Consider the following 72,089-nt stretch of genomic DNA (forward strand, 5'->3'; position numbering starts at 1 on the left):
TGTATTATTGACTGTATGTTTGTTTTACTCCATGTGTAACTATGTGTTGTTGTATGTGTCGAACTGCTTTGCTTTATCTTGGCCAGGTCGCAATTGTAAATGAGAACGTGTTCTCAATTTGCCTACCTGGTTAAATAAAGGTGAAATAAAAAATAAAACAAATGCTGCCCAAACATACCCTCGTAAAACTGACTATCCTACCGATCCTTGACTTCGGCGATGTCATTTACAAAATAGCCTCCAACACTCTACTCAGCAAATTTGATGTAGTCACAGTGCCATACGTTTTGTCACCAAAGCCCCATATACTACCCACCACTGTGACCTGTATGCTCTCGTTGGCTGGCCCTCGCTTCATATTCGTCACCAAACCCACTGGCTCCAGGTCATCTATAAGTCTTTGCCCCAAAGCCAACACTTACTTTGGCCGCATTTCCTTCCAGTTCTCTGCTGCCAATGACTGGAACGAATTGCAAAAATCACTGAAACTGGAGTCTTATATATCTCCCTCACTAACTTTAAGCATCAGCTGTCAGAGCAGCTTACCAATCATTGCATCTGTAAATAGCCCACCCAACTACCTCATCCCCATATTGTTATTTATTTTTTGCTCCTTTGCACCCAGGTATCTCTACTTGCACATTCATCTACTGCACTATCTATTACTCTAGTGTTAAATTGCTAAATTGTCATTATTTCGCCACTATGGCCTATTTATTCCCTTACCTCCCTAATCTTACTACATTTTCACACACTGTATATAGAAATTTATATTGTGTTATTGACTGTACATTTGTTTGTCCCATGTGTAACTCTGTGTTGTTTGTGTCGCACTGCTTTGCTTTATCTTGGCCAGGTCGCAGTTGTAAATGAGAACTTGTTCTCAACTGGCCTACCAGGTTAAATAAAGGTGAAATTAAAAAATCAATTACAAAAGTGTAATGGGATCTTTAGTGACCACAGAGAGTCAGACACTCGTTTAACGTCCCCCTACCCAGGGCAATSATTGCCCTGGAGGCATTGGGATATTTTTTTAGACCAGAGGAAAAGGTGCCTCCTACTGGCCATCCAACACCACTTCCAGCAACATCTGGTCTCCCATCTAGGTACTGACCAGGACCAACCCTGCTTAGCTTCAAAAGCAAGCCAGTAGTGGGATACAGGGTGGTATGCTGCTGTCCAAACCTTTAATCCCACCAACCAATGAAAGCAGAGAGGGTACTGTACATACAATGTCAAGTCAGTTGATCCCCTCCAAACTGGCATACTTCAGACTTGCAAGCAGGTGAATGGTGGCTTGGTCTCAGATCTGTTGGTGCTGTCTTGCCAACTCATTAAAATCAAGATTAAGATCACTTTATTGGTCAATTGCACACAAGGTCCAACCGAAATTTGACTTCTGCTTTTAACCCAACCACTCCAATAGGCATATATATAGATTTTGGGGGGCTGCCACTCTGGGAGCCATAAGGCTTACCAAAACAGTACAAAGATATCTGGGACCTGGCTAGGTGAAAACACAGAGAAGACTTTCATCCTTGTCCTGGTTCTTCCCTGGGGAAATGCTTTACATCTACAATAGACCTGTGTGACGTTAAGGAAGGGATCCCCACCTAATTAGCCCCAATGTTAATGTGATCAATTCTAATGAAGCTGAATGTAGATGGAGAAGTCCAGCCAGGAGAGGCCTGAGGAGAGCAGCTGGCTGCTACATAGTGAGACAGCCTTGCTGCACCTTAGACTGACTCTACACAGCCTAATTAATATAGACAGGACATTAGGCCTTTACCACTCTGCTGGCCTGCCTTCCATGACTTTTAATGATTCTATTGGCTTGTTTTCACCACTTTCCTTTCTATTGCCTCTGGGTCCTCTGTTGTGGGCTATCGGCTTTGAGGTCCTGGCCATGGACATCGACGGGCTTACCACGTGTCCACGTGACAATTTATCACAGTGTTGGGACAGAAACTGCCAGTGGTGGAAAAAGTACCCAATTGTCATACTTGAGTAAAAGTAAAGATACCTTAATAGAAAATGACTCAAGTAAAAGTGAAAGTCACCCAGTAAAATATGAGTAAAAGTCTAAAAGTATTTGGTTTAAAATATACTTAACACTTCTTCAGGCTGCAAGCCCGACGCCGGTACACTTATGACAACAGCCAGCTCAAGTGCAGGGCGCGAAATTCAAAATATATTTTTTAGAAATATTTCACTTTCACACATTAACAAGTCCAATACAGCATTTGAAAGATAAACATCTTGTGAATCCAGCCAACATGTCCGATTTTTAAAATGTTTTACAGCGAAACCACCACGTATATTTATGTTAGCTCACCACCAAATACAAAAAAGGACAGACATTTTTCACAGCACAGGTAGCATGCACAAAACCAACATAACTAACCAAGATCCAACCAAACTAACCAAGAAACAACTTCATCAGATGACAGTCCTATAACATGTTACACAATAAATCTATGTTTTGTTCGAAAAATGTGCATATTTGAGGTATAAATCAGTTTTACATTGCTGCTACCATCACGATACCGTCAGAAATAGCACCGAAGCAGCCAGAGTAATTACAGACACCAAGTCAAATACATAAATACTCATCATAAAACATTTTGAAAAATACATGGTGTACAGCAAATGAAAGACAGCATCTTGTGATTCCAGCCAATATTTCCGATTTTTTAAGTGTTTTATAGCGAAAACACAATATAGCATTATATTAGCTTACCACAATAGCCGAAACACAAGCCATTTCCCAGCAGCAAAACTAATAGTACACAGTTCGACAGATATATGAAATAGCATCATAAAATGGGTCCTACTTTTGATGAGCTTCCATCAGAATGTTGTACAAGGGGTCCTTTGTCCAGAACAATCGTTGTTTGGTTTTAGAACGTCCTTTGTCCCTCTTGAATTAGCACACAACTAGCCAAGTGGCGCGAAGCTCTCCTTCCTGAACAAACGCAGACAAGCAACACACCTAACGTCCCGAAAAAAATTCAATAATCTAATAAAACTATATTGAAAAAACATACTTTACGATGATATTGTGACATGTTCAAATAAAATCAAAGCCGGAGATAGTAGTCGCCTATAACGACAGCTTTCCAGAAGGCAATTCCAGGTCCATCCTCGCGCTTTCCAGAAACAGGAAATGGGTGACACGTCATTCCAAGAGGATTTGTTTCACTCAGACACGATAATCACCCATTTCTTCTCTCACTGCCTCTTGACATCTAGTGGAAGGTGTATGACGTGCATGTATACTAATACGTATCATGCCCATTTATAGGCAGGCCCTAGAACAGAGCATCGTTTTCAGACTTTCCACTTCCTGGTCAGGAAGTCTGCTGCCAAATGAGTTCTGTTTTACTCACAGATATAATTCAAACGGTTTTAGAAACTAGAGAGTGTTTTCTATCCAATAGTAATAATAATATGCATATTGTACGAGCAAGAATTGAGTACGAGGCCGTTTGAAATGGGCACCTTTTATCAGAGCTACTCAATACTGCCCCTGCAGCCCAAACAGGTTTTAAGTATCAAAAGTAAATTCAATTGCTAAAATATACTTAAGTATCAAAATTATAAATTAAATTAAATGTACGGTCAGCCAGGGGCACAATCCAACACTCAGACATCATTTACAAACTAAGCATGTGTGTTTAGTGAGTCTGCCACATCAGAGGCAGTAGGGATGACCAGAGATGTTCTCTTGATAAGTGTGTGAATTGGACCATTTTCCTGTCATTTTAAGCATTCTAAATGTAACGAGTACTTTTGGGTGTCAGGGAAAATGTACGGAGTAAAAAGTACATTATTTTCTTTAAGAATGTAGTGAAGTAAAGGTTGTCAAAAATATAAATAGTAAGGTACATATACCCCAAAAAACTTCTTAAGTAGTACTATAAAGAATTTTTACTTAAGTAATTTACACCACTGGAAACTGCATGATCAATAGAAATGTTGGAATCAATTGGAGATCAATAAAATGTAGGATGTCTCTAGAATCTAGTTTCTCTCTTTTTCCTTGTGTCACTATTTCCATATTTCATCTTAAACTCTGTATTGTTGGAAAATAACCCGTAAGTAAGCATTTCACTGTTAGTCTACACCTGTTGTCTATGAAGCATGTGATAAAATGTGATTTGAATTGCTTAGTTGGAGAGAAATGACCATGGTGTTAATGCAAAAGGATTTAAAATGCATACCAGCAAAAGAGCTTCATGTGTCTGCACTTTCTTACAATAGCCTTGTGGGTAAAAATTAGAGGTCGACCGATTAATCGGCATGGCCGATGAATTAGGGCCGATTTCAAGTTTTCATAACAATCGGTAATCAGCCTTTTTGGACGCTGATTATGGCCGATTACATTGAATCCATGAGGAAACAGGCTGACCACCTGTTATGGGAGTGCAGCGTCAGAAGGACCTTGTGGCTGCAATGAGCCAAGTAAGTTGCTAAACTTATCTTATACTTATCTTATAAAAAACAATCAATCTTCACATAATCACTAGTTAACTACACATGGTTGATGATATTACTAGGTTAACTAGCTTGTCCTGCATTGCATATAATCAATGCGGTGCCTGTTAATTTATCATCCAATCACAGCCTACTTCAACTTTGCCAAACGGGTGATGATTTAACAGAAGCGCATTCGCAAAAAAAGCACATTCGATGCACAAATGTACCTAACCATAAACATCAATGCCTTTCTTAAAATCAATACACAGAAGTATATATATATATTTTAAAACCTGCCTATTTAGTTAAAATAAATGCATGTTAGCAGGCAATATTAACTAGGGAAATTGTGTCACTTCTCTTGCGTTCAGTGCACGCAGAGTCAGGGTATATGCAACAGTTTGGGCTGCCTGGCTCGTTGCGAACTGTGTTTCTTCCTAACAAAGACCATAATTAATTTGCCAGAATTTTACATAATTATGACATAACATTGAATGTTGTGCAATGTAACAGCAATTATTAGACTTGGGGTTGCAACTCGTTCTACAAAATACGGAATGGTTCCATATTTCACTGAAAGAATAAACGTTTTGTTTTTGAAATTATAGTTTCCGGATTTCACCATATTAATGACCAAAGGCTTGTAGTTCTGTGTGTTTATTATAATTAAGTCTATGATTTGATATTTGATAGAGCAGTCTGACAGAGGTGGTAGGCAACAGCAGGCTCGTAAACATTCATTCAAACAGCACTTTACTGCGTTTGCGAGCAGCTCTTAGCAATGCTTTAAGCACAGCACTGTTTATGACTTCAAGCCTATCAACTCCCGAGATTAGGCTGGCAATACTAAAGTGTTTATAAGAACATCCAATAGTCAAAGGTATACGAAATACAAATGGTATAGAGAGAAATAGTCGACGCAATAACTACAACCTAAAACTTCTTAACTGGGAATATTGAAAAACATGGGAATATTAAACCACCAGCTTTCAAATGTTCTCATGTTCTGAGCAAGGAACTTAAATGTTAGCTTTTTTTACATGGCACATATTGCACTTTTACTTTCTTCTCCAACACTGTGTTTTTGCATTATTTAAACCAAATTGAACATGTTTCATTACTTATTTGAGACTAAATAGATTTTATTTATGTATTATATTAAGTTAAAATAAAAGGGTTCATTGTTCATTCAGTATTGTTGTAATTGTCATTATTACAAATATATATTAAAAAATCAGGCGATTAATCGGTATTGGCTTTTTTTGGTCCACTGATAATTGGTATCGGTATCTTAATTAACTGATAATGCCAGAGAAGCCGGTGTTTGGAGGATATATTGGCAAACCGTGCCAATATTGGCAAACCGTGCCAATATATCCTCCAAACATCAGTTTCGAGGGCATTATCCCCTTTATACAATGGCTTACCAACATATTCAAATAATTATTGACATATTTTCATTAAAAACCTTATTTTGATGAATTTATTCATACCATTTCATCCTTCCGCAAGATATAGTCCTGACACAAATCTAGGGTTGCTACCCAAGCCGGCTGGTTGTTCATTCTATCGGTTTGGTTGCTATTGATAGAGATGCAACCCAGTCGTTCAGTCTTTTTGCTCTGTATCTATAGATGCGACCAGTCGTTCAGTCTTTTTGCTCTGTATCTATAGATGCGACCCAGTCGTTCAGTCTTTTTGCTCTGTATCTATAGATGCGACCCAGTCGTTCAGTCTTTTTGCTCTGTATCTAWAGATGCGACCCAGTCGTTCAGTCTTTTTGCTCTGTATCATAGATGCGACCCAGTCGTTCAGTCTTTTTGCTCTGTATCATAGATGCGACCCAGTCGTTCAGTCTTTTTGCTCTGTATCTATAGATGCGACCCAGTCGTTCAGTCTTTTTGCTCTGTATCTATAGATGCGACCCAGTCGTTCAGTCTTTTTGCTCTGTATCTAGAGATGCGACCCAGTCGTTCAGTCTTTTTGCTCTGTATCTATAGATGCGACCCAGTCGTTCATTTTAAATGTTCATTACCATGCTGCCTGGCAACTTTCTTATCCCTTGCTTGCTAGCTAGCTAGCCAACTACAGCTAATTTACAGTCACGTCAAAAAGTGCATCCAGAATAACAGCAAAGTAGCTGCATTTGTTTAAGCTGTTTTCTAGAGACATTTATTTGGATACATCCATAACAATGAGCTAATGAGGCGCGATTTCGCCTGGCATAGAAAATGTGCTCACTAATCGGGACACTGTTGTTAAGAGCTGCTAGCCAACAACACAGGTAAGACAATCACTTCAAACTGAAGATGGAAAGACTGCAAACTAGCTGCACTTCATTTCGTTTGACCTTTTTTCAATTGACATTTCTTTGAAAATATCCATAAAAATTATGCTTGCTGATTCATGATTTCGACTGGTTGAGAAAAGCTGCCTGCCTGCCTCTCGTCCCGACTCCCGACACGTTCGTTACTGTAGGACAGCTGGAGTTTCAATTTGAATATTGAAACAATGTTGCAAATGTCAGAGACAAACAGTAAGATTTATACAAATCTCTGCTGTTGAAAACAAAACGTTAGTCTAAAAGAAATGTGAGATCATGTCTAGATACTTTTTATAGTGGAGATAAAGTTTATAAACTCCTTTTTGGGAGTAATGTGTCACAATCAGCATTCTTCTTAGTTAATGTAGTTACTCTATTTATTTATTTTGGCCCACCAGTCCTAATGTACAACAAACAACACCTCCCTCTTCACTACAGGACTCATTCTACGCTCTGCCAATGCAATATTGTAATAGTTTTAACAGTTGTCAGCCCTGCATGATAATTTACAGTCTCGGGCCTCTGTCTTTGTTACAAAAGATGGATATCCCTGCAGTAAGTGCCCCCAGCTATATGGGATGCATCTTGGAAGTACATTAGAAAACAAAAATCCCTGAGTGAGATCTGGGTTTAATTCAGGCATTGTTTCCTGGAGCTGTATATTTACATGCTTCAGTGTTTATAAAGCATCCGGGTGTGAGTTGGGACACAGAGAGGTAACACATAATGAGGATTTAACTAGGAGCCTCAGAGAAATTGATTTCATAGAATGCAGGGGATATTTGATTGGATGTCTTCTACAATTTATGAACCTGCCCACTGGGCACAGACGTCAATTCAACATCTATTCAATGTTGGTTCAATGCAATTTCATTTAAATTAGTAGGAAACTAGGTTGATTCAACCAGTGTGTGCTGTGCTACTTTCACTAGACCCAACAGACTATAGCCTCAGAAGCACTCAGATCCCACTGCAAGCTATACTGTGTGCTCTCTAGAGAGCTTTTGTGTATACTGTACCAGTCAAAAGTTTGGATACACCTACTCATTCAAGGGTTTTTCTTTATTTTTACTATTTTCTACATTGTAGAATAATAGTGAAGACATCAAAACTATGACATAGCACATATGGAATCATGTAGTAACCAAAAAAGTGTTAAACCAATCACAATATATTATATATTTGAAGTAGCCACCCTTTGACTTGTTTGAACACTCCTGGCATTCTCTCAACCAGCTTCATGAGGTAGTCAACTGGAATGCATTTCAATTAACAGGTGTGCCTTGTGGAATTTCTTTCCTTCTTAATGCATTTGGGACAATCAGTTATGTTGTGACAAGGTAGGGTAGGGGTGGTATAAAGAAGATAGCCCTATTTGGTAAAAGCCCAAGTCCATATTATGGCAAGAACAGCTCAAATAAGCAAAGAGAAATGACAGTCCATCATTACTTTAAGACATGAAGGTCAGTCAATCAGGATAATTTCAATAACTTTGAAAGTTTCTTCAAGTGCAGTCGCAAAAACCATCAAGCACTATGATGAAACTGGCTCTCATGAGGACTGCCACAGGAAAGGAAGACCCAGAGTTATCTCTGCTGCAGAGGATAAGTTCATTAGAGTTACCAGCCTCAGAAATCGGCAATTAACTGCACCTCAGATTGTAGCCCAAATAAATGCTTCACAGAGTTCAAGTAACAGACACATCTCAACATCAACTGTTCAGACCTTCATGGTCGAATTGCTTCAAAGAAACCACTACTAAAGCACACCTGGGGTGCCAGGTAGCCTAGTGGTTAGAGCATTAGACTAGTAACCAGAAGGTTGCAAGATCAAATCCCCAAGCTGACAAGGTAAAAATCTGTCATTCTGCCCCTGAACAAGGCAGTCAACCCACTGTTCCTAGGCCATCATTTAAAATAAGAATGTGTTCTTAACTGACTTGCTTGGGCCAAGAAATGAGCAATGGACATTAGAAATGTGTCCTTTGGCCAGATGAGTCCAAATTGGGTCCCAACCGCCGTATCTTTGTGAGACAGAGAGTAGGTGAACAGATGATCTCCGCATGTGTGGTTCCCACCGTGAAGTATGGAGGAGGAGGTGTGATGGTGTGGGGGTGCTTTTCTGGTGATACTGTCGGTGATTTATTTAGAATTCAAGGCACACAACCAGCATGGCTACCACAGCATTCTGCAGCGCAACGCCATCCCATCTGGTTTGCGCTTAGTGGGACTATCATTTGTTTTTCAACAGGACAATCACCCAACACACCTTCAGGCTATGTAAGGGCTATTTGACTAAGAAGGAGAGTGAAGGAATGCTGCATCAGATGACCTGGCCTCCACAGTCACCAGACCTCAACCCAATTTAGATGGTTTGCGATGAGTTGGACTGCAGAGTGAAGGAAAAGCAGCCAACAAGTGCTCAGCATATGTGGGAACTCCTTCAAGACTGTTGGAAAAGCATTCCAGGTGACTACCTCATGAAGCTGGTTGAGAGAATGCCAAGAGTGTACAAAGCTGTCATCAAGGCAAAGGGTGGCTACTTTGAAAAATCTAAAACCTAAAATATATATATTTTTTCACACTTTTTGGCTTACTACATGATTCCATATGTGTTATTTAATAGTTTGATGTCTTCACTATTATTCTACAATGTAGAAAATAGTTTWAAAAAAAATAAAGGTTTGAATCGTGTCAGTGGATAGCTGAATGCCCTTCCATTAGTTCATGCGCGCGAAAGTTGTAGCTCGACATTTTCTTTATCTCTGTTATTGAATAGTTTACCGTCCGGTTGAAATATTATCGATTATTTATGTTAAAAACAACCAATTTAACAATTGATTATTAAAAACGTTTGACGTGTTTCTACGAACTTTACGGATACTATTTGTAATTTTCGTCAACCCTTGATGACCTGCCTAAGGTTGTGGAATACTGAACATAACGCGCCAAACAAACGGAGGTTTTTTGATATAAAAATAATTTTTATCGAACAAAAGGAACATTTATTGTGTAACTGGGAGTCCGAAGATCATCAAAGGTAAGCAATTAATTTTATTGCTTTTCTGACTTTCGTGACCAATCTACATTGCTGCTAGGTGTTTGTAATGTTTTGTCTAGTGATCGATAAACTCACACAAACACTTGGATTGCTTTCGCTGTAAAGCATATTTTCAAAATCTGACACGACAGGTGGATTAACAACAAGCTAAGCTGTGTTTTGCTATATTGCACTTGTGATTTCATGAATATAAATATTTTTAGCAATTTCTTTTTAATTTGCCGCTCTGCAATTCAGCGGTTGTTGATGAAAATGATCCCGCTAAAGGGATCCTTCTACCTAATCTGACAGCCATATACATCACAAAGACAAATCATTACCAAATCTCTCATGACAGACCTTTGTCTCCTTTCCTTCCATGGGTAAATTGAGACCATGCGTAGCCCTTCTAACCTTCTACCTTTGATAAACATCCCCTGACAACACTAATGGTAAATGGAAGGAGAAATCATTGAACCAGGATTGAGAGAGACATGGGGCAAATGAAGACAGGCGTTGGACGTTGAGTCCTACATGACATCTTCACGAAGATATATTACCTGGCCTCCTTTTATTTTCACAGAGATATATTACCTGGCCTCCTTTAACCTTCACGAAGATATATTACCTGGCCTCCTTTTAATTTTCAACATAAGACAGGAGATTATTTACCTGGCCTCTTTAATCTTCACAGAGATATATTACCTGGTCTCTTTAATCTTCACAGAGATATATTACCTGGCCTCCTTTAATCTTCACAGAAGATATATTACCTGGCCTCCTTTTTTTTCACAGAGATATATTACCTGGCCTCCTTTTATCTTCACAGATATATATTACCTGGACTACTTTAATCTTCACAGAGATATATTACCTGGCCTCCTTTTATTTTCACAGAGATATATTACAAGGCCTCCTTTTATTTTCACAGAGATATATTACCTGGCCTCCTTTTATCTTCACATGAATATATTACTCGGCCTCCTTACAACACACAACTGCTGCCATTTCACCACTGCAATATACCATTTATTTATTACTCAGTATGTTTACATAACAGGTTAACACTTTCCACAACTACTCTGTACTTTATTCTTCAATTGGATCCCAATTAGGAAAAAATACACCATTTTATGATATCTTTGTAAGTTGTTTGATGATATCTTCACAGAGATATATTACCTGGCCTCCTTTTATTTTCACAGAGATATATTACCAGGCTCCTTTTATCTTCACAGAGATATATTACCTGGCCTCCTTTTATTTTCACAGAAATATATTACCTGGCCTCCTTTTATTTTCACAGAGATATATTACCTGACCTCCTTACCTGGCCTCCGGATACAGATAGCTCAAGAGGTATGCTTAGATACGCATTAAAAAAATGTTTTACCTTTAATTAAGCATAATGAGTATGTCTCTAGATTGCAGGAAAAAGCTGTTTCAGGTGTTTGAAAAATTCTTCAACTTTGCGATGGGGGGGGGGGCATAGACCCCCTACAGACCACCCCCCAGCAATCCTAATGTACTTTGTGACCCCTCCGATTTTTGGGGTTCATGACGTCCCTGTTCGTAACAATTACTACTAGTACAAACATGCAACAATTGTGAGAGTCCCTAGCAAGAGTACATGTGTAGCATTGCAGTGAAAAGTAATAGGACAAGGAATACTGTTTTATGGACCATGATTTGGTGTGGGGAATGTGTCAGCCTCCCTTGATGTCTATTTTGAATCAAAAGCCCTATTTACTCAGACTGGATAGAAACAAAGCTGACATGGGAAACAAGGCTGGTGCCCCCTTAGAAAAGCTGACATGGGAAACAAGGCTGGCACCCCCTTAGAAAGGCTATGTCTTTGAACAAATATAAAATGACAGTGTGCCACAGGGTGATTACTAATTCCACCTGCGCTAAATTGGTAACAGCATATATAATGTATATACTGTTTATATTGGTGAGGTTCCTTGATCAGGTAAGAAAATATATAGTCTAGGTTTGAAATGACAAACTCTGCTCAGGCAAAGTCTATAGAGACAAGTAACATTGGACTCAATTGTTTAATTTGGTGTCTTGTCTTGACTTTTCAAAACAATGCAATTTTTCAAAGTGATGCTAGCTAGTCTTTTCCTGCATCCTGCTCTGAAGGTGGGGCTGTACAGTATATGATGCCACTGTATTGGACTGTCCTCTTTAATTATTGAACAAGTCAAAATTGACAAAAAAGAATTCTACTTAGGAGTCAAAAGGTGATGGTGAGGTCACAAAGGCCAAGGAAAAAGCACTGCTGCCTCACTCCTAAGATGTGATATCATTCCCAAAGTAGAAGTAATTGCCGCAAAGAAACAAACTAGAATGTCTGACCATTTGTCAATAGTAAACCAATATCCATAGGCTGTTTTTAGCAAAGAAACCAGAGTACATATACTGCCATCTATTTGAACATTGGGATTTTCACAACTGAGGTGGGGTAGACAATGGAGGAGAGCATATGGGGCTGGCAGAGAAATTGGTTGGTGTGTGCTTGTGTGTGTGGGGAGATATTTGTATCTCCTTCCACTGATTACCTCAGTTGCTGAATCAGTCAATATGGCTCCAGAGGGTGGGCTCAACCCAAGCTGCTGCATTCACTGGGATCCGCCAGGGCTTTCCTTAACCCATAGACCACTGCTGCTTGAAAGAGCCACACTGCATTGTGTGAGCAGCAAGCCTATTGATTTCTCTACCTAGCATTATGGATAAGTTCACTTAATTATTATTTTTGAGGTCAACTGAGGGTCATCTATTCCCATACAGGAGACTGTACTGTCACTGATGTAGATAGCTTTGAAGAAATATAACGTGGTGTAGCATGGTTTCAAGGCTAAGATTGGCTTTTCTGCTAAGCTGTTTTATCGCAGGTTTTGTTCCTTATGTTCTAGATTTATTTTATCTTTATTGAACTAGGCAAGTCAGTTTAGAACAAATTCTTATTTTCAATGACGGCCTAGGAACAGTGGGTTAACTGCCTCGTTCAGGGGCAGAACGACAGATTTGTACCTTGTCAGCTCGGGGATTTGATCTTGCAACCTTTCGGTTACTAGTCCAACGCTCTAACCACTAGGCTACCTGCCGCCCCAATTACTGTACTGTCCATTTTCAGGAGCATTTTCTGCCATCAACAGATTCAACTGAACCATGCAACCCCTCGGCGAAACCACAAATTACTCAAAAGAGCATTGACGGTGGCATACCATCACTTGACATGGACAGACGGCATGAAATACTCACCAGTCTGGTTGCCATAGAACTGATTCCCTCCAGCCTATCCTCACACACTAAGACAACAGTTAAAGAGGGAGAAAAGGAGGAGAGGATATGAAGGCTTAGAGAAATACCCATCCTTGTGCACACTGCATGACTCACACAAACACACACTGTCACACACAATCTGTCACATACACACTTACACACACCTTTTTTTTWWWTTTTTTTATTTAACCTTTATTTAACCAGGTAGGCAAATTGAGAACACGTTCTCATTTACAATTGCGACCTGGCCAAGATAAAGCAAAGCAGTTCGACACATACAACAACACATAGTTACACATGGAGTAAAACAAACATACAGTCAATAATACAGTGAAAAATAAGTCTATATACAATGTGAGCAAGTGAGGTGAGATAAGGGAGGTGAAGGCAAACAAAATATATATATAAATAAATAAAAATATAAAAGGCCATGGAGGCGAAGTGAGTACAACACAGCAAGTAAAATAAAAACTAAAAAACACTGGAATGGTTGGTTTGCAGTGGAAGAAAGTGTAAAGTAGAGACAGAAATAATGGGGTGCAAAGGAGCAAAATAAATTAATAAATAAATACAGTAGGTAAAGAGGTAGTTGTTTGGGCTAAATTGTAGATGGGTTATGTACAGGTGCAGTAATCTATGAGCTGCTCTGACAGCTGGTGCTTAAAGCTAGTGAGGGAGATAGGTGTTTCCAGTTTCAGAGATTTTTGTAGTTCGTTCCAGTCATTGGCAGCAGAGAACTGGAAGGAGAGGCGTCCAAAGGAAGAATTGGTTTTGGGGGTGACTAGAGAGATATACCTGCTGGAGCGCGTGCTACAGGTAGGTGCTGCTATGGTGACCAGCGAGCTGAGATAAGGGGGGACTTTGCCTAGCAGGGTCTTGTAGATGACCTGGAACCAGTGGGTTTGGCGACGAGTATGAAGCGAGGGCCAGCCAACGAGAGTGTACAGGTCGCAGTGGTGGGTAGTATATGGGGCTTTGGTGACAAAACGGATGGCACTGTGATAGACTGCATCCAATTTATTGAGTAGGGTTTTGGAGGCTATTTTGTAAATGACATCACCGAAGTCGAGGATTGGTAGGATGGTCAGTTTTACAAGGGTATGTTTGGCAGCATGAGTAAAGGATGCTTTGTTGCGGAATAGGAAGCCAATTCTGATTTTGACTTTGGATTGGAGATGTTTGATGTGAGTCTGGAAGGAGAGTTTACAGTCTAACCAGACACCTAGGTATTTGTAGTTGTCCACATATTCTAAGTCAGAGCCGTCCAAAAGTAGTGATGTTGACAGGCGGGCAGGAGCAGGCAGCGATCGGTTGAAGAGCATGCAATTTGGTTTTACTTGTATTTAAGAGCAGTTGGAGGCCACGGAAGGAGAGTTGTATGGCATTGAAGCTCGCCTGGAGGGTTGTTAACACAGTGTCAAAAGAAGGGCCAGAAGTATACAGAATAGTGTCGTCTGCGTAGAGGTGGATCAGAGAATCACCAGCAGCAAGAGCGACATCATTGATGTAAACAGAGAAGAGAGTCGGTCCAAGAATTGAACCCTGTGGCACCCCATAGAGACTGCCAGAGGCCCGGACAACAGACCCTCCGATTTGACACACTGAACTCGATCAGAGAAGTAGTTGGTGAACCAGGCGAGGCAATCATTGAGAAACCAAGGCTGTCGAGTCTGCCAATGAGGATGTGGTGATTGACAGAGTCAAAGGCCTTGGCCAGGTCAATGAATACGGCTGCACAGTATTGGTTTCCTATCGATGGCGGTTACGATATCGTTTATGACCTTGAGCGTGGCTGAGGTGCACCATGACCAGCTCTGAAAACCAGATTGCATAGCGGAGAAGGTGTGGTGGGATTCGAAATGGTCGGTAATCTTGGTTTGTTGACTTGGCTTTCGAAGACCTTAGAAAGGCAGGGTAGGATAGATATAGGTCTGTAGCAGTTAGGGTCAAGGGTGTCCCCCCCTTTGAAGAGGGGGATAACCGCAGCTGCTTTCCAATCTTTGGGGATCTCAGACGACACGAAAGAGAGGTTGAAGAGGCTAGTAATAGGGGTGGCAACAATTTCAGCAGATAGTTTTAGAAAGAAAGGGTCCAGATTATCTAGCCCGGCTGATTTGTAAGGGTCCAGATTTTGCAGCTCATTTAGAACATCAGCTGACTGTATTTGGGAGAAAGAGAAATGGGGAAGGCTACATCGAAAAGCACCAGATATTGTTATCTAGGAAGTGCTAAAGTGTGAATCAACACTAAGGTAAAACTGAAATACATTTAAAAACTTGTAAGAACAAGGAAAGGTCATTTTTTCATCTACAGTACGTTACAACCAAATGAAAATATATAAGTATGAGGTAATTGCATGGAGTCAGGTCATGCACCCGTGTGTCAGTAGAAAAGCAGAATAATGCATCTTTTGTTTGCTGAAGGGGCCTTACATTAAGGAACAGGGCCACATAACAGCACTTAGACCTAATCACTTCCTCTGGGAGATTAGACCACCTCAACTGTTACTGCATAGGATCGCAAGACTCTGCATACAGCACACCAACATACTGTACGTTATGCACTGTTGTTCATGTATACATATAGACTAGTTGAAGAATAGTGTTACTTTTTATTTTCTCCTTTGCTGCTATTGAGATTGAGGACACTACATGCATTAAGAAAGCAACATGCAGTACAACAGGTCATAACAGTTGATTCACAAATGTATAGCCTGTTTTCTTATCATTTCCAAGTGCACATTATTGTTTTAATTTACACTGATATGTAGGACCTTACATTTAACAGTTCAAATGTGTATTTTATTCTGTATAATGTTAATTATTGTCGTATTTTGTATTATACGTTTTAACAATTAAAATATAGTGCAATACAACACCGACTATTTTTAAAACAGACGTGCAAGAATACCCTCAAACTTCTTAGGCAACAAAGGTAGTCTATGGCTATGTGAGCCCATTTGTAGGCTATCCAAAAATATAAATGGTTCAAAAATAGCTTGCTTTTAATCCTATTTACAATTCTACTAACAGTTGTCCCAGTGCAGTCCCCTCCTTGGCTCTGAGCTTCTGTAGCCTACTGTGTGCTCTCTGACCCCGGTGGCAGTCCTCTCGCAGACTCGCGCTGCACTGCTCGGCTCTCTCGGGCTCCCCCCCTTCTCTTCTCACATCGAGGCTCCTATCTCGCTCGTTGCCTTTCTGTCGCATTTCCTCAAGAGCCAGCCGAGGGTCTCCCAGGGTCGAAGGTTCTGCCCTGCTAGCCACGACCTCCACCTCTCAAGACCTCCAAGTTGTCTGCGTTATCTATGGGACCGCGTTTTTGACAACATAGACAGAGAGCTAACCCCGAGAACATATCTACCGGATGAACGGAACTCGCCACCCGTTTGGCAAGAACATCGCTGGGAAAAAATAACGAGGCACAAAGCGGTGGGTTAGGGGTGATTTGTCATTTACGAGCCATTCGGATACAGAGGTTTCTGTCGAGCCTGTAAATGTTGTTATTCGTAATATTGTAGATGAGAGAGCTTGGTTTATGTTTGTATTTTGTTCTGTAATGCAGAATAGGCCTACAATAAATGAGGAAGAACACGATCTTGTAATATCGGGTGAGAGGTTCAATTTAGTCTCTTCTGTGTCTTTAGGCTGATTGGTAGAAATGGTGCATATATTTAAAAATCACCTTTTCCAAATGTTGCAGCGTGAAACCAAAATTAGAGGGAACATATGTTTTTATGTCAAATATCCTCTTACAGTTCAGCTTGTAGATAATCAGCTTGTTACAGTTGACTGATAGTAAATGTCTGTCTGCACTCTGCACCGCTGCTAACCGGCTAATGTTAAATTCGTCTGGGTAGTTTTTATGTTTTAATTTTCAGTTTCCAATGTCTTGAACGAAAGTGGTGTGGTTTAAGTTCACTGTTTTGTCATCTGGCAAATACAGCGACTACAATTCGTGTGGTTACATTGTATCAATTCACTCTGTCACTTTTACATTTGTAAAAAAAAATGTAGGCCTGGGTTATTTCAAGCCTTTTGATTGGAACACAATGCTTACATTAGTTTGATATTATTATATATTTTCTACTGACGTTACAGTATTGTTAAAGGTTTAATGTTCAAGCTTGTTTTGTATCCTATCTACTGTAGTTAAAATCTATCAACACTTCAGAAGACATTAGCGAGAAATATGGAAGTGTATCACCTCTTCTGATATTAGTGGTTGAATAATTCTTATAATTCTGGGTGTCTTCTTGATGTTGTTTTTGTACAACACAAGTGGTTCACTTAAAGCTGTCATTTACAGCAACACATTATTTGTAATCATGTCTGCTGCACAATTACTGTATTTTGAGGTGTGCTCCTCTCTTTTTGTTTGCGGTGGTACAGATTGTGGCCAGTTGTCCAGAGGGCCGGTGGGTCTGAGTTAGTGAACGGGGCTGTTCTGAATGATGCCCACTCCCTAAAATGGTTCTGGATCCTGGTAAACTAACTGCCCATGTCCCAAGCAGCAGAGCCATGGCTCACAGAAACCCCCCCTCTCAGGGCAAGGTGACTGTCACTGTGGATGAGTACAGCTCCAACCCCACACAGGCCTTCACCCACTACAACATTAACCAGAGTCGCTTCCAACCACCCCATGTCCACATGTGAGTATCTATCTAGCCGCAGACCTGCACTGTATCTATCTCTTTTTCATCTGATGGGCCATTACAGTGCACAGAGGATTGATTGATGAATGTGTTCAAACAAAAGACTAAATATATGGACATCTGGCCTCATAACATCCACCACCATACCTTCTGTGTGCTCTATTCTCAGCGCACATTAGCTCGTCTTGAATAGATGGAGTATGACTTAAACATGTTTGGTTATCCTCAGTGCCCTGTCAAATAACCTACAGTGTGTGAGGTTAAAGTGTGTGAGGCGGAAGCCACCTTTCATGTTATTAACGTAACAGAGGTCAGAGGTGAGGTGGGTTTATAAGCTATTTAACAATGCTCCTTTGACCTCTGGGTCACAGCTCAATTCTAAGTAACTTCCCTATTGACTTCTAATCATTAGGATGTAATGAGTGTTGCTGTGGATGGGATGGGTGGGCCTGGGGTGGTCAGAGTGGGAGGCAGGTGCTCCTGGCTGGCTGACTGACTGGCTGGCTAACTGACACACAAAACTAGCTTTTCCAGCAGAGACAAAACAAAGGTGTAAGACAGATGCTGTCTTTATAGAAGTCAGGACTTCAGTTAACCAGTGTTTTTCACTTAGTCCACGATTAACCTTTTTTTAAATTGCAGTTTTTAAATCACATCTGCGCTCTCTTTGTTTGTCTTAGACCATGGACAGATGTCTCAGTACAACAGCGAGGTGGACCTTGTATCAGTTAAATTGTTTATTGAAGCTATAGTAATCAAATTGGATGGAGCATTTTAGAACAGGACAGTGGAGAGTGTAATTAACGGAAGAAGCCAAAGTCAGCAGTGATAGAGATATAGGTACGGTAATTCATTAATATATGATGGACACATGGCAAGAGTAGGGAGTAATGAATAACCTCCTGGATTTTGTGATGATTTGTATTAAAACACTTTGGTCGACTCATTCAAACTAGCAGCTTAATCTATAATTTGCCAGCATGATTCCATGCATCGCAGTTGGCCAGCCCTGGCAGCCCAAAATTCCACATGAGTTCACAATCACTGCCTGGCTCCCAATGACAAGGCAACTGTGAGACTTTATGAGGGACCTGCACTAACTTAAAGGTTGGATGGCCAATTCCAGTTTGGGATTCCTTAGACATCTTTAGAGAAGGCTGTTTTATTTGTAATATTATTTTCTATTGGAGGTTGCTGCACATGACACATTGACAACCTAGGTTACATTTTCAAATGGAGGGCTGCTTTAATAATTTGACACAAACTCATACACTGATTCTGCTGTCCCTCTTCGATGACAGGGTGGAGCCCATTCCCTATGACACCCCTAAACCCTCCGGTCATACACGTTTCGTCTGCGTGTCGGACACACACTCCAGGACGGATGGGATCCAGATGCCATACGGGGATGTCCTTCTTCATACTGGGGACTTCACTGAACTGGGCCTACCCTCTGAGGTCAAGAAATTCAATGACTGGCTAGGTAAAGAGWGTCACACACACTGCTGTTTTTTTGCTCTGAGCCCTCAGCATCAGGGACGGTCCTTGCCGCCCTAGGCCAGACCAAAAATGATGTTGAAAAGACGTGTAAAATATGTATTTTCCAGATGTTGAAATTAGGTTAAATTTAGGTTCTGAATGAAAGGTGAAAATATGTATTTTATGGACGTCTATGTTTGGCCCAAATCAAGGCTGGTCCAGACCGGATAAAATCTGAACCAAACATAGACGTCTATGATTGGTTCAGATTTAGTCCGGACCATAAATCAATGTCCCTGGACATTCAAATGAAGACCGGTCTAGACTGCACCAAATCTGAACCAAAAAGAGAAGTCCAAAAGGTATCGGCGGCGGTCCGTGCTTACTGAGGTGTAGCCTACAGTTTTGCCTGAAATTGAATTTTGTCAGCTGCAATGGTAGGCCCACCATTTGTAAAACATGCTTTTGCATTGGCTTTATTAGGCCTGATTCATGTGGCTAATCAATTTGGCTACTTAAGCTCTGAATATCAGCTGCCCAACTTTATCAGGATTTATCGTGAGCCTATTTGCGATGTGTTTACACAGCGGGAAATGCAGAAGTATTTTTTTTTATTGCTATGATCAGCTTGTCCAAAAATGTACGGATACAAGCTTGATGCGGGGGCAGGGTAGCCTAGTGGTTAGAGCGTAGGACTAGTAATTGAAAGGTTGCAAGTTCGAATCCCTGACCTGACAAGGTACAAATCTGTCGTTCTACCCCTGAACAAGGCAGATAACCCACTGTTCCTAGGCCGTCATTGAAAATAAGAATTTCTTCTAAACTGACTTGCCTCGTTAAATAAAGGTAAAATAAAAAATGCAACTGATCATGTCAATTGGGTGAAACTCCTGGACAACAGTTGATTGTCCATTCCATATGATCCATTTTACTTTGGCCTGTTTTAAGGATATGTTTGTTAACATGACAGCACATTTTTTATTTGATTGGGCGCCATCCCTCGTTTGATTGGAGAAACCTGCATGATGTAAAAAGTGTGCGTCTCATTATATTGTCATAGATTTTATCTCCAGCCTATAGACTACAGAGAAGGCCCCATACTCTTTCCACTATATCCTHTATCTGCTACATGATTGATGTTTGATCATTTTGTTGACGTAACGTGGAGGAGCACCGGAACGATGTGTCTCTCCAACAGCACCCTGCAGAGACAAACTGAGAATGGACAAGCAAAATATTTTGCGCCCCTGCCTTTGACAAAGTGGGCACTGTTTATCACAGGGCGGCATCAGTGGGCTTAAAAGCCCATTTTGCCACTGGTTGAGATATATTGTCATTGGGTTTGGGCAGAATTATGTGAGGTTTTATGTGTTGTTGTTGTTGGAGGTCTTGGTCAGTTTAGCTCAGAAAATGTCTCCCTCGTCAATCTGCCGCCATAGGCGGTGGCCTAATCCTGCCTAATGAGCGTGCCGGCCGTGCTCAGCATACTGTACAGTAACCTCTATCTTGACTAAAAAGGTTATTTGCTATAAGTTACTATACCAACCGTATTTGGTATAATTTGGACGTCCTTATTTAAGCAAAAACTATTCTCCTCATAAAAATTGTCTGCTTTGACGTTATTTAATATTTACTACTGTAAATTAAACATTTGAAATTAAGAATCCGCAGAAAGGAAGAAGTAACTTTCCTTGAAGGCCACACATTAAAACACTGCCATCCTCCTCAGTTTCAAATACATTTTAGCCTACAGCCGAGAGAAAATTGAGTTGAGCTTTCAATTTGAGCCCTATACAGAACTGATGCGGTAATATAAGAGGTAACTGGGACAAAGGACCTCTCTCCAAGAAAGTAAAAAGGTCAAATGAAAAATTGTAAAATTCCCCTTTGTTGACTGAGATGTGCGTTGGCTGGGTAACTGAGGTCTTTATCTGCAGTTATTGCTCTTTTGTAAGAGGGGAGAAAAGTTCACCCTGGTCTGAGGAGGTCAAGAAGCCTTAACCTTTTCATTTGTGGCGTTTTACTTTCATGGACCATTCCCTTAACATCTCAAAGGCAAGTTTCTATTCTAGTGAATGAATATTGATTCACCAACTGGGGTATTCCCAGAAACCATGCTACTGGCCAAAGCTATGTAGTGTTTATATTCTGTACATGTTACTTGCCTTATGTTGAACAGTAACAGAAAGCTATCTATCCCATCCATATTCAACATGTCTTTCCTGCTGTCTCTCCTGCAGGGAGTCTACCTTATCAATTCAAGGTGGTGATTGCAGGGAACCATGAACTGACGTTTGACAAGGACTTCATGGCTGAGCTGGTCAAGCAGGATTACTATCGCTTTCCCTCCGTCTCTAAGCTGAGACCAGAGGACTTTGACGATGTTCAGGCCCTTCTCTCTAACTGTACTTACCTGCAGGACTCTGAGGTCACAGTCAAGGGATTCCGCATATATGGGGCACCATGGTAAGTTGCTCTCTTGTCTTGAGATAAGTATCATGACTTATTTACGTGTAGTCGATAGTGTTACGATACAGTGACTATAGAGGCTAATCGCTGAGTGACAGACTTTTGCATAATATGGCCTCAGTGACACTGATCACTGTACCTGAGTTTGCCAGGGTTGCTCAAATATTCTTTACATACAGTAGAGGTCATGACACTTTGTGTGGCCACTCTCTTTGCTTGCTTATTAAGTCCCTGAATGAGTCTAGTTGAGTTTTTCTTAGTCGTGTGTGTCCATGGTGGATATGAAACACTGCAGACCTACCCCATGCTATTCACTGCTTCTAAGTTCTACATTCCTTATTGCTTTCTTCCATTTCCATACCTCATTGAGGGGATTGCCTTGTGTTGTCCTGAGTCCTGACAGGGACTCCATGTCTTTTATTAGACACAGAGTGCGTGAGAGAGAGACGTCTGTGGTTAGTTGGGTGTGGGTCAGTGCCAGCCGTGTCCTCTCCTCCTGTCCTAGACTTGGGGCATGTCCTGACACGCTACAGGCTGCTGTGGAGACAGACATGTACTTACAGTGTACTCGGCTCCAGACTGTTATGTCATCACACACCCATATCCTCAGCCAGCCACACCGCTGAGTCTGGGGCCCAGTTAACCCTTCACCCACTGCTTTTCTAGTTTCCCTCCGTACTACGGTGTCACTGCTGAATGAGTGATCTCTGTTTGGATTAGGAAGTCAGACGGAGGGGTTTCTAAGAGATCAAGCGAAGAGTTTCGATGTAGGCCTATCGCATGATGCTTTGATACGTTTTAGAATGCTGTGTCTGCTACATATTTTCTATATTTATTCCTGTGAGACACTTTTTCAAAAGGGGATATTGAGGCTATAGTTACAAAACGTAACGTAATGTATAGAGCTAACCGAACAATATCCCCATTCCTGGTATTTCTTTCGTATTCTCCCCAGTAGGGTGGACAGGGACAGGGACAGGGACAGGGACAGGGACAGGGACAGGCAGGCTGGCTAGCTGTACCAAGGCCTTGGGTGGCTGGAGAGGGTCGAGGCCAGAGCAGTGGAATCAGGCCATTGTGTGTCAGTCTGACTGACCCCAGTCTGGCCTCCACAACTCCCTGCTGGCTGACACGCACGCACGCACGCACGCACGCACGCACGCACGCACGCACGCACGCACGCACGCACGCACGCACAGCACGCAACGCACGGCACCACAACACACACACACACACACACACACACACACACACACACACACACACACACACACACACACACACACACACACACACACACACACACACCTCCTTTTACAGGCTCTCTCTCCCCCGATCCCAGATCTAATAATGTTCTGTGAACCACACGCCCCCCTCTGCCCGTGTTGTTCTTCATCAGTCGCTGGACGTGTGTTCTGGGAGAGAGGGGTTTAGGGGGCTTTTGTCTCTTCAAGTCCCAGCTGAATAGGTATGACTACCCTGACAATGACAGTCTGACCAGGTGTAACGTAATGATGATGACAGTGAGAGAATTGGTCTTTTAGGTTTTCATACCTTAACCTGGCTCAGTCACTATTATATTGTATTTGCGTCCTGAGCCCAACGCTCATTCTCAGGGGTTAACCCTCCCGTCTTGAGGTGGGAGCTCTTCTAGCATGATTTAATCATATATTTGCCACTTCAAAGATGCTGGATATCCTGGTGATAAAGAAATGTTTCTCACATTGCAGGCAGAAAGGAAAGGGCAACAATGAAGGCAGAAACATAGCTTTTCAGTCACAGAGTAGTGCTGAATCAAATGATTATCTTGGAAGAGGAGCAAACCAGCTACCCAGATGCATGATGGGAGGTCTGTGGTAGAGCTCTGTGGTCGTCATTACAGGGGCTATTTTCCAGATCTCTGAGCCTCTCCAGCAGGAAGTGGCTTTTGTTCCGACACGTTCTGGTTCTTTTGTTGGAGCGTACGGATCAAACCCTGGGCCTGACCCCCGCACCCCCTTTAGTGACTGCACTCCCAGGAGGCCACAGTAACCGTTGTCACCTCAGAGCCTAGTGATCAGAGGTCATTTCCCCCGCCCGCAAACAGATCAGCTAGGCTTGACAGACACTGCAGGCCTGCTCTAGGTCTGAGTCAAGACTGACTGACACCGTCTGAATGAATCGTTTTTTTTGGGGGGGGGGGGGTGATTGTCAAAGCCAGAAATTCAAGACCTTGACTTCTAGACACTTCTGATAGCACTGCAACAGACTTTAGCCAGATAGCATGTCTGTCTGCAGACTTAAGCTTCACATTTACATTAAATGTTCCTTGTCTCCTAGTAGAATTGAATAGCTAATACCTCATAACCCCTGAGAATGAGAGTTGGGCTCAGGACGCAGTGGAATGCTTACTTATGGGCCCTTCCCAACACTGCAGAGAGACATTTAAAAAATAATAACATAAGGAATAAATACACAATGAGTAACGATAAGTTGGCTATATACATAGGGTACCAGTTCCGAGTTGATATGCAGGGGTACGAGGTAATTTAGGTAAATATTTGTATATAGATAGTGGTCAAGTAACTAGGCAACATAATTCAGTAGATAATTAACAGTAGCAGCAGCATATGTGATGATTCAAAATAGTTATTGAAAAAGGGGTCAATGCAGATAGTCCGGGTAGCTATTTGGTTAACTATTTAGCAGTCTTATGGCTGGGGGGAAGAAGCTGTTCAATGTCCTGTTGGTTCCAGACTTGGTGCATCGGTACCGCATGCTGTGTGGTAGGAGAGAGAACAGTCTATGACTTGGGTGGCTGGAGTCTTTGACAATTTTAGGGCCTTCCTCTGACAACGCCTGGTATAGAGGTCCTGGATGGCAAGGATCTGGATGTACAGCATGGCTAGCTCAGAGCAGGGGGAGGTGTTATACTATAGACAGCATGGCTAGCTCAGAGCAGGGTGGCAGTCTGAGTCTGGCTTTAGAAAATCAAAGACTTCCTCTAATCCTCTTATGGCGGCAGACACACACTGGTCATGTGACCTTTTGGGTTTACATTGGATGAGAGCCCGTCAGGCAGAGCCACAAAGAAAGTGTGGATCTATGTTGCCATGGAAACCATAGCAGTCGTGTGTGTGTGTCGCTTCAGTGTGTGTTTGCCATTAAAGCACTTCCACTGTGTGTGTGTGGGTCAGTGAGGACAGCATAGCTCTGAGCCTGCATCTCCCCCAATCTCTCACATGGACACCCATGCTGGGCTGGTAATGTACTTTATTGACTGGGAGACTGGTCTCACTGTCATGTGTAGCTTTGATTTCCTGTCTGTTTGTGTAGCAGATAGATAGGAATGGAAAGCTGCCTGACTAATTGCCAACAGTGTGAGAGCTTAGCCACAAATAAACCGTCTGTTTATGGAAATAAATAAGGCCATATCTGACTCTGAAATGAGGTTGTAACTCCCTAGGTAAGGGCTCCAGTTCCAGCATTACTTGGTCGAAATTCCTACTACTGCTCAATGTGTGAAAACCCTCTTTCTAGTCACAACAACTTGGGACTGACCTCAAGTCATAGGCTGAATCACAAATCACTCACTCGGAGGGCCCTCCGATGGTTTGGGATTCACCGATACTGTGGCAACCAGTGTCTTGCAACAGTCAGCGCAATATATGTGCATGTTACTTTCGGTCTAGTGTGTGTGTATTACTCTACCCTGCTCTGCTCTACCCTCCGCTCTACTGTGTTCTACCCTGCTCTACTCTACCGTGCTCTACCCTGCTCTACTCTACCCTGCCCTACAGGCCCCTGCGAGGCCTTACCTGCTGAGTGCTGACATCACTGATTGTAAAAGTGACCTTTGGCCCGGAGGTGCAAACTGCACGTCAGTGTTAATTAGCTGCTCATGTCGCCAGTGCTGCACTTCTCAGATCTCTCTGCACTGCCCTGCTCTGGCCCCAGCTCTGACTGACTGACTGACTGACTGCAGTGCAGCGCTGGAGGCTTTCACGCTCACCCAGCATTAGGCAGTCAGGCAGGCCAAACTGGGGCACAGGAAGAGAGGCCAGGCTGCCTGAGGGGGGCAGGCAAGGGGAGGGGGCAGGCAGAAGAGCGGGTCAGACAGACAATAAGCATAGCCCAGGGAGAGGTAGAGGAGGGGAGAGGTTGAGATTAGGAGTGGGATGAACACCCTCAGAGGAGGAGATGCCTGCCCTCTATTCAGAGGATTACCATTTTGGATGAGCTCCAGCCTACCACAAGGCCACAGTGGATTCAGAAGGCTAGGCCTTTTGACCTATCTTTGGCAGGTTGAATAATGGTTAGGGTTTTATCTGGTTTCAATGCCCCCCCCCCCCCCCCCCCAAAAAAAATATCTGCAAAACCGCTTTCATATATATTTTTTTAAATTAGCAATCGAGATGATTAAATTGTCAAATGTAATGGCCAAGCCTATCAAATTGCTTATGACACAGTAGTAACTAGCTATGACAACCACTACACCAGTGGTTCTGTCTGTATCAGTTCAAGTGGCTTTATTGGCATGGGAAGCATATGTTAACATTGGCAAAGCAAGTGAAGTAGATAATATACAAAAGTGAACTAAACATTGAAAATGAACAGTAAACATTACACTCACAGAAGTTCCAAAAATAATAAAGACATTACAAGTGTCATTATGTGTATATATACACAGTGTTGTAACGATGGACAAATGTCATTATGTGTATATATACGGTGCTGTAACCGATGTGCAAATAGTTAATGTACAAGAGGGAAAATAAATAAACATACATGTGGGTTGTATTTATAATGGTGTTTGTTGTTCACTGGTTGCCCTTTTCTTGTGCCAACAGGTCACAAATATTGCTGCTGTGATGGCATACTGTGATATTTCACCCAGTAGATATGGGAGTTTATCAAAATCGGGTTTGTTTTCAAATTCTTTGTGGATCTGTGTAATCTAAGGGAAATATGTGTCTCTAATATGGTCATACATTTGGCAGGAGGTTAGGAAGTGCAGCTCAGTTTCCACCTCATTTTGTGTGCAGTGTGCACATAGCCTGTCTTCTCTTGAGAACCAGGTCTGCCTTTGGCGGCCTTTCTCAATAGCAAGGCTATACTCACTGAGTCTGTACATAGTCAAAGCTTTCCTTAAGTTTGGGTCAGTCACAGTGGTCAGGTATTCTGCCACTCTGTACTCTCTTTTTAGGGCCAAATAGCATTCTAGTTTGCGCAGTTTTTTAAAATTCTTTCCAATGTGTCAAGTAATTATATTTTAATTTTTCAATGATTTGGTTGGGTCTAATTGTGTTGCTGTCCTGCGGCTCTGTGGGGTCTGTTTGTGTTTGAACAGAGCCCCAGAACCAGCTTGCTTAGGGGGTTCTTCTCCAGGTTCATCTCTCTGTAGGTGATGGCTTTGTTAAGGAAGGTTTGGGAATCACTTCCTTTTAGGTGGTTGTATAATTTAACGTTTCTTTTCTGGATTTTGATAATTATCGGGTATTGGCCTAATTCTGCTCTGCATGCATTATTTGGTGTTTTACGTTGTACACAGAGGATATTTTCGCAGAATTCTGCAAGCAGTCTCAATTTGGTGTTTGTCCCATTTTGTGAATTCTTGGTTGGTGAGTGGACCCCAAACCTCACAACCATAAAGGGCAACGTGTTCCATAACTTATCCAGATCCTAATTGGTATGTTGTATTGTATGTTCCTTTTGCTGGCATAGAATGCCCTTCTTGCTTTGTCTCTCAGATCGTTCACAGCTTTGTGGAAGTTACCTGTGGTGCTGATGTTTAGGCCAAGGTATGTATAGTTTTTTGTGTGCTCTTGGGCAACGGTGTCTAGATGGAATTTGTATTTGTGGTCCTGGCGACTGGATCTTTTTTGGAACACCATTATTTTGGTCTTACTGAGATTTACTGTCAGGGCCCAGGTCTGGCAGAATCTGTGCAGAAGATCTAGGTGCTTCTGTAGGCCCTCCTTGGTTGGGGACAGAAGCACTAGATCATCAGCAAACAGTAGACATTTGACTTCAGATTCTAGTAGGGTGAGGCCGGGTGCTGCAGACTGTTCTAGTGCCCTCGCCAATTTGTTGATATATATGTTGAAGAGGGTGGGGCTTAAGCTGCATCTCTGTCTTACCCCACTGCTCTGTGGGAAGAAATGTTTTTTTGCCTATTTTAACCGCACACTTGTTGTTTGTGTACATGGATTTTATAATGTCATATGTTTTTCCCCCAACACCACTTCTTCCATAAATTTGTATAGCAGACCCTCATGCCAAATTGAGTTGAAGTTTTTTTTTAAATCAACAAAGCATGAGAACTTTGCCTTTGTTTTGGTTTGTTTGTCAATTAGGGTGTGCAGGGTGAATACGTGGTCTGTCGTACATTTGGTAAAAAGCCAATTTGACATTTGCTCAGTACATTGTTTTCACTGAGGAAATGTACGAGTCTGCTGTTAATGATAATGCAGAGGATTTTCCCAAGGTTGCTGTTGATGCATATCCCACGGTAGTTATTGGGGTTAAATTGGTCTCCACTTTTGTGGATTGGGGTGATCAGTCAGTCCTTGGTTCCAAATATTGGGGAAGATGCCAGAGCTAAGGATGATGTAAACAGTTTTAGTATAGCCAATTGGAATTTGTTGTCTGTGTATATTTTATCATTTCATTGAGGATACCATGAACACCACAGGCCTTTTTGGGTTGGAGGGTTTTTATTTTGTCCTGTAGTTCATTCAAGGTAATTGGAGAATCCAGTGGGTTCTGGTAGTCTTTAATAGTTGATTATAAAATTTGTATTTGATCATGTATATGTTTTTGCTGTTTGTTCTTTGTGAGCCAAAAAGATTGGAGAAGTGATTTACCCATACATCTCCATTTTGGATTGATCATTCTTTGTGCTGTTGTTTGTTAATGTTTTACAATTTTCCCAGAAGTGGTTGGAGTCTATGGATTCTTCAATTACATTGAGCTGATTTCTGACGTGCTGTTCCTTCTTTTTCCGTTGTGTATTTCTGTATTGTTTTAGTGATTCACCATAGTGAAGGCGTATGTTTTTGGTTGGATAGGTTTCTCAATTTCTTTCTTAGGTTTTTGCATTCTTCTTCAAACCATTTGTCATTATTGTTCATATTCTTCGGTTTTCTGTTTTAAATTTTTAGATTTGATAGGGAAGCTGAGAGGTCAGATATACTGTTAAGATTTTCTACTGCCACGTTTACACCTTCACTATTACAGTGGAACGTTTTGTCCAGGAAGTTGTCTAAAATGGATTGAATGTGTTGTTGCCTAATTGTTTTTTGGTAGGTTTCCACACTACAGTCCTTCCATCTATAGCATTTCTTAATATTACTCAGTACCTTTTGGCTTTTTCTCTATATCACTTTGGTCAGGTAAAAATCCCACTGCTTACACCAATTACTCCACGCTGTGTGTTTCCGTGAGCCTGCCCTCCTCAGTCCATGTATGTGTCAGTCGGGGTAAGAGGCCTTGCTATTACCCAACCACATCCACCACCCAGGAGCCAGCCAGAGCTTGTTACCCCAACAACATCATCATCCATACAGCTTATTACAGGACATCACAAGTGCTTTAATTAGCCTCCGTCTAGCACCACAATGTAATGACCTGTGAAATAACCAACCAGAGCGATGCCCTTTACCAGAATGAATATTAAGTGGCTAATTTGACTAACCAGACCCATCCTGAGCTATCTCTGGAGAAAAGACCCTGGATGAGATGACTGATGTGGTATGAACTGTGTATAGCAGAGATCATCAACTAGATTCAGACGCGGGCCAAGTTTTTTTTGTTGAGTGCATGGTCAAGAGGACAGAACATAATTACAAATAATTTGTAGACTGCAAATTGACGGTAAGAAGCCCAAATATATATGATGTTTGACTAAAGCATAATCATTGCAAATCTTGCTTACATTTGTGGGAATACTTGGGAACATATTTCTTTTCAATTAAAATCACTTGGAGCTAATTTCCTGGTGTCCAACAATGAAAATGAAAAAACTCTGGGGCCAAATGAAACCACTGCCCGCGGCCTGCTAGTTGGGGAACCCTGGTGTATAGCCTACTGATGATCACTACCAGGCTGGAATGAAGGAACCCTGGTGTATAGCCTACTGATGATCATTACCAGGCTGGAATGAAGGAACCTGGTGTAGAGCCTACTGATGATCACTACCAGGCTGGAATGAAGGAACCTGGTGTATAGCCTACTGATTGATACACTACAGGCTGGAATGAAGGAACCCTGGTGTATAGCCTACTGATGATCACTACCAGGCTGGAATGAAGGAACCCTGGTGTATAGGCTACTGATGATCACTACAGGCTGGAATGAGGAACCCTGGTGTATGAGCCTAACTGATGATCACTACCAGGCTGTAATGAAGGACCATGGTGGTATAGCCTACTGATGATCACTACCAGGCTGGAATGAAGGAACCCTGGTGTATAGCCTACTGATGATCACTACCAGGCTGTAATGAAGGAAGGAAAACGGACATTGACACTGAGGAGGGTGCTTTAGAATAGCAGCTTCTCAGTAGTGTTGAGTGGGTGATTGGACCAGTGCAGTGTCACAACAAGCCTGGCTGAGTACATGGCACGGTGACGTGTAAGGTGACTCGTGTCTGCCAGAAGCTAGGACATCTGTCCAGGCCAGTGCACAGCAGAATGCAGCATTTGCGACATTTGTGACTGAGTACACGTGTTTCCTAGGTAGTGTAGCAGCCCATGGCATTACAGACAGACTGGACAGACGGTAATCCCCCAGGCCCTTCATTTCCCTCTCAGTACTACTTCTACTGCAGCTGAGTTGTTCAACATTACAGCCAGTCAGCCATATGCCCTTCTCTTGTAGTCTAGTGCTAGTACAACCCCCACATAGTCCTGACTGAGGTGATTAATATTTGAAGATTACAGTAGCCCTTTTAGATTGGAGAAAGTTGAGGTACTCGCAGGGCAGTGCATTAGAGTAGCTGACCTGGCCGCTTTCATAAATATCCTGAAGCTAGGGGTGTGGTTGGTGCACTGTTTTAGAGTTAAAAAGGTCTGGGCCATGTCTGCATTCTGTATCAGGTTCAGCTGACAGGTCACCAAGCTCAAGTGCTGATACAGCTCAAATCAAACAGATGACTTGCTGGCTTGTTGTGTACATTGAACAGGGTTGCCATATTGAATAAGAGGACCTTGTCAGAGCTAAGCTTGTGTGTGTGTGTTGTGTTGTGCGCACACGTACAGGTGTGTGTGTTTGTGTAATGACAGAGAGAGAGGTGATGATCATATAGCAGCAGGTCCAGACAGTGGCTGTTATTTCAGGGCTTTAATGTCTGCTGCCTGCCTGCTGCGGGGGTCAGGGTGGGAGTCAGCCAGCAGAAACATTAGCCTAGCAATGGTGAAAGATTGCACCCCTGTGTATAACCCAACACGCTGCGTGCTAAAGCAGGCACTGGGCTTTATTTACTCTGCTATCAATCACAATCAAGCTGCCACTGGCCTCTTAAATAAGAGGTCCAGGCACGCAGATTAGGACCCAGCATTATTTCAGGGTTCGATACTGTGACCAAGACTGTTTGACCTGGCAGTGCGACACATTTTTTGTTTATCATTATTTATTCAAACAGTAATATTTAATTGACCAAAAATAAACCAACTTTCTGAAGAGGAAAAAACGGCAGAGGAATACCCCTGCGTGTGTGCAGTGCCCGTACAATTTGCGTAGCCGTTAACGATGTTACTGATAGCCTAATCCTATTCGGGTATATGGAAATGCCAGTAGCCTGTGCCTACCTGGGAAAACCATCATTATTTGCATCAATCCAGTGGCCATTTGTAGAGCCCAACTGATATAGGATTTTTAGGTCCAATACTGATTTTAGGGATGCAAACTTCACTGGTCACCAATATATCTGACGATATGTGACCGACCTCCTTGATTCTGACTTATGTAGCACATTTTGAGAAACAGATGCCTCAAGTCCTCAACTGGCAGCTTCATTAAGTAGTACCCGCAAAAAACACCAGTCTTAACATCAACAGTGAAGAGGCGACTCCGGGATGTTGGCCTTCTAGGCAGAGTTGCAAAGAAAAAGCCATATCTCAGACTGGCCAATAAAAAGAAAAGATTAAGATGGGCAAAAGAACACAGACACTGGACAGAAGAACTCTGCCTAGAAGGCCAGCATCCCGGAGTCGCCTCTTCACTGTTGACGTTGAGACTGGTGTTTTGCGGGTACTACTAATTAAGCTGCCAGTTGAGGACTTGTGAGGTGTCTGTTTCTCAAACTAGACACTCTAATGTACTTGTCCTCTTGCTCAGTTGTGCACCGGGGCCTCTCACTCTTTCTATTCTGGTTAGAGCCAGTTTGAAGGGAGTAGTACACAGCGTTGTCTGAGAGATTCAGTTTCTTGGCAATTTCTCGCATGGAATAGCCTTCATTTCTCAGAACAAGAATAGACAGACGAGTTTCAGAAGAAGGTTCTTTGTTTCTGGCCATTTTGAGCCTGTAATTGAACCCACAAATGCTGATGCTCCAGATACTCAACTAGTCTAAAGAAGGCTAGTTGTATTGCTTGTTTAATCAGCACAACAGATTTCAGCTGTGCTAACGTAATTGCAAAAGGGTTTTCTAATGATCAATTCGCCTTTTTAAAATGATCAACTTGGATTAGCTAACACAACGTGCCATTGGAACACAGGAGTGATGGTTGCTGATAATGGGCCTCTCTACGCCTATGTAGATATTCTATAAAAAATCTGCCGTTTCCAGCTACAATAGTCATTTACAACATTAACAATGTCTACACTGTATTTCTGATCAATTTTATGTTATTTCAATGGACAAAAAATTTGCTTTGCTTTCAAAAACAAGGACATATCTAAAGTGACCTCAAACGTTTGAACTGTAGTGTAAGTTGCTAGCACAGATTGCTTGCTTGCTAACTACCTTGCTGGCCAGATAGAGCCTTACTTCATTGCTGGTTAGCTAGCCAGCTAACGTTAACCAAGTGAGAGTGTGATGAGGACAGGGTTGCTTGCTTTGTGAAGTGTACTTTTGATTATTTACTTATTCAAATATGCTGTCGCTGGCTGTGGCAAGCTACTCACGTTAAACCACCATGACCACTCTTACTCTCACCATTCAGTAAGTCACGACGTGAATGATGTTCAATGAGCAGCTTTTAGAGCTCCCTCTTCAGGCAACCATTGAAAAATTCTAAATGTGACTGCAAATGAGCACACATTTGTTCATTCTATGTATATAATATCAGCACTTTATCGGTGGAATAAAGACCGATACAAACATTGCTGTGAAGGCTCATTTTTAATATCGGTCAACCGATTTATCGGTCGGGCTCTTGCCATTTGTTTTGAAAACACCATCACAATTGCTCTACAAACATAGGTGGCACGTCCATCAGCTAAGTTTTCCCTAAAGTAGCCTAAATTGAATTAAATTGCAAAAATGGTATACCCTAATTAGCCTACTCCTGTCTATACAGAAGTAAATAAAATAATTCATAATAGGCTACTACACCAGAAAGCATGATTTGGTCACAGAGGATCATTAGCTTTAAAAAAGAACAATGTTTTAAATCACAATGCCTACAGTCGGAATGGCCCACAATTTGGGCGGCGCACACGGCAAATACCACATGATTGTTGAGTTGCGACTGTCAGTGAAAAGTAGAGGTCCTTCCGGGCATATCACAATAGTTCATCATAGTTTGGAAAGCAAATGGCTATATCTGTTAAGAGAAGACGAGGAGATGAGGGAAAAAATGATTTAATCCATTTTAGAATAAGGCTGTAACCTACCAAAATGTGGGAAAAGTTAAGGGGTCTGAATACTTTCTGATGGCTCTGTATATGGATCAGACAACTTCGTTTTTAGGATCTGTTTGTCAGTGTCAGCACAGAAGAGCAGGCTACCGTGTAATTGTTGTCATAAAAGTTAGTGTAGAACCCTGGGTTCGATTTTTTTATCTGCCCCAGTCAGGGCAGACAGTGGAGACCAGACTTCCACATCCTGATGGATCATTCCCTGCAGGAGATAACAGCAGTGACCAGAGGTAGTCAATCAGTTAGCCTAGTGATGACAGCCAGGGTGGGAGAAGACACAGCTAATCTTGTGTCTACGTGGTCAAGCTAACCACAATCTCCTACCCACAATATTCCCCCTCCTGCTCCCTCTTCTCCTCCCCCCTGCCCTCCCCTCCTTGTGCTCCCTCTTATCCTCCGCCCTGCTCCCACTTTCCCTGCTCCCCCCTACTCCCTCTTCTCCCCCCCCCACTCCCTCTTCTCCTCCCACCTCCCCTCCTCTATCCCCTGCTCCCTTCTACTCCGCGTCCTAATCCACTTTTTATCTCCCTCCTCCCCCTCCTGCCCCCCCTTCCTGTCCCTCTGCTCAACTCCCACCCCCTGCCTACTCCCTCTTCTCCCCCCCTCTCCTGCTCCCACTTCTCCTGCTCCCTCTGCTCCCTCTGCTCCTACTCCCCCTCCTGCTCCCTCTGCTCCTACTCCCCCTCCCTCTCAGCATGGGAAGATAATAGCGCCCTCGGGTCCTGGGGAGCAGGAATGGCTTTACTGGGGGGCACCACCACATCCTGGCTATTACTGGCTTCCATATTGAGCAGCACAGCTCATTGTTCATATCTCGTCTATGTTTGCTCTGCTGGGTTGGAGAGCGACAAGAGAGACGCCGGGGAAACGCAGGATTTATCTACCCGCTGGTGTCAGCACTGAGATCCAGGTGTAACACAGAACAGGTTCTGCTTTGAATCACAGGGTTGGAGAAGGCAGTGTAGCCCAGCCTGGAGGAAAATACACTACATCACCAAAAGCATGTGGACACCACCTGCTAGTCGAACATCTCATTCCAAAATAAAGGGCATTGATATGGAATTGGTTTCCCCCCTTTGCTGCTATAACAGCCTCCACTCTTCTGGGAAGACTTTCCACTAGATGTTGGAACATTGTTGCGGGGACTTGCTTCCATTCAGCCACAAGAGCATTAGTGAGGTCGGGCACTGATGTTGGACGATTAGGCCTGGCTCGCTGTAGTGTTAAGATTTCCCTTCACTGGAACTAAGGGGCCTAGCCCAAACCATGAAAAACAGCCCCAGAACATTATTCCTCCTCAACCAAACTTTACAGTTGGCACTATGCATTCACCTGGCATCCGCCAAACCTGGATTTCTCAGTCGGACTGCCAGATGGTGAAGCATGATTCATCACTCCAGAGAACGTGTTTCCACTGCTCCAGAGTCCAATGGCGGTGAGCTTTACACCACTCCAGCCGATGCTTGGCATTGCACATAGTGTTCTTAGGATTGTGTGCGGCTGCTCGGCCATGGAAACCCATTTCATGAAGCTCACAACGAACAGTTCTTGTGATGACATTGTGTCCAGAGGCAGTTTGGAACTCACTAGTGAGTGTTGCAACCAAGGACAGACGATTTCTGCGCACTTCAGCACTTGGGGATCTCGTTCTATGAGTTTGTGTGGCCTACCACTTTGCGGCTCAGCCGTTGTTTCTCCTAGACGTTTCCACTTCACAATAACAGCACTTATAGTTGTTCGGGGCAGCTCCAACAGGGCAGACATTTGATGAGCTGGCTTGGTGGAAAGGTGGCATCCTATGGCAGTGCCACTTTGAAAGTCACTGAGCTCTTCAGTAAAGCCATTCTACTGCCAATGTTTGTCTATGCAGATTGCATGGCTGTGTGCTCGATTTTATACACCTGTCAGCAACGGGTGTGGCTGTAATAGCCGAATCCACATATTTGAATGGGTATCCACATGCTTTTGTGTATATATAGTGTATAAAGGTGCAGTCAATATGAATGGGCTGTTTGTGAGCTACTCCGTGCATGGCTATGTCAGACCCTTGCTACCGCACAGTGGAGGCTGTAACAGAAATGCTGATACTGTATGTAACACAAGACCATACAAATCTTTATGTACATTTGAAATGAACTTGGCAATAGTGGCATGGTATTAGTTTTGTTTTCATCTTGATTAAAGCTATAGAAAATGTGCAAAATGCTAAATCAGACAGTGTGTGAGTCTCAAACTTGGCCCAGAGCCTCACCTGCACTGGAATGGCTCTTGGCGTGAAATCCATCTTTGATCTGAAGGGAAGTATCAATCTGCAGTGTTTGTATGTGGTTAATGTCCCCCTAGGCAGCAGCCCTGTGTTGAACCCTCCAGAGAGATCTCCCTCTGCATCACGGTATAGCCTAGACTGTCCAGACAGGTTGATGAATGCACTGCGGGCCATATCAGTCATATAGTCATACGCTATCAGCGTTCATTTAGTCCAGACCAAATAGCTTCCACTTCGACCCCTCCCTCCTCCCCCCGTCTCCCCAACCTCTTCCAGTTAGCTCTGGCCAGAATTAGCCGTGACCTTGGCCTGACGTGTGCCGTTCTGTCTGTCCATTACGGCCGGGGCAATCTCTTTATGTGCCCTGGCTGTCGGTAAATAAAGGCAGTAGTCAGACAGACATACTGCTGTGTGTCAGGAGGCCAGGGTCCCAGGGGAGACATGAAACTCTTATTAACATGCTTCTTCTCATTGGTGCTGACAGCTTAATCCATTTCCAGTGTTTGGATGACCGCTGTTATGCTGTGGCACGGGCCAGAATGAATGACCTTAGGTCGGCGGATAACCCTCTATCTCCCTCAATGGCTGGCTGTCTCCTGGTCCCCCCCCCCTCCCGGGCGCTCTGCCTCCCCTCGTGCTCCTTGTCCCCCCCCCTCGGGTGCTCTGCCTCCCTGCTCCCGCGCTCTCCCTCTCTTCCCCTCACGCTCTGTCTCCCCCCTCTCTCTCTCTCTCCCCCTAGATCTCTCTCTTGTGCAGGTGTGTGATGTATATTTCTTTTAACTGTTTCTACTGTGTGTTCCTACAGGACACCGTGGTTTAATGGCTGGGTTTTAACCTTCCCCGCGGCCAGTCTCTATTGGACAAGTGGAATCAGGTTCCGGAGGCATAGATGTTCTCATGACCACGGACCTCCCTCGGTGAGTTGACTTCATAGAACCCCAAAACACCCCATTCTACAGCCTTTCCCAAAGACTGCTAAAACAGCTTGCACTATGAATTTGCCAGTATTTACTGTCACTCATTCATTGAACTACTGGAAGAAATGGAAGCAGAGATAGGGTGACATTTTTCTTACGTTAAAATGAAGCAACAAGCTACAAGACTGCAGTGACGAGTTTGGTATTTTTTGACTGTATAAAACGGTGTGTAGGTGTAGCTGAAGAATGGGAGTGTCACATCAGGTCCAACTGAACAGGTTTTCTTTGTGACCATCAGCAAATTCTAATTCATTTACAGCACTGAGATCGCCTATATGATCCATTCAAACATTCACAGCACATATAATACCGCATCATTGTTTTCTAGTGTAATTCCGATTCTCCAGCACACCTTCATTACATTAAATCATTTAGATGAGTTATTGAAATATTCCATCCATTTACTCTCGCAGAGAGTTTCACTTCCTGATAAAGTGCTTGAGGATAATGGCAAACTTCACAGATTGTGTCTAAAACTTTGCGTTTATCTGTGCATTTATACAACAACGTTAAGATATGGAAAATGTCGCCCTTAGTTTGTCTGACCTGTTTCACTCATTTTATGAATGAAGACGCTAATGTTCAATTTATTTTCTGCTATGTTCATTTGTCTTTGCAAAGTTAACCTTTCTAGCCCCGGCGTTCCGCCTAGCGGAACTCCTCCCACATTCCACTGAAAAGGCAGGAGCGCGAAATTCAATTTTTTTTTGTTGTTGAAAATATTTAACTTTCACACATTAACAAGTCCAATACAGCAAATGAAAGATACACCATCTTGTGAATCCATCAACATGTCTGATTTTTTAAGTGTTTTACAGCGAAAACACAAATATAGCATTATATTAGCTTACTACAATAGCCTTACCACACAACCGCATTCATTCATCAAGGCACGTTAGCGATAGCAATAGGCACGTTAGCGTAGCGAATAAACCAGCAAAATATATTAATTTTCACTAACCTTCATAAACCTTCATCAGATGACAGTCCTATAACATCAGGTTATACATACCACTTATTTTGTTCGAAAATTGTGATATTTAGAGCTGAAATCAGTGGTTATACATTGTGCTAACGTAGCATATTTTCCCAGAATGTGCGGATATTTCTATTAGACTCTCACCTATTCTGACCAAATAACTATTCATAAACATTACAAAAAAATACATGTTGTATAGGAAATGATAGATACACTAGTTCTTAATGCAATCGCAGTGTTAGAATTCTAAAAATAACTTCTTTACGACATAAGGCTTACGTTATGGCGAGATAGTGACCAAAACCTGGGCGCAAAACTAATAGTACACAGTTCGACAGATATATGAAATAGCATCATAAAATGGGTCCTACTTTTGATGAGCTTCCATCAGAATGTTGTACAAGAGGTCCTTTGTCGGGAACAATCGTTGTTTGGTTTTAGAACGTCCTTTGTCCCTCTTGAATTAGCAAGCACACTCGCCAAGTGGCGCGAAGCTCTCCTTCCTGAATAAAAGCACCCAACGCAACACGCCTAACGTCCGGAATAAATTTCAATAATCTAATAAAACTATATTGAAAAAACATACTTTACGATGATATTGTGACATGTATCAAATAAAATCAAAGCCGGAGATAGTAGTCGCCTATAACGACAGCTTTCCAGAAGGCAATTCCAGGTCCATCTTCGCGCTTTCCAGAAAACAGGAAATGGGTGACTCGTCGTGCCAAGAGGATTTATTCCACCTCAGACCAAGATAAACACGTCATTTCTTCTCTCACTTCCTCTTGACATCTAGGGGAAGGTGTATGACGTGCATGTATATTAATACGTATCATGCCCATTTATAGGCAGGCCCTTGAACAGAGCATCAATTTCAGACTTTCCACTTCCTGGTCAGGAAGTGTGCTGCCAAATGAGTTCTGTTTTACTCACAGACAAAATTCAAATGGTTTTAGAAACTAGAGAGTGTTTTCTATCCAATAGTAATAATAATATGCATATTGTACGAGCAAGAATTGAGTACGAGGCCGTTTAAATTGGGCACGATTTTCCCCCAAAGTGAAAACAGCGCCCTCTGTCCTCAACAGGTTAATCAAGTGTGTTAATCAGTCTATTGTTGTGGTTTGGGACAGGTTTCCGGGACTGGGTTCCCAAGGAGCTGCAGAGAGTGGGCTGTGTGGAGCTGCTGAACACAGTACAGCAGAGGGTCCGACCCAAGCTCCACGCCTTTGGGGGCATCCATGAGGGTGAGTGTTCTGTGCTCTGACCTCCATGGTCCTGGTTCTATAAAGGACTGAACATCCATGTTAGGAAGTCGTCAGATTTCAGGCAAAACGCTTCTTAACATGTATGCTGTTCTAAAGAATGACAGTTAATCCTGAATCAGTTAATCCTGAATCCTGTGCCTGTTATTGTCTCTGTTTTGACTCTGGTGTCTAATGTCTTTGTTCTCTGTCTGCAGGGTACGGCATTATGACGGATGGATGCACAACTTTCATCAACTCTTCCACCTGTACAGCCAGTTTCCAGCCCACAAACCCCCCCATCGTATTTGACCTGCCCAACGCATAGAGCATCGTAAAATAAACCAGCATTTTTTTAATTCAGTTGTACGAAATGCTAAGCTTCAAGATATTTGTCTTTTGTAAACTGCTTGTAAAAATGCATGAAAATCGGATTCTGGTAATGAAATGATCTTTGTAAAATATTCCATATTTTCCATTCGTTTGCATTCGCTGAAGTGGCTGGTTTTCTGTATCATTGTTTTCTTTGTTTCCTCTATGAAGATGGATAAGCGCCTTGCCTCACAGGCAAGTACACTGCCTGACCGTAACATTACTCTTTACATAAGCAATACTTGACCTCATGATGATGATTGAACATGCATTTGGCATTGTAACTTAAATTATTTGGTCTCTGTTAAAGGCCTGTGTATTGTTAAAAATGAAGCCTTTGAAATGAAATTGTATGTTGACATTTGTATGAAATTGGTCCAATTATTATATACCCAGTATAGATGAATCTCTTGTGCTCTCACACTTGTGTAGGAGCTTTATGTGTACTGGTGCATCATCTCCCTTCATCTGGGGCGCAACATTTTGGAACGTTCAGAGAGAAATATGCTATGTGGAACTATCTGCAACGTTCGACCACATTTGGCTACTGAACTTAACCGTGTTTTTCTCTAGTCAAGGTCATTGATTGACTGGCCAGTCTTGTGGTACTGTTTGACATCAAACCGTTCATTCCCATCTTATGAATAATCAGCTGTAAAGAACACTTTCACTTGATGTTAATTGAAAACAGATGCTGCATATTCCCTAATGACCCCATCTTCCATGGAGTACATGTGAGTCAGTGCTTGTGTGAGTTTTCAACATGCACGAATCAGGCATTTTAATCTCACTTTAAGATTTGTATCGATATTCAACAGCTGTAAAATATTTGGGATGCCCTCTAAAGTACAATTTTGCTAATTGTTTTGTTTTTTTCTCAGATTTTTGCACTATGTGAAAATGCTATCTTGCTAGCACAAAACAAGTTGCCAACGGTAGTCTTCTGTCATTGTAAATGCCTGTTTAGTTTCCTGGTTTATGAAACTTTTTTAACTTGATGAATTTAGTTGCCTTTATATGCAAATAAAATTGCAAGATTTTTACCTGTTGAATTGTTTTGTGTTTTACCTTAGTGAATTCTTCATATCATCAATAAGTCTTATTTGCCAAATTATTTCTAAAACTTAGTTGGACCTATTGCTCTTTATCACTTGTCTGGGAAATGTTTGCTTATCATTATGACAAATAGTCCCTAATACTGTACACCAGGGGTGTCAAACTCATTCCACAGAGGGCCAAGTGTCTGCAGGCTGGTTTTCAAATAAGCCCTAGACAACGAGGTGTTGGGAGTTTCTTACTAATTAGTGACCATAATTCAGCAATCAATTACAAGGGAGGAGCGGAAAACCTGAAGACACTCGGCTCTCCATGGAATGAGTTTGACACGTGTCCTGTACATTGTCCTCACTTTGTATACTGTAGAAGTGGTCATGCACACGAAGGAAAGTACAGTACATAATAATAATATATGACATTTAAGACACTTTTGTCCAAAGCGACTTAGCTAATGCGTTCCCTCTCGCTCTCCCTTGGATAGAGGTGAAGGTATATGTCACCCCCACCGGTCTTCCCTGGGCCAGACTGATTAACTCTTATTAATTATCCCTGACTGACAACACCATGGAATAATAGGTGCTATTGATACGGGTGGCTGTGACCCTATGCTGTCCTGGCAGCCTATTGATTGGAGAGATTTGTCAGGCTGGCCTTGGTCCTGGCCCTGATGGATGTCATATTGACTCTCCCCCGTTCGTAGACACCCAGTAGGTGGTCGCTAACACACCGGCTACTTTCAGAAGTTAGTCTTTCTGGTGTTTCCTCTCACTATTACAAATATACTGTAACTTACCATTCATCACTGTGGATATGTTTTATTGTTGTTGAAACCAGCTGGACATCTCAAGTCCATTTAAAAGGCCTGCCTCTTGGGAATTGGAGAGAAAATGTTGCAGTTTTCAAGCTAATTTCCTGCAATTCTACACATTTTGTCCTGCCCCAATTTGCTTGAAAACAGCAACATTTTCTATCCAATTCCCAAGAGGCAGGCATTTTAAATGTTCTTTCCCGGACCTGAGACTTGGTTCATCCAGCCATGTGCTGCAGATGTCAAAATCCCTGTTTTTATCGCACTCGAGTTGTGTTCTATTTATGAGAGGGTCCCTGAATCATTTTTTCATATTTTGTTGTTGTGGCTTTAAAGCTAATATCTTGTAATTCTAAACATTATGACATTAGGCAGAGAGAAAACCTTGCAGTTTTAAAGCGTAAATTACAGTGCATTTATGTAAAAGTAAAATGTAAATTTTGGGGAAATATTATTTAGTTGAAAAATTGATAATTGGTGGAGTTCTTTGATACCAATATCCCTTTGAGCGTCCCAGGCCCATGTTGCCCAGGGTTAAGAACATAAATTGTAGATTAATAATATTGTATTGTATTGCACACTGTAAACTTACTCCACATATCCCTTGCCCAAAGTCATTTAATCTGTTAGTAATATTCATTAAAAAAATAAAGATTATTATTTTATTTATTTTTTTAGATCTGGCGGTGGAGCCCCTGCAGTACCTCTGCTGACCCCACTTTAAGAACCCCTGGACTACACAACACGTCTGGTATTCATCCATTCACTACTTGTCACCCTGATTAAAGTTGAAATCCGTAAAGGGGGAATAGGCGCCACTGTTTGCCCAAGCACCTTCGTGATTGTTTTTGTTATGTTGATGAACTGGAGGAGCATCTAGCATCGTGGTTTGTAAAAGTCTCAGTACATATTCTGCTCTTTATCGCACGTGCAATGATGTCCGACYGGGACAAAACTGTTGTTTGAAGTAACTTCTTTGTTTTTGTAATATCACAAACACGTGGCAGTTTCACCAACTATGAATCATTTTGCATCATCATGACGATGTGGCCGGTGACATTTTGCTTCTTGAAAACTTGTCTCCTGACATGCAAAACATTTTGGTACTGTATCAACAGTGGACTAATGAAAAAAATAGGGGATTTTAAGGATGCATCAAAAAAATTGCTACACAAACAGATGGACCATATGAGGAGAGATACAGCCATCAGAAATCCTGAGCTTGCTGATTTAATACTGAGTCAGGAAGAGTAGAAGAGACCAGGGGGAGAGGGTTACTGAACCTTCCCTACCCATCCTGTCTGTCTTCAAGCCACTTTGCTGCCACCTACCCAATCCTGCTCAGGAAGTGGGATCCTGCCCCCTTCTGGACATACATATATCATGCTACTTCACGTGTAAGAAGGACAACAATGATTGGATGACCCTCCTTAATGTATTGAAGATGAGGCAAAACAGTTTCCAATAACTCTCTTTATTCATCACACGCAGTCTGTATATTTGTTTTGCGATACAGACATCACTATTGATGATACAACACAAATATATACAAATCACATGTATGAGCTTGATGGGTCATGTTTAGTGTTTAGACATTGTTACTGTACACATGACAACATCACTTACCCTCAGTGTAAACTAATGTATGAGCTTGATTCATTCTTTGTCCTGGAGCTCCGTGGCTCAGAGGCTCAGCTCACTGTTGGTTTGTCCCAGGAACCATGCCCTCTCCTGCAGCCCCTGAACCTCTGTCTCCCTCAGGGGCTGGGTGAGTACACTTCCTCCTCCTCTATCCCACACATGCCCTGGGAAACATGAACACACATACTGTACAGAAAATACATACCGGTAATCACAATACACACAACGTAAAAAAGATTAACACGGTAATATTTTTCTGTATGCTCTTTGCAGATCTACCCACCTTGACGAGGGTGGACACAGGGTGAATGGTGCTGAGGTTCTTCAGTATGACCTGTGCTAGGCTGGAGACACTCAGACCAATGACCCAGGGGGTGTGCTCCTTCAGCCGAATCACCTCATAAGCACTGAAGAAACATTTTACACTACTTTAGAGTCCCATATTACTGTGTGTGTATACATACTCAAGATAATACTGACTTGCTCTAACTGTAATCTATGCCCATGTTTCTAGAGATTATTTGGTGATACACATTAACTTGTGACAAGGACAATGCTGATCCTCTCCCTAGAAAGGCCAGAACCTAGGAAGAAACCTAGAGAGGAACCAGGCTATGAGGGGTGGCCAGTCCTCTTCTGGCTGTGCCGGGTGGAGATTATAATAGAACATGGCCAAGATGCTCAAATGTTCATAGATTACCAGCAGAGTCAAATAATAATAATCACAGTGGTTGTCGAGGGAGCAACAGGTCAGCACCTCAGGAGTAAATGTCAGTTGGCTTTTCATAGCCGATCATTCAGAGTATCTCTACTGCTCCTGCGGTATCTAGAGAGTTGAAAACAGCAGTTCTGGGAAGGGTAGCACGTCCGGTGAACAGGTCAGGGTTCCATAGCCACAGGCAGAACAGTTGAAACTGGAGCAGCTGCATGGCCAGGTGGACTGGGGACAGCAAGGAGTCATCAGGCCAGGTAGTCCCGAGACATGGTCCTAGGGCTCAGGTCCTCCGAGAGAGAGAAAGAAAGAAAGAAAGAGAGAAAGAAAGAGAGAAAGAGAGAGAATTAGAAAGAGCATACTTAAATTCACACAGGACACTGGATAAGACYGGAGAAATACTCCAGATATAACAGACTGACCCTAGCCCCCCAACACATAAACTACTGCAGCATAAATACTGGAGGCTGAGACAGGAGGGGTCGGGAGACACTGTTACCCCGTCTGACGATACCCCCGGACAGACAGGGCCAAACAGGCAGYATATAACCCCACCCACTTTGCCAAGCACAGCACCCACATCACTAGAGGGATATCTTCAACCACCAACTTACCATCCTGAGACAAGGCCGGAGTATAGCCCACAAAGATCTCCGCCACGGCACAACCCAAGGGGGGTGCCAACCCGGACAGGAAGATCACATCAGTGACTCAACCCACTCAAGTGATGCACCCCTCCTAGGGACGGCATGGAAGAGCACCAGTAAGCCAGTGACTCAGCCCCTGTAATAGGGTTAGAGGCAGAGAATTCCAGTGGAGAGAGGGGAACCGGCAAGGCAGAGACAGCAAGGGCGGTTCATTGCTCCAGTGCCTTTCCGTTCACCTTCACACTCTTGGGCCAGACTACACTCACACTACACATAGGACCTACTGAAGAGATGAGTCTTCAATAAAGACTTAATGGTTGAGACCGAGTCTGCGTCTCTCACATGGGTAGGCAGACCATTCCATTAAAATGTAGCTCTATAGGAGAAAGCCAGGCCTCCAACTGTTTGCTTAGAAATTCTAGGGACAGTAAGGAGGCCTGCGTCTTGTGACCATAGCGTACGTGTAGGTATGTACGGCAGGACCAAATCGGAAAGATAGGTAGGAGCAAGCCCATGTAATGCTTTGTAGGTTAGCAGTAAAACCTTGAAATCAGCTCTTGCCTTAACAGGAAGCCAGTGTAGAGAGGCTAGCACTGGAGTAATATGATCACATTTTTTGGTTCTAGTCAAGATTCTAGCAGCCGTGTTTAGCACTAACTGAAGTTTATTTAGTGCTTTATCCGGGTAGCCGGAAAGTAGAACATTGCAGTAGTCTAACCTAGAAGTGACAAAAGCATGGATTAATTTTTCTGCATCATTTTTGGACAGAACGTTTCAGATTTTTGCAACGTTACGTAGATGGAAAAAAGCTGTCCTTGAAACAGTCTTGATATGTTCGTCAAAAGAGAGATCAGGGTCCAGAGTAACGCCGAGGTCCTTCACAGTTTTATTTGAGACGACTGTACAACCATCAACATTAATTGTCAGATTCAACCGAAGATCTCTTTGTTTCTTGGGACCTAGAACAAGCATCTCTGTTTTGTAGAACATTTGCAGCCATCCACTTCCTTATGTCTGAAACACAGGCTTCTAGCGAGGGCAATTTTGGGGCTTCACCATGTTTCATTGAAATGTACAGCTGTGTGTCATCCYCATAGCAGTGAAAGTTAACATTNTCATCCGCATAGCAGTGAAAGTTAACATTATGTTTCCGAATGACATCACCAAGAGGTAAAATATATAGTGAAAACAATAGTGGTCCCAAAACGGAACCTTGAGGAACACCGAAATTTACAGTTGATTTGTCAGAGGACAAAACATCCACAGAGACAAACTGATATCTTTCCGACAGTTAAGATCTAAACCAGGCCAGAACTTGTTGGACCAATTTGGGTTTCCAATCTCTCCAAAAGAATGTGGTGATCGATGGAATCAAAAGCAGCACTAAGGTCTAGGAGCACGAGGACAGATGCAGAGCCTCGGTCTGACGCCATTGAAAGGTAATTTACCACCTTCACAAGTGCAGTCTCAGTGCTATGATGGGGTCTAAAACCAGACTGAAGCGTTTCGTATACATTGTTTGTCTTCAGGAAGGCAGCTTTTTCAAAAATGTTTGAGAGGAATGGGAGATTCTATATAGGCCGATAGTTTTTATTTTCTGGGTCAAGGTTCGGCTTTTTCAAGAGAGGCTTTATTACTGCCACTTTTAGTGAGTTTGGTACACATCCGGTGGATAGAGAGACAGTTATTATGATCAACATAGGAGGGCCAAGCACAGGAAGCAGCTTTTTCAGTAGTTTAGTTGGAATAGGGTCCAGTATGCAGTTTGAAGGTTTAGAGGCCATGATTATTTTCATCAATGTGCCAAGAGATATAGTACTAAAAAACTTGAGTGTCTCCCTTGATCCTAGGTCCTAGAGTTCTGCAGACTCAGGACAACTGAGCTTTGGAGGAATACACATATTTAAAGAGGAGTCCATAATTTGTTTTCTAATGATCATGATCTTTTCCTCAAAGAAGTTCATGAATGTATCACTGCTGAAGTGAAAGCCATCCTCTCTTGGGGAATGCTGCTTTTTAGGTAGCTTTGCGACAGTATCAAAAATACATTTTGGATTGTTCTTATTTTTCTCAATTAATTTGGAAAAATAGGATGATCAAGCACAACCCGACACATTGGTGCGGCTGGCTTCCGGGTTGGAGGCGCGCTGTGTTAAGAAGCAGTGCGGCTTGGTTGGGTTGTGCTTCGGAGGACGCATGGCTTTCAACCTTTGTCTCTCCCAAGRCCGTACGGGAGTTGTAGCAATGAGACAAGATAGTAARTACTAGCGATTGGATACCACYAAAATTGGGGAGAAAAGGGGGTAAAAATAAAATAAAAAAATMMAGTTCCTCAGTTAGGTGGTTAACTGATTTTTGTACTCTGACGTCCTTGGGTAGGCGGAGGGAGTCGGAAGGGCAGCTAGGAATCTTTGGGTTGTCCGAGAATATATAGCATGACTTTTGATCATCCTTGGTTGGGGTCTGAGCAGATTATTTGTTGCGATTGCAAACGTAATAAAATGGTGGTCCGATAGTCCAGGATTATGAGGAAAAACATTAAGATCTACAACATTTATTCCATGGGACAAAACTAGGTCCAGAGTATGACTGTGGCAGTGAGTAGGTCTGGAGACATGTTGGACAAAACCCACTGTGTCGATGATGGCTCCGAAAGCCTTTTGGAGTGGGTCTGTGGACTTTTCCATGTGAATATTAAAGTCACCAAAAATTTGAATATTATCTGCCATGACTACAAGGTCCGATAGGAATTCAGGGAACTCAGTGAGGAACGCTGTATATGGCCCAGGAGGCCTGTAAACAGTAGCTATAAAAAGTGATTGAGTAGGCTGCATAGATTTCATGACTAGAAGCTCAAAAGACGAAAACGTCTGGGGGTTTTTGTAAATTGAAATTTGCTATCATAAATGTTAGCAACACCTCCGCCTTTGCGGGATGCACGGGGGATATGGTCACTAGTGTAACCAGGAGGCGAGGCCTCATTTAACACAGTAAATTCATCAGGCTTAAGCCATGTTTCAGTCAGGCCAATCACATCAAGATTATGATCAGTGATTAGTTCATTGACTATAACTGCCTTGAAAGTGAGGGATCTAACATTAAGTAGTACCCTATTTTGAGATGTGAGGTATCACAATCTCTTTCAATAATGGCAGGAATGGATGAGGTCTTTATTCCAGTGAGATTGCTAAGGCGAACACCGTCATGTTTAGTTTTGCTCAACCTAGGTCGTGGCACAGACACGGTCTCAATGGGGATAGCTGAGCTGACTACACTGACTGTGCTAGTGGCAGACTCCACTAAGCTGGCAGGCTGGCTAACAGCTTGCTGCCTGGCCTGCACCCTATCTCATTGTGGAGCTAGGGGAGTTAGAGCCCTGTCTATGTTCGTAGATAAGATGAGAGCCCCCTTCCAGCTAGGATGGAGTCTGTCACTCCTCAACAGGCCAGGCTTGGTCCTGTTTGTGGGTGAGTCCCAGAAAGAGAGCCAATTATCTACAAATTCTATCTTTTAGGAGGGGCAGAAAACAGTTTTCAACCAGCGATTGAGTTGTGTGACTGCTGTAGAGCTCATCACTCCCCCTAACTGGGAGGGGGCCAGAGATAATTACTCGATGCCGACACATCTTTCTAGCTGATTTACATGCTGAAGCTATGTTGCGCTTGGTGACCTCAGACTCTTTCATCCTAACATCGTTGGTGTCGACGTGGATAACATATCCCTATACTCTCTACACTCGCCAGTTTTAGCTTTAGCCAGCATCATCTTCAGATTATCCTTAACGTCGGTAGCTCTGCCCCCTGGTAAACAGTGCATGATCGCTGGATGATTCATTTTAAGTCTAATACTGCGGGTAATGGAGTTGCCAAACATCTGCCCAGCCCTCTGAATCCTGCCCAGCCTCCAGCTCTCTGGTGATGCATATTTTTGTATGGATTGATTGTGATGCTGTTTTGGACCTAATACAGGGTAGTGTCTCACCACTGGAGTCCCCGTGCTCTCCTATGATGTGTCCGTGGACACTGCTAGGGTGGATCTGCAGTCTCTCTCCCGTCAAGTAGGGGAACCGCCTTGAGTCCAGATTGGTTCCGCTGACCCTGTTCTGAGGGAAACCACTCAGCCTCCATGCCACATAGGTCAGCACATCCACCAGAGTGCCACAGAGTTCAGTACCATCGGGTTAGCCACCAGCCAGGGTTATAAACAAATAAATACATCCTCAATTACTATTGGACAGGGTTTATCCTCGCTAGGAAGAAACCTTTACTTAGGGAAAATGAGTCATGTAACTAAGTTTGACTTGACTCTTCTCATCAGTCTGATAATATCCTACTCACTTCTCCCTATACGAATATAAGAAGTGGACATGGTGTAGTGAGTTACTAGGGGTTTATATGACCAGGAGGATGGCGTCAGGGCTGTGCTGGGCCAATGGAGGGATGATCTGCTTCATCACCTAAATGTTCCTCTGGACCAGATCCAGACGACTCTCCCCCTTCCTCTGACGCGTGCCTGCAGTGATGACGCACAGCTTGGAGTTGGCTGTGTCTGAGTAGTCTAAGAGGAACAGAGCATGATATATTACAATATGTTACAACAAAGTGGGAAAATATCCCAAACTCCACATTTTTACATCTAGGGATTTCATAGTCACATTGGACACATTTTCCCACAAGAGTTTGAAATACAAAAAGCAGTCATCGTTCTGCTATAGCACTGTATTATTTTAAAGGAGTCAGCACACGTACATGCAAGCACACACACACACACAACACACACACACACACACAACACAACACACACACACACACAACCACACACACACACACACCACACCACACACACACACACACACACACACACACCACCCAAACAACACCAACACACCACACACACACACACACCAAACACACACACACACACACACACACACACACACACACACACACACACACACACACACACACACACACACACACACACACACACCACACACACACACACGGGCACTGAGCCAGGCTATAGCTGACCTCTGGCGGCTGTGATCTTGGAGGTCTTCAGGAAGAGGCTGGCTTGCTGCATGTCCATGCAGTCCTCTATAGCATCCACCACTTCATCAGCCACACCCTTCACAGCAAGTGACGGGGTAAGTGAGAAGCTATACTAGACTGTTTATCATCAGTATTCATAGGAATTGTTAACTCCAATTAAATGTATTTGTTGGAATGGTGTGGCACTGTATACAAGCTCAGAATAAAAATCTAAAGTCTTTGTTGTTCGCTCTGTGATATGCACAGTGGGACTCACCTACTGTAAGATACTGAGGGAAAATGCCATACTGACATTACCCACACCCAAGATGGTCACTTTGGTGTTTCCACCTCCTGGTCTAGGACTGATGTTGTTTCTCTCTGACAGTAAACATGGCATCTGCTTTTGATATAGTGGATAGAATAGGGACAACACAACATGTAATGCTTTTTCTATACAGCGTTTGGCTGCAATAACCAGGTGAATACAATGCAACTATACTGTATATCACTAAATGGACTGACTGACTGTCACCAGTTTATTGGATGATATTATAACCTACCTCTAATTTTAATAGATGAAAAGTTCAACGATGTATAAATCCGAAAAGTGGAGCCTTTTCATGTTATTGTAGCCTCGTGAAGTTCGATGCTCTTGCGATCATGGGTGGAATGACTAATAACCGATGTTCCATTTTTTCCCACTAGATGGCAGAAAATTCATTCCTAAAAGTTTCAATGGGAACGAGCTTTAACACTGGGACAAGAAAGCAGTGTCAAAAAAAACTATTGAAAAGAAGCGCTGTCTGTGGGGATGGGAATGGAAAGTGTGGTCTGTGCTGGTGTACGGTGTGCACACGGAGTAACCAATTTGTAGCCTATATGTGCATGGATATTCTGCAAAAAATATATATTTTATTTGGGTGAGTATTTTATATTTCACGATTTTTCCCCCCCATACAGTGATATGATATCATGTTGGATGGACTAAGCTAATTTTGATGCATTCGTAGAATGTTTTATTTTGTATTTTTTACATCGCGGTTTCAGTCAGTCACATTCTATATTTATATTGTAGGCTAAGTCTAATGGTTAAACTTGAAATACGTTTATAACTACTGTAGTATGTAGCCTATTTGGGTTTCTTTAGTTAAGTGACAGTGATAGTTTTAAAGTGGAGTTTTAAAAATCATCGGTGTTCCCAAACGATCATAATGAGAATGATGACGACGATGATGTATCAATTTAATGCAACCTTGTATATATATATATATATTCAGACACACATACTCATTAAAGGGTTTTTCTTCATTTTTACTATTTTCTACATTGTAGAAATGTATGTCTAAACTATTAAATAACACATATGGAAACATGTAGTAACCAAAAAAGTGTTAAACAAATCAAAATATATTTTATATTTGAGATTCTTCAAAGTAGCCACACTTTACCTTGATGAAGCTTTGCACACTCTTGGCATTCTCTCAACCAGTTTCATGAGGTAGTCACCTGGAATGCATTTCAATTAACAGGTGTGCCTTGTTAAAAGATCATTTGTGGAATTTCTTTCCTTTTTAATGCATTTGAGCCAATCAGTTGTGTTGTGACAAGGTAGGGGTGGTATACAGAAGATAGCCCTATTTGGTAAAAGACCAAGTCCATATTATGGCAAGAACAGCTCAAATAAGCAAAGAGAAATGACAGTCCATCATTACTAAACGACATGAAGGTCAGTTAAACAGGAAAATTTCAATAACTTTGAAAGTTTCTTCAAGTGTAATCTCCAAAACCATCAAGCGCTATGATGAAACTGGCTCTCATGACGACTGCCACGGGAAAGGAAGACCCAGAGTTACCTCTGCTGCAGAGGATAAGTTCATTCGAGAGACCAGCCTGAGAAATTGCCCAAATAATTGCTTCACAGAGTTCAAGTAACAGACACATCTCAACATCAACTGTTCAGAGGAGACTGCAAGAATCAGTCCTTCGAATTGCTGCAAAGAAACCACTACTAAAGGACACCAATGAGAAGACGAGACTTGCTTGGACCAAGAAACATGAGCAAATCTGAGCTTTGGTCTAATGAATCAAAATCTGAGATTTTTGGTTCCAACCTCTGTTTTGAGAGACGCAGTGTCACGACTTCCGCCGAGGTCGGTCCCTCTCCTTGTTCGGGCGGCGTTCGGCGGTCGATGTCACCGGTCTTCTAGCCATCGCCGTTCCACCTTTAATTTTCCATTTGTTTTGTCTTGTTTTCCCGCACACCTGGTTTGCATTCCCTCATTACTCGTCTTGCATATAACCCTCTGTTTCCCCCCATGTCTGTGTGTGGAATTGTTATATGTAAATGTATGTGTACTCCAGGCTGGTTTGCGCCGGGGTATTGTGTTTAGTTTTCTGAGTGCTGTGTTTTGTTCGCCTCAATAAAGGGCTCCGTTTGCTACCCATTTCTGCTCTCCTGCGCCTGACTTCCCTGCAGCCAGTTAGTTACGCACTCCATTACACGCAGAGTAGGTGAACGGATGATCTCCACGTGTGTGGTTCCCACCGTGAAGCATGGAGGAGGAGGTGTGATGGTTTGTGGGTGCTTTGCTGGTGACACTGTTGGTGATTTATTTCAAATTCAAGGCACACTTAACCAGCATGGCTACCACAGCATTATGCAGTGATACACCATCCCATCTGGTTTGCTGTTAGTGGGACTATCATTTGTTTTACAACAGGACAATGACCCAACACACCTCCAGGCTGTGTAAGGGCTATTTGACCAAGAAGGAGAGTGATTGAGTGCTGCATCAGATGACCTGGCCCCAACAATCACCCAACCTCAACCCAATTGAGATGGTTTGGGATGAGTTGGACTGCAGAGTGAAGGAAAAGCAGCCAACAAGTGCTCAGCATATTTGGGAACTCCTTCAATACTGTTGGAAAAGCATTCAATGTCACTTTTTTGGTTACTACATGGTTCTATATGTGTTATTTCATAGTTTTTATGTCTTCACTATTATTCTACAATGTAGAAAATAGTGAAAATAAAGAAAAACCTTTGAGTAGGTGTGTCCTAACTTGATATAGTGAGTATCTGGGTACATGGTGAGTAACTCAAGCTCTTCGCTCAGATCAAGCGTGATGGGACTCTTGGACCCCCTTGGACTGAACCATGCTTATCAGATTTCATTATCACTGTGATAAATCATATTACTTCCAATGAAGGCAGTGCATCGTTGCTGCAGGCTGCATCCCTAACTAACCACCATGATTCAGAGACCAGCAGCCCCTGGGACCCAGTCTCTCCGGTCAGTCCTGTGGCCCATTCCCTCTGGGTTGAGATTGAAGAAGCAGAACTATTGTTGACCTTATCTCCGCCAGAGCCCCAGAATCCTTTGGGAGGTATCGGATGTGATCATTCCTTTGGAGAAGTGATGTATCCGTATTGACAACCTGGGAAGGAAGTAGGATATCACATGTGAAGTATCTGGGATTTCCCTTCCCCTCGGGGATTATTGGGTTGTGGATATTGTGGAGTTGGGACTGAGCAGGGAAGAGAGAGGGTATCTGCCATTCAGCCTGCTATGGAACTGGGAGCTGAGGGGAGCCAGCATCAGCACCATCACCAGAGGAGGAAACCTGTGACACATGCACTGGATGAGCAGAAAAAGGTAAATGGAGCCCATCGCTGTCTGTCTCTCTGTCTGTCCGCTAATGACCTCTTTACAATTATGACCACTGCTTCACAGTGGTAATAATGTCACAAACAGGAGCTTGAGGGGAACATCTGTTTGATTCACCCCAAAATGTTTTTACATTACTGTTATATGAGTGTTATCCTGCTGGTGTGGTTGATCAAATCAGTGGCTGCAGTTTAATTCTGTGTACAAGTCACAGCAGTTTCTGAATGGTTTGAACTTTGAAACTGAACAGAACAAAATGTACTGCATAATGGTAAAAGTAAGTTTTATTGTAATCTGTTGGACAACTTTAAAAATGGTATGTACGAATATAAATTATGCATAATGCCGGTGGTGAAAATGACAGTAACAAAAGTATGTTTATTCTTGGCTAGATTCAATATGCATGCAGAGTTAGGTAGATTATGTATCTATTATGAGAGAGTTAATGGGGATCCCGTCCCCCATCTGTTCAGGCTTCATACCAGGATGTTATGAGGGTTCTCTACGGTAGCTAGGTTGTCCCCCCACCCCCGATGGCTGGCAGCTGGGGCAGCATATAATGGTCATGCTTTGGCTTTGGTGAAGCTTCTACATTGAACTGTGGGGCTGTCGTAGAGATTAGGTAATTTGCCTTGATAAGTACGTGCGATCGCTTTCAATGACTCCCCAAGTGAAAGTCTCCCTTTGAACAATGTAAAGCTCAGTGTTGGGTCTTATCATGTCAGCCCCCTCTCTCACGCCTTATGGCAGCCTGATTGCCTTGTACTCTTGCCTCATTGTTGGCCCTCATTTAGCCCACCCTCGTTTGTCATCAGATGTCTATTTAATCTTGGGATGATTAAATGTTCTATTTGTTCAGACCTGTGATTTCTATGATTCAGTGTTCCTGGGTTCTTGAGAGGTACAGGTAAAAGAAGGCTGCTTGTGAACTCATCATTATCCTTCAATAGCCAAAAGAGTAGTTTTCTGTGACTTGATGCTTTGGTTTTTCCCCTTACTGAATTATTGATAGGTTCGGGAGCAGTGATTTGAATCATCTCTGATTGTGATGGTAGTATCATTAATGAATGTCCTCCTAACCTGCTCTAACATCTTTTAGACCAATAATTCCTACAATGCACCATGTTGATTACCATATTAGTAATCCATCTGGTATGACATTGGCTACTTACAATGCTACAGTGAGTACTACTGTAAAGGGGGATACCTAGTCAGTTGTACAACCGAATGTCTTCAACTGAAATGTGTCTTCCGCATTTAACCCAACCCCTCTGAATCAGAGAGGTGCGGGGGGCTGCCTTAATCGACATCCACGTCATCTGCGTCAAGGGAACAGTGGGTTAACTGCCTTGCTTAGGGGCAGAACTACAGGTTACTGGCCCAACGCTCCTACCCACCAGGCTACCTGCTGCCCCTACTGAAGCTCGATTGTTGTTCTGACTAGATTATTTGTAATTTTGTTAAGTTAGTCAAATTAGGCAATTGTTTTCACAGCCCACCTATGCTCCAACTGTGTTTCCACAGGCATCCCATTCTGAGATATTTTTCCACTAATTGTCCTTTTGACAAATCAGATCAGCTCTTTTACTAATAACTGGGCAAAAGATCAGAATGTGTCTGCCTGTGTAAACGCAGTCTTATTGGCACTTTTCCAACAAAGCAAACATTTCATAGCAATGTTATTGAGTGGTTGAAAGTTGTCATAAAGTCTCCCATTTAGCATTTGTTTGTCTTTGTGTGTTCTAACCTTGGCACATGTCTATTCATGATTATTTTGTTTCATTCGGCAAGCTTTGGAAAGGAAGGGTAGCCCTCTCATGCAGTCAAATGACCTGGTGGCCTTATCGGTGGAATGGTATTAAAATCGTTAAAATCGTTTTGAAAAAATTAAGCTGAAAATCCGTTATTTCTATGTCAAAGATTTTGTTATATTTCAGTCTTCTGTGATGTATATAAAGTGTAATATTGGGGTCAAACTCAAAATAAAATACATTTCTACTCTTTATCTGACATGGTACAGGTGTCTTCTTTTTTAAAGCCATGTGTGTGAGGTGTATACTTTTGTTTCAAAGTAGATTTGTTTAAGACTACCAAGAAGCGCTCTATGTGACCCTGATTTAGCCCACTGCAGTAAAAGTTTTTAAGATGGTGTGATGGAGTTGATGTGAAGTCTCGTGCTGATCCTACGTAGTGTTGGAGAGAGCTCTCCCTCCTCTGTCTACTCCTCACTATGGCTGAATGGAGTGGGAGGAGAGGACTTCTGTCTGAACTAGGTTCCTGTCAAGCGCATTAGCCGTAGCCACTGACATTGACCCTAATGAGTTTGTAGGGCCAGGAAAGAATGGTGTATTGTCCATAGTTATGGAGGGCCATCAAGGGATCCTGTCATAAGATGTTAGATTCTATACACATCCAGGGTTTAGCTTTGACTTTGACTTCATGATCGTTTGAAAAAGTTCAGCCTAAAGTATGAGGTTAAGAGTGCTGTGAGCTGTTAGATGATGTGATTGAGGATGAGGAGTACTATTCAAGAAGGTTACTCCGATTAGTTTAACCTATTCATTCATATTAATCCGTAATCTATCTGTGCATCATATTTCAGTCCCTAGTCATATTTTTCAGTGGTTAGTCTCTTATCTAGTGGTTTTGGGTTACCCTGTCACCACAGTTTTAGTCTCCCATTGAAAGGGGTGGCATTGATTTATGTATTTAGCAAAAGGGAAATGGAGATGTAATGGTTGTTTGTACACCTGTGATATGAAGTGTGGTATATAGGGTATATGCAATTCATCATTGGCAGACTTGTTTTTTTCTCTCAATATACACACATACATCCAACATTATCCATCAACCTCAGTGATAGGCTATATGAAACATGCATGAGAGCACCAGCTGTTCCAGAAGACTGTGTGATCATGCTCTCCACAGCTGATGTGAGTAAGACCTTTAAACAGGTCAACATTCACAAGGCCGCAGGGCCAGACGGATGTGTACTGCGAGCATGCGCTGACCAACTGGCAAGTGTCTTCACTGACATTTTCAACCTCTCTCTGTGCGAGTCTGTAAAACAAATATGTTTTAAGCAGACCACCATTGTACCTGTGCCCAAGAACACTAAGGTAACCTGCCTAAATGACTACTGAACCATAGCACTCACGCCTGTAGCCATGAAGTGCTTTGAAAGGCTGGTCATGGCTCACATCAACACCATCATCCAAGAAACCCTAGACCCACTCCAATTTGCATACCGCACCAACAGATCCACAGATGATGCAATCTCTACTGCACTCCACACTTCCCTTTCCTACCTGGACAAAAGGAACACCTATGTGAGAATGCCATTCATTGACTACAGCTCAGCATTCAACACCATAGTGCCCTCAAAGCTCATCAATAAGCTAAGGACCCTGGGACTAAACACCTCCCTCTGCAACTGGATCCTGGACTTTCTGACAGGTGGTAAGGGTAGGAAACAACACATTCGCCAATCTGATCCTCAACACAGGGGCCCCTCAGGGGTGCGTGCTCAGTTCCCTCCTGTACTCCTCGTTCACTCATTACTGCACGGCAAGYCACGACTCCAACACCATCATTAAATTTGCCAATGACACAACAGTGCCTGATCAACGACGAGACAACCTACAGGGAGGAGGTCAGACCTGGCCGTGTGGTGCCAGGACAACAAGCTCTCCCACAATGTGATCAAGACAAAGGAGATTATTGTGGACTACAGGAAAAAGAGGACAGAGCACGCCCCCATTCTCATCGACGGGGCTGCAGTGGAGCAGGTTGAGAGCTTTAAGTTCCTTGGTGTCCACATCACCAACAAACTAACATGGTCCAAGCACACCAAGACAGTTGTGAAGAGGGCACAACAAAACCTTTTCCCCCTCAGGAGACTGAAAAGATTTGGCATGGGTCCTCAGATCCTCAAAAAGCTCTACAGCTGCACCATCGAGAGCATCCTGACTGGTTGCATCACTGCCTGGTATGGCAACTGCTCAGCCTCCGACCACAAGGCACTACAGGGGGTAGTTCGTATGGCCCAGTACATCACTGGGGCCAAGCTTCCTGCCATCCAGGACTTCTATACCAGGCGGTGTCAGAGGAAGGCCCTAAAAATTCAAAGACTCCAGCCACCCTAGTCATAGACTGTTCTCTCTGCTACTGCACGGCAAGCGGTACCAGAGTGCCAAGTCTAGGTCCAAGAGGCTTCTAAACACCTTCTACCCCCAAGCCATAAGTCTCCTGAACATCTAGTCAAATGGCTACCCAGACTATTTGCATTGCCCCCCTCTCCCCTCTCCCCTTCTTTACACCACTGCTACTCTCTGTTGTCATCTATGCATAGTCACTTTAATAACTCTACCTACATGTACATTCTACCCCCGCACATTGACTCTGTATCAGTACCCCACCTCTATATAGTTTCACTATTGTTATTTTACTGCTGCTCTTTAATTACTTGTTACTTTTATCTCTTATTCTTATCTGTATTTTTTTTAACTGCATTGTTGGTTAGGGGCTCGTAAGTAAGCATTTCACTGTAAGGTCTGTTGTATTCGGCACATACACACAAAAAAATATTTGGGGAGAGTTATGCCGTTGCATTTTGAGTGGGAATATCATTCTCCACTCTTTAATTGATAACAATTTGATCTACTATTTAAGGGAGAAAATTGCTCTCCTGCAGAAATGAGAGAGTGTGCATACATCTTCTGTCTGCTGTATAAACATTTTATTTAACCAGGCAAGTCAGTTAAGAACAAATTATTATTACAATAACGGCCTACCCCAGCAGAACACGGACGATYCTGGGCCAATTGTGCGCCACCCTATGGGACTCCCGATCACAGCCGGTTATGATACAGCCTGGATTCAAACCAGGTTGTCTGTAGCGACACCTCTAGCACTGAGATGCAGAGCCTTAGACCGCTGCGCCACTTGGTAGCTATTCTGCCCCAAGGAATTAAAAAAAAATAGATTACAGATACAAAAGCCTGTAAGATGGTCAATGGATTATGAAATTGTGTGTATGAAGACTGTAAGCCATCCTGATGATTGCCTATGAACTGTGGATCACTCAGACTCTCTTGTTTCCTGTGGTTGTAAATGTGATTAGACGTGTTCTCCTTGATGCTGTCAATTTCATCTTTACCTACCATGCTGCAGGGGTAACACACACACACACACACACACACACACACACACACAAACACAACAAAACCCACACACACACACACACACACACACACACACACACACACACACACACACACACACACACACACACACACACACACACACACACACACACACACACACACACACACACACACACACACACACACACACACACACACACACAAATACACACACACTCAAACATTTTGGACAGAGCTTAAATCATGCTCTTCTCAATAATAGGAACCCCCAGTAATGCCTTAGCAGGGCCACACCATAACTTTTACTGCCTCAGAAACCCGGATCCGGGAGCACCCCCCACCCCCACACACTGATTAGCATAGATAGCATAGCTCAGAAGTAGATAGTAGCATCTAAATATCATTAAATCACAAGTCCAAGACACCAGATGAAAGATACAGATCTTGTGAATAAAGCCACCATTTCAGATTTTTAAAATGTTTTACAGGGAAGACAAAATATGTAAATCTATTAGCTAAACACGTTAGCAAAATACACCACTATTCTAACTCCATCAGTTTCTTACTCCTTCAGGTGCTACACCAATTCGGCTCAACTAAGATATTGATAGCCAATAACCTATAAAAAAAACCATCAGATGACAGTCTGATAACATATTCATGGTATAGATAGTTTTTGTTAGAAAAAAGTGCATATTTCAGGTAGAAATCACAGTTTACAATTGCACCGACCATCACAAATCCACTAGAATTACTAGATAGAGCAACGTGTATGACCAATTTACTCATCATAAAACATTTCATAAAAATAGACAAAGCATAGCAATGGAAAGACCCAGTTCTTGTGATTTCAGACCATATTCAGATTTTCTAAGCGTTTTTCAGCGAAAACACAATAAATCGATAAGTTAGCATACTACATGTTCCAACGTTACCAGAGCATCGATTCCAGCCAAAGAGCGCTATAACGTAACCACCGCCAAAAGATATTAATTTTTTCACTAACCTTCTCAGAATTCTTCCGATGACACTCCTGTAACATCATTTTACAACATACATATACAGTTTGTTCGAAAAGGTGCATATTTAGCCATACAAAACCGTGGTTACACAATGAAAATACTAGGAAATCAAGCCTCAATATGTCTGACGTCATCTATCAGAGTGATCTAGTTTAATTAAAAGCTAATCATATTACTTGACTAAAAAATACAGGGTTGACAGGAATCGAAAGACAAATTAGTTCTTAAGCAACCGCTGATTTACATTTTTAAAATTATCCTTACTTTTCAATACAGGGTTGGCCAAGTGAAGCTATACCAAACAAAATGGCGATATGTGCGTTTAAAATATTTCGACAGAAACACGGTTTATATATTAAATATTGCTTACTTTGAGCTGATCTTCCATCATATTCTTGGGCAATGTATCCTTTCTTGTTATAAACGTCTTTTGGTCGATAGATGTCCTCTGTCCTTCGAAATGTCCAGCACCAACGACCGACTCCCTAAAACGTGTGTCCAAACTTTCAGAACGCACAACAAAGAAATTCCTCAAAATCGCACTAAACGGATATAAATTGATATAAAACGGTTCAAATTCACTACATTATGATGTTTTTAACAACTATAACGACTGAAAACATGACCGGGAAAATATTGCTGGTTAGAAAACGACTTGGAACGAGACAGGTCCGATGGCCTTCACGCTTGAGGCGCACGTTGAGAAAGAACGGTCTCTGTACATTTTGGTCATTTATAATGGCTGTGAACGTCCCATCCACTTCATTGAAAACGTGATGACGTACAGACACCCAGAGGAAGACGTAGGCAGTGTCGGTTTCTCATAGCATTCACTGTGGCCATATAAACAGACCCCAGATCAGAGGTAAAAATTTCTGAAATCTGAACCCTGTCATGAAAAGTGCTGTAGAAATTGTTCTGTACCACTCAGAGACAAAATTTCAACTCCTATAGAAACTATAGACTGTTTTCTATCCAATAATAACATAATATGCATATTGTACGATCAAGAATTGAGTACGAGGCAGTTTAATTTGGAAATGTAAAAAAAAAAATAATGCCAACAGCTCCCCTATTGACAAAAGGTAACAAGCCACTGAAAAGGAGACCCACTGGTACTGTCTGTGGGTTGGAGAGGAGGATAGGTGGGAGAATGGAGGGCACCTGTTTCAATTCGGTCCTCCTCTAGGCCCAGCACCATCTGTCCTCTCCTGCTCTCCTCTCTCGTTCTCTCCATCTCTCTGAGGACGTGGGCTGTAGAACAGGTGGTGGTGAAGAGCTGTGAAACCTGAGGAGGGCAGGAGTAACCTTACACCCCACCAGTACAGTACATGTCCTAGTTCTGCTATGGCTTACTTTGGATTCTGAAGCACAAAAAAGCGACATGTAGTGGTGAATGCTAAAGAGCAGAATGCGAAATGTGTTGTGTGCGTGTGTATGATAATGTTTCAACCATAAAGGTAGACTCAGATATATGACGTAGATGTAGAAAGTAAACGGCATAGTGAATACATTTCCTCAACAACTAAGAGCGTTGAAGCTGTGACGCTCAACTTCTCCACTGTTTGGCCCTGCACATGCGCAGATAATTGTGTGTGTGAAACTGAGGTCTTGCCAGGGATTTTTCTGCATCGAAATATATTGTACGGTCCACCAAAGTGTTTTGCGGGCCTCCTATGTCCAAAAAGAAAAAACAATGATATGGACCTATATGCGGTGTGTGTGTGCCTGTGTGTGTCTCTTCAATCAATCAATCAATCAATTAAATGTATTTATAAAGCCCTCTTACATCAGCTGATGTCACAAAGTGCTGTTCAGAAACCCAGCCTAAAACCCCAAACAGCAAGCAATGCAGGTATAGAAGCACGGTGGCTAGGAAAAACTCCCTAGAAAGGCCAGTACCTAGGAAGAAACCTAGAGAGGAACCAGGCTATGAGGGGGGGGCCAGTCCTCTTCTGGCTGTGCCGGGTGGAAATTATAACAGAACATGGCCAAGATGGTTCAAATGTTCATAGATGACCAGCAAGGGTAAAAATAATAATAACCACAGTGGTTGTAGAGTGCAACAGGTCAGCACCTCAGGAGTAAATGCAGTTGGCTTTTCATAGCCGATCATTCAGAGTATCTCTACCGCTCCTGCTGTCTCTAGAGAGTTGAAAAACAGCAGGTCTGGGACAAGTAGCACGTCCGGTGAACAGGACAGGTTCTATAGCCTCAGGCAGAACAGTTGAAACTGGAGCAGCAGCACGACCAGGGGACTGGGGACAGCAAGAAGTCAATCAGGCCAGTAGTCCTGAGGCATGTCCATTTCAATGGGAACTGTCTTGAAAACCTACAACCTCAGATTTCTCACTTCCTGTTTGGATTTCTCCTCAGGTTTTTGCCTGCCGTATGAGTTCTGTTATACTCACAGACATCATTTAAACAGTTTTAGAAACTTCAGAGTGTTTTCTATCCAAAACTAATAATACTATCAATGGATATTAGTAACTGGGACTGAGGAGCAGGCCGTTTACTCTGGGCACCTTTCATCCAAGCTACTCAATACTGCCCCTGCAGCCATAAGAAGTTAAACAGACAGCTTGGTGCTTTCAACATGTCAATACCTCTCACAAAGACAAGTAGTCAATCACTCCTCTACATAGAGCCAGGAGAGATTGACATGCCTGTTATTGATTTTAGCTCTCTGCATACATTTAAGGGCCAGCCGTGCAGCTCTGTTCTGTGCCAACTGTGATTTGCCTATGTTACTCTTTGTGGCACTTGATCATATGAATGGGCAGTAGTCCAGGTGCGACAAAACTAGGGCCTGTAGGACTTGTCAGGAAAGCATAGCAGCGCTTTATTACAGACAGACCTCTCCCCATCTTAGTTACCATTGCACCAACATGTTTTGACCATGACAGATTAGCTGTTTAGTCTCCCCAACTTGCTCAATTTCGACATTATTCATTACAATATTTAGTTAAGGTTTAGGGTTTAGTGAATGATTTGTCCCAAATACAATGCTCTTCATTTTTGTATGTTTATTTCTTGCCATCATTTCTAAAACTGACTGCAGCTCTTTGTTAAGTGTTGCAGTGATTTCACTTGCTGTGATAGCTGATGTGTATCATATTGAGTGATCAGCATACAAAGATACGCAGGCTTTACTCAGTGCCAGTGGCAGGTCATTAGTAAAGATTGAAAAAAGTAAAGGGCCTAGACAGCTGCCCTGGGGAATGCCTGACGCTACCTGGATTATGTTGGAGGGAGTTGCATTAAAGAACACCCTCTGTTTTCTTTTAGACAGGTAACTTTCGATCCAAGATATATGTAATGCCATAACACAGGTTTTTTCCATCAGCAGATTATGATTATGACTGAAGTCTAAAAAAACAGCTCCCACAATATTCTTATTATCAATTTCTTTTGGCCAATAATCAGTCATTTGTGTGCCGTATATGTTGAGTACCCTTCCCTATAAGCGTGCTGAAAGTCTGTTGTTAATTTGTTTACTGTGAAATAGTACTGTATCTGGTCAACCCCAATTTTTTCCTAAAGTTTACTAAGGGTTGGTAACAGGCTGATTCGTCGGCTGTTTGAGCCAGTAAAGGGTGCTTTGCTATTCTTGGTTAGCGAAATGACTTTTGCTTCCCTCTAGGCCTGAGTGCACACACTTTCCTGTAGGCTTAGAAGGAATTAGGTCTGACCCCAATTAGTCGACTGGTCGATTGTTTGGTCAATAGGCTGTTGGTCGACCAAGATTTCTTTTGTCAAGCAATTTGTGCACATTCATTGTTTCATACATTTATTGTGTGAATTGCTTCTATTTGATTGTTAGTCTATCAATTCCCCATGACATGTATCACCAGTAGTACATTTATCGTTAATTCCTATAATTATAATTTCTATAATTCAATATATTATTATTGCATTATTTTACCGTTCTCATTGTCAGAGTGGACACGTTGTTTGCAGAGTGCACAACCTACTGTATGCTACACCTGTGAGAAATGTGTTTTGGTTTATTTGGTTAATTTAATTTACTGAGTTTTGTCAATTTAGTCATTTTATTTTGTTTGCTCTGATCCAGTGGAAACATCATAAAATTGGCCTACCTAATTACTTCTTATCCCTTTCGCAAATAGCCTACAGCTGTGTCTGTCCCAAGCTAACTGGCACGGGAAACTCTGAGGGCCCTGAATATTTTATACAATACTGCAAGTTTGCTAGCATGAGCTTCGGGCTGGACCCAAGTTAATAGTTTATACAATGTTTCAAGTTTGTTGCAGACAGGCCATTCGTATGTACGGGCACATGGTGAGACCCAGATGCAGACACGGGAGGTAGATGGTTCGAGTCTCTGATATTTATTAGTATCCAAGGGGCAGGCAAGAGAATGGTCATGGACAGGCAAAAGATCATAACAAGGTCAGAGTCCAGGAGGTACAAAGTGGCAGGCAGGTTCAAGGTCAGGGCAGGCGGGTTCAGAGTCAGGGCAAGCAAGGTTCAAAACCGGGAGGACTAGCAAAACAGAGAATAGAAAAAAGCAGGAGCATGGGAAAAAAACAATGGTTGACATGACAAGACAAGACGAACTGGCACAGAGAGACAGGAAACACAGGGATAAATACACCGGGGAAAATAAGCGACACCTGGAGGGGGTGGAGACAAGCACAAGTACAGGTGAAACAGATAAGGGTGTGACAGCGTAGCCAACGTGATTTTGAGATTCAAAGACATTATTATAAATTAAATGAAACTGTTCCACGAAAATGTGCATATGAAAACCATAACTGCCGCGCAGATTGGTAGAAATAGTCAGATAAAGTGGCATTCAATGTAAGAAAGGTTTGCGACTCCACGTGTGGTCCTATTACCAGCAATTTCAGGAGAGTAACGGCAGAATCTGTAAAAGCCAGCAGTAGCGGGAGGAGGATGGTTGGGTCAGGTTAAGTTTTTTTCTTCTGGTTATCTTGATCTCTGGCTCCCTCTTGAGTAATTTGTGTCTTATTTCATCAAACAGAGGCTTAAAGCATCAGACAAGCTCAATGCATGAAGTTGATTTCATTAAAACACATAGGGTGTGGCTATATATGTGAAAATACACATTTTCAAATGTCGATCAATCGATTAGTCGAAAGTACAGAATATTTAGATAAAGTACACAAGACGGCTTTTGGTCGACCAATATTTTTTGGGGTCGGGACAGCCTTAAGAATGAAGATATGGCAAATAGGAGTGGCAATATAATCCGCTTTCATCCTCAGTGATTTTCCATCCAAGTTGTCAGACCCAGGTGACTTGTCATTGTTGATAGACAGTAATCCTTTTTTCACCTCTTACACACTCACTTTACAGAAAAGAAATTACAATGCTTATCTTTCATATTTGGTCAGTTATGCATGGATGTGTAGGTTCAGCATTTGTTGTTGCCATGTCATGCCAATCTTGCTAATTAAAAAGTAATTGAAGTAGTTGGCAATATCAGTGGGTTTTGTGATGAATGACCATCTGATTCAAGTAATGATGAAGCTTTTAGCCCAACATTTCATTTAAAGTGCTCCAAAGTGTTTTAATATTATCCTTTATATTATTTGTATTTGTTTCACAGTACAGTTTATTTTAGTTTTGATTAGTCACATGATTTCTCCATTTGCAGTATGTTTGCCAATCAGCTGTGTTGCCAGACTATTTGCCATTTACTTTGCCTCATCCAGGCTGCATCACATCCGGCCGTGATTGGGAGTCGCATAGGGCGGCGTACAATTGGCCCAGTGTCATCCGGGTTTGGCCGGGGTAGGCCGTCATTGTAAATAAGAATTTGTTCTGGGGCGGCTGGTAGCCTAGTGGTTCGAGCATTGGGCCAGTAACCGAAAGGTTGCTGGATTGAATCCCCGAGCTGACAAGGTAAAAATATGTAGTTCTGCCCCTGAACAAGGCAGTTAACCCACTGTTCCCCGGTAGGCTGTCATTGTAAATAAGATTTTGTTCTTAACTGACTTGCCTAGTTAAATAAAAATCCCTCTCAACCATACAATTTTTCAARTTCTCATCAAACCACAGGGATTGAACCGGTTTTACAGTCATGTTCTTAATGGGTACATTTTTATTAGTAACTGGAATAATCTATTTCATTCATGCATCAAGTGCAGCGTCTGGTTGATCTTCAACATAGGAATCACTACAATACATATTGTATGATCTCTTATACACTATATTAGGCCCAGCCTTTGGAACTTTGGGTTTCATAGATATGGCTACTATATTATGATCACTACATCCGATGGATGTGGGTACTGCTTTAGAGCAGATTTCTGCAGTATTAGCAAAGATGTGGTCAATGCACGGATTATTTAATTCCTGTGATGTTTGTAAATATCCTGTTAAATGATAACCTGAACCAGGTTTTTCCCTGGGAACCGAGATGTTTCTCACTATAGAGCTGTCAATGATGACAGCTGGTAAAATTGCAGAGGAGGTGGTTTAGGAGACCCCTGAGGACCGATGGGAGATGGGGCCCAATGGACCATCGTGGCTGATGAAGGGGCCGGAGTCTCAAACACCCTCACGATCCCATGAGAGAGGAGCTCAGAAGGTCGGTAGGATCTCCATGGGTTGGAAACAGGGTAAAGGACGATGCCGCTGCAACCTCCAAGGCCAGGGGGTTGAAGCTGTCTGAATTGGACTTCTCAAAGTGACATGTTTCCATTGATTGATAGCGGGATTGGGATCGGAACCAGTGGCGTCCGCTAGGTCCTCTAGAACCGTCGGTCTCCCCCAGGCGGGGGAGACTTCCCCGGTGAAAGGTCCCTGTGAAGCACTGGCCAGTCAGTCAAAGAATGGAACGACGTCCAGCCTGAGGTGTAGAGAAGGAGAAGGTAGGTGGCTGTGGTTTCCCCAAAAAATTGCGCAACGCTGTGACAGCTTGGTCCTATAGTTCTCCGCTAGCAGGCAGTTGTTGCATTGAAAATGCAGTCTGTCCACAGTGTTCCCGAAAAGAGCATAGTAAACACAACTCCTATAACGCAGGAAACATTCTCCTTTTCCTCTGAATGGGGAGGCCTCCATGAGAAGAGGCAGTCCCAAATCGGGAAAATCCAAGCAGCTATCTTAGCTTGATGGCTAGCAGTTTAGCTAGCAGGATTAGTATCAGCGGTGTAAAGTACTTAAGTAGAAATACTTTAAAGTACTACTTATATATCAATGATGTCACTCTTGCTGCTGGTGATTCTCTGATCCATCTCTATGCAGACGACACCATTCTGTATACATCTGACCCTTCTTTGGACACTGTGTTAACAAACCTCCAAACGAGCTTTAATGCCATACAACACTCATTCCGTGGCCTCCAACTGCTTTTAAATGCTAGTAAAACTAAATGCATGCTCTTTAACCCGATTGCTGCCCGCACCCGCCAACCCGACTAGCATCACTACTCTGGATGGTTCTGACTTAGAATATGTGGACAACTACAAATACCTAGGTGTCTGGTTAGACTGTAAACTCTGCTTTCAGACTCACATTAAGCATCTCCAATCCAAAATTAAATCTAGAATCGGCTTCCTATATCGCAACAAAGCATCCTTCACTCATGCTGCCAAACATACCCTCGTAAAACTGACCATCCTACCAATCCTTGACTTTGGCGATACAAATCGCCAAATACAAAATAGCCTCCAACACTCTACCCGGCAATTTGGATGTAGTCTATCACAGTGCCATCCGTTTTGTCACCAAAGCCCCATATACTACCCCCCACTGCGACTTGTATGCTCTCGTTGGCTGGCCCTCGCTTCATATTCGTCGCCAAACCCACTGGCTCCAGGTCATCTATAAGTCTTTGCTTGGTAAAGTCCCGCCTTATCTCAGCTCACTGGCCACCATAGCAGCACCCACCCGTAGCACGCGCTCCAGCAGGTATATTTCACTGGTCATTTTTGATTTGTATTTTTTTATTTGACCTTTATTTAACCAGGTAAGCTAGTTGAGAACAAGTTCTCATTTACAACTGCGACCTGGCCAAGATAAAGCAAAGCAGTGTGACACAGACAACAACACAGTTACACATGGAGTAAACAATAAACAAGCCAATAACACAGTAGAAAAAAGAAAGTCTATATACAGTCATCCCCAAAGCCAACACCTACTTTGGCCGCCTTTCCTTCCAGTTCTCTGCTGCCAATGACTGGAACGAACTGCAAAAATCACTGAAGCTGGAGACTTGTATCTCCCTCTCTAACTTTAAGCATCAACTGTCAGAGCAGCTGTACACAGCCCATCTGTAAATAGCACACCCAACTACCTCATCACCATATTGTTATTTTTGTTGTTGTTGCTCTTTTGCACCCCAGTATCTCTACTTGCACATCATCATCTGCACATCTATCACTCCAGTGTTAATGCTAAATTGTAATTTTTTCACCTCTATGGCCAATTTATTGCCTTACCTCCCTAATCTTACTACATTTGCACACACTGTGCATAGATTTTTCTATTGTGTTATTGACTGTACGTTTGTTTCTGTGTAGCTCTGTGTTGTTGTTTTTGTCGCACTGCTTTGCTTTATCTTGGCCAGGTCGCAGTTGTAAATGAGAACTTGTTCTCAACTGGCCTACCTGGTTAAATAAAGGTGAAATAAAAAAAAGAAAAGTATTTTTTGGGGGTATCTGTACTTTATATTTTTGCCAACTTTTACTTTTACTTCACTACATTCCTAAAGAAAATAATGTACTTTCTACTCCATACATTTCCCCTGACACCCAAAAGTACTTGTTGCATTTTGACAGGAAAATGGTCCAATTCACACACTAATCAAGAGAACATCCCTGGTCATCCCTACTGCCTCTGATCTGGCGGACTCACTAAACACAAATGCTTAGTTTGTAAATTATGTCTGAGGGTTGGAGTGTGCCCCATCCGTAAATAAAATAAAAACAAGAAAATTGTGCCATCTGGTTTGCATAATATAAAGAAGTTAAAATGATTTATACTTTGACTTTTGATACTTTTAGTCCAAATACTTTTAGTCTTACTCAAGTAGTATTTTACTGGGTGACTTTCACTTTTACTTGAGTCATTTTCTATTAAGGTATCTTTACCTGTTATGGTTTTGCATATCTTTCAAGTATGACAATGGGGTACTTTTAGTCAAAAACAACAAACCGCTGCGTCTACCTTTAATACAGTGCCTTCGGAAAGTATTCAGACTCATTTTGTTACGATACAGCCTGATTCTAAAATGGAGTAGATATTTTTTTACACACAGTATCCCATAATGACAAAGTGAAAACAGGTTTTTAGACATTTTTGGCAATTTATWAAAAAAAAAAAACAGAAATACATTTTTGAATAAGGCTGTAACGTAACAAAATGTGGAAAAAGTCAAGGAGTCTGAATACTTTCCGAAGGCACTGTATGTGGCTCCAGTGGCCTTATGCTCACCTTACATTGACCTGATGGAGTTCTACTGGCCAAAGAGACTGTTATGGTTTTGCAGGTTGAATAAGAACAAGGTTGTGTGGCAAAGGTGAGGGCAGATCAGTGAGACAGTGTGATGGATTCTTTCTCTTTGGATATGTGCCTTAGTCCTACAGAAGCATCCCTGACTGGCCTCCTCTTGGACAAGCTGTCACTGGCAACACAGATGATTATTACACGATTATAGATATGATTTTCAATGCACAAATTCTGTAGGCTTGTTCTTTCTGATAAACCTCAATAATAATTATGTTTACTAAAAAAGCATCCCAGTATTTTAGCTGAATTTGTTATCATCACTGTAGATGAACCAGTTAATGAGGTTTGATTAGTGTTTTGTATGTTCATGATATTAATGTACTAGTAAATATTTTGCATACTTAGTGATGTATACAGGGACTGTCATTTGAAGAAAATGGAGGTGCATTGCATCCTGGGATTGTTCAGCAGTTGGTTGTTTTGCTTAAGTGAACAGAGAGATCGGGGTGAGACAGGGTTGAGGTGGGGTTGAGACGGGGGAGAGGCTGCCTACCCAGGTAAACCTGCAAACGGAGAACTCCCTGGCCTGCCTCTCACTGGGCCCCTGGTTATTGGAAGGACCCTGCTATACACAATGACACCACACTACATCATCATCATCTTAAACGCCTCCTGCAGTAACTCTGTGGTCAGTGTGTCATTTGGTGCTTCCACTAGCTATCTTAGTGGACATTCTAATACATTAGGTTGCATGACCAAGGTTTATTAAGTATCTATTCATTTTTACTGAATGCCTTATCATAACCTGTTCAACCACCTTAGTCACATCATAGAGAAATATTTAGTACTCTGTAATGTGCTTATATTGACATGGTTAAGGAAGTGTGGTGTCAAACTGCAAGATGAATTCACTTGGAAGGAAAAATACAGTATCTAAGTGCTTCTCTTCCGACTCAGGATGTATTGCAGCCACTTTCCAGTTATAGTGATTGTTAAACCTATTTTCATCTGAGAACCAGTGGTGGCACAGAATTTAGGCTACCATTTAAGGATCACTATTGATTTAATTAAGAATGTATTTTCTATTCTAGTTAGTGAATGTTATACCATGTCCTCATTGGTCTGAAACTTGAGCTCTAAACCAAAGAAAATTTGTGTAGGTAATTACAATTGTGAGGAGGGTTTCTTTCTCAAGAATTAGAATTTACCATCAATGATCAAGGAATGATGATGTTACAGCATAGATATTTGCAAATTGTAATCAATGTAAAAAATATGTAAAATACTATGTAGCTTGAACTGAATGTCAGTATGGCATATTGGCATTTACTTAGCACCTCAAACAAACCATATGACACAGAATACCTCATATGGAAATCTGTCATATCATTTGTGTGAAAGTGACAAGAAACTGAAAAAGCCATGCTGCAACCCTATTTGTGGAGATGGCTGCTCCCCAGATGGTTGTTTAATTCAGTCATTAAAGAGCCGTTTGGCCCACGGCCAAAGCTAATCCACAAGCAATCTGTGGAACATAAATATTAATGGCTGACCTCTCACTCCAAGGGGTAAACAGCATCATATAAATTAATTAACTTGTGAAAAGTACCATTCTCATCTCATGCCTAATTGATTTTCTTGTGTGAGATAGACTGTCACTGGCTTACAGTAGGTGTCAAAGATAAATGTTTATCAAATATGATCAATCGTACCACTCTGTATAAGTACAAGTCAGTTTATCGCAGCCTCATTAGTCTCAAACCCATTGATAGTGTCTCATTGAAAGTCCTTACTGAATGAGTTTTAGGGTGGTCCCTGTTATTGTAGGATAGATGTTCAAACACACTGATACTTGGAGAGATTTGGGGAACGTTGTGTGGACTGTTTGACCCAGTGTTTGAAGCAGACAAGCCAGTCTGGATGATTTAAACGTAGCGGGGCACCATCTGAACCAGTTTTTATACTGTACTATACACTCTGTACTATAAACTATACCTGGATCAGATCATTTCTCTGATAGACCAACTAAGTAATGGATTAAACTGTGAAACTAAGCTCTCGTTGCCAGATGTTTTGGATCAGACTGTAGCAAAGCAGAAGCTGGCTGATGGAGTCTGGCTGATTTTGGGTCCCAGATAGACTCCTTGACCCTCCATCTGTACAGACCTGTACACTTGCCTCACTGCCTGTAGGAATGCTTCCCTCACTCTCCCTTACCAAACTATAGTTCAATGTTCTGTGGAAGAAATCCTGCTTCCATTTTTTATGGAAGCATAACTATATGAAATATTGAATAGCACATTCCTGAGGCTGTTTAGCTGAATATGCCCTTCCCTTGTTTGATATACTGTACAATAGAGAGATCAACCCTGGTGTCTAAACCTCACTTCCTATTTTATCAATCACTAGCTGCTCCACAGAGTATGACCGAGTTCCAGACTGCAGGAACATTGTTATTTATTTATTTTATTTGTTGAACCTTTATTTAACTAGACAAGTCAGTTAAGAACATATTCTTATTTTACAATGACGGCCTACCCCGGCCAAACCCTACAACGCTGGGCCAATGGTGACCCACCCTATGGGAATCCCAATCACGGCCAGTTGTGATAGAGCCTGGAATCGAACCAAGGTCTGATATGCAGTGCCTTAGACCTCTGAGCCTAAAGATGTAGGATCTTAATTTGACCAGTTTCTCACAGCAAAATACTCCTGCAGCAACAGGAAATGTGAATTTTTCTGTGGATTATAATAAATGGACATTTTTAGTTAGGGCAAATCAAATCAGAAATGTAAAAGTGGAAATTACAAACTTTAGAAGCCTTTTTAAACCTTGAATACACTACAAGTTTGCATTTCCCACTGTGCAGGAAATGTCTTGCAACAACAGGGTGAAGAAATAAAGATCTGTAAGGTGACAGTCAGTCACATTTATGCAGGTCTTCTCCCCTGCCTGTCCTCCTACTGTGTGATAATGGGAGATGTCACCTAGGTTGGGTTATTGATGACCAGCAGCCAAGCTGCAATTGGAGGAACTCATTAACATGTAAAACAGGGTATTCATTTCCCAGTGAACGGGAAAGAGCCCCAGATACCTTTGTTCCAACTACCCTATTTTAGTGACCCCAACGTGATACTTAAATGATCATTAGCCCTGTACATCCTTCATCCATGCATTCCTGTTACCTGTGCCTTGGTACTCTGTAACAGCATTATTGTAGTTACTCCAGACCACCATGTGTTGCTCAGCACAGCAGTAGCAGCTAGCTAGTAGCTACACATTTCTTCCCCCAAGACACATTTCTTCCCCCTGTAACTTTGAGGTGACCTGGATTACTGCTTTCAAGAGAGGGAAGCCTCACCCCAGAGCAGCAGGGATGTCTCGTTGACATCATCTCCTTATGAATATTGCAATAAGAATAGCAAACCCTGTCTTCACATCAGGTTGCTGTAATTCATTCTGGCTGGCTACTACTGCTCCACTGTGGA

At 42.3% G+C, this 72,089-nt stretch overlaps 1 protein-coding gene and 1 pseudogene across 1 annotated transcript; one reads left to right on the forward strand and one right to left on the reverse strand.

Annotated features, from left to right (window-relative positions):
* The first annotated feature begins 16,243 nt into the window (after window positions 1-16,243).
* mpped2 (metallophosphoesterase domain containing 2b) lies at window positions 16,244-40,459 on the forward strand. Its single transcript, XM_070443205.1, is given in 8 exon segments — window positions 16,244-16,557; window positions 17,518-17,777; window positions 19,082-19,263; window positions 21,500-21,725; window positions 36,641-36,660; window positions 36,663-36,726; window positions 38,902-39,038; window positions 39,254-40,459. Coding segments are annotated over 7 exon segments (921 nt in total). The 5' UTR covers window positions 16,244-16,557; window positions 17,518-17,595; the 3' UTR covers window positions 39,364-40,459.
* Window positions 40,460-43,028: 2,569 nt separating this feature from the next.
* LOC111961041 (L-lactate dehydrogenase B chain-like) overlaps window positions 43,029-72,089 on the reverse strand; it is a 31,186-nt pseudogene continuing 2,125 nt past the window's right edge.

The sequence above is a fragment of the Salvelinus sp. IW2-2015 genome, linkage group LG4q.1:29 (genome assembly GCF_002910315.2).
Source record: "Salvelinus sp. IW2-2015 linkage group LG4q.1:29, ASM291031v2, whole genome shotgun sequence".
Lineage (NCBI taxonomy): Eukaryota > Metazoa > Chordata > Actinopteri > Salmoniformes > Salmonidae > Salvelinus > Salvelinus sp. IW2-2015.